At 45.5% G+C, this 72,089-nt stretch overlaps 3 protein-coding genes and 1 long non-coding RNA gene across 4 annotated transcripts; 1 reads left to right on the forward strand and 3 right to left on the reverse strand.

Annotated features, from left to right (window-relative positions):
* Positions 1–3,998: 3,998 nt before the first annotated feature.
* LOC139835309 (uncharacterized) lies at positions 3,999–17,555 on the forward strand. The gene is made up of 4 exons (XR_011751106.1): positions 3,999–4,106; positions 6,600–6,703; positions 6,819–6,916; positions 17,461–17,555. It is a non-coding gene; the product is annotated as an uncharacterized lncRNA (long non-coding RNA).
* On the reverse strand, positions 8,172–10,774 carry LOC127335613 (phenylalanine ammonia-lyase). Its single transcript, XM_051362328.1, has 2 exons — positions 10,238–10,774; positions 8,172–10,143 (listed from the first exon to the last, which is right to left on the reverse strand). The coding sequence occupies exons 1-2, from the start codon at positions 10,630–10,632 to the stop codon at positions 8,397–8,399; spliced, it is 2,142 nt and encodes a 713-aa protein (XP_051218288.1). The 5' UTR covers positions 10,633–10,774; the 3' UTR covers positions 8,172–8,396.
* Positions 17,556–20,409: 2,854 nt separating the features above from the next.
* LOC139829917 (phenylalanine ammonia-lyase-like) lies at positions 20,410–23,097 on the reverse strand. The gene is made up of 2 exons (XM_051362329.2): positions 22,497–23,097; positions 20,410–22,410 (listed from the first exon to the last, which is right to left on the reverse strand). Exons 1-2 carry the CDS (start codon positions 22,889–22,891, stop codon positions 20,664–20,666), a joined length of 2,142 nt encoding a protein of 713 aa, XP_051218289.1. The 5' UTR covers positions 22,892–23,097; the 3' UTR covers positions 20,410–20,663.
* Positions 23,098–32,088: 8,991 nt separating this feature from the next.
* Positions 32,089–33,384, reverse strand: LOC139835787 (uncharacterized). Its single transcript, XM_071825653.1, has 2 exons — positions 32,900–33,384; positions 32,089–32,641 (listed from the first exon to the last, which is right to left on the reverse strand). Exons 1-2 carry the CDS (start codon positions 33,382–33,384, stop codon positions 32,089–32,091), a joined length of 1,038 nt encoding a protein of 345 aa, XP_071681754.1.
* Between the last annotated feature and the right edge of the window lie 38,705 nt (positions 33,385–72,089).

Genomic DNA, 72,089 nt, shown 5'->3' on the forward strand with positions numbered 1-72,089 from the left:
TTCTCCTATGAGAGTTTGAATGTTAAAAGATTGGAGGGATATGACATCCTCCCATTATTTGGTTTGCAATGCAAGCATGATGAATTTCAACAATTGAAGGAATCAAAGGTCTCAAAAACCTTGCTTATGGTTCAATCAAATGCGATGTTAGAACTCTATTTGCTGCTACTATCAATTAATTTTGTCCAACTAGTGTTGCCATATGTTATATCTTTTACACCATGTATAGATAGCAACACACCAACATAGTGGATCTTTATTAGCACTTTGCTAGAAGAAGAGACGGAGAGACAACTCTTTGCTCAGTTCCTCGAGAGTTCGATATTAACCCTCGAGTCACCCTTGTGGGGAAAATTGCTTCGTGAACTACACACTCTGCACTTGGAGTCCCTACGTTTCAAGAGATTTTGCTGGTGTTGTAAGCGCCATCACAAGGACATACCTTTTCTTTGCACATCCCGCTTGATCTTGATGACAATGCTTCAAGCTTCATTCAAGCCAGAATGCCTCACTCGATCATTGTTTCTTCATGAGGACTCATGATTGCTTCCCATACGCCACTACGGGAAAGCTTCCTTGAAGAAAATCTTCACAAGTCCATTATCATCAAAAGGACAGAAAGCTTTAAGCATAATTTCTTGAGATACCTAACCCACATAGACAACACAAACACACATATATGATGGGCTAGTTCACAAAGCATAATTGACAAAGCTTACCCTATCACAAGATCACATTATAAAAAGTGGTACAATCTTTATGCTTCATGTATTGACCAACTTGAATTCAATCTTCACCCTTAGTCTTGGTCAATCTTGTATCTCCTATGCTCTATCATAATATCTTGATGTATATAGAGAACTCTTCATTTGATTGGATGCTCTATCATAATATCATGCCACCATCTTAGAGCCATATCTTGAATTCTTCTTTTGAAATCAAACTCTCAAGATCTTGATAATATAATATAATATAATATAATATAATATAATATAATTCTCTTCAAGTCGATGATCTTCATGCCAATAATCAAGGTATATCATTATCTTCATGACATCTACACTTGAATCCAACACATGGAGTACAAGAAATGAAGAAATATATATGGAATATTCCTTCATATAAACTCGATGAAAACATTAGTCCATAAGGATTGTCATTAATTACCAAATCAACACATAGGGGCTATGTACCCTTACAACTGCAAACAATCCTACTAGCACAAATGTACATGGTTCACTTATCCCTTCCCTAGGACTGTGCCATATTCTAATAATTGGCCGATGCAGAAAACTAGTTCAACGAGATGCATATAATCCGCCTCATATAATTTTGATGCCTCATATTACAACTTCAAATGGAGGGAAGAGATGATCCTACTCATCCGAGGGCATGATCAAACGATGCTTTATGATCATAGTACTAGGTTCGATAGAAACATCCCTTCAAATCCCGCCACAAGTGCATCTATGTAATCATTGGGCTTGAAAAAAGAAATTAATGCCTCATATAAATAATTAAAAAGAAGAGATGATCCTACTCAATCTAGGCCACGATCAAATCAAGGTAGATGATCAAGCCAATAGGTTGTAGAGGAATATCCCTTCTTGAAGTGCTACATTCATATCATTGGCATGTGCAGTTAAAAAACCCAAAATGTTGAGCAGATCTAACCCTAAAAACGAATCTAATCATATCGGGCAAAATTAAACCGTTTTGTGCATGTATGAACATGTAGATTTTCTAATCACATATCGCACGAACAAAAGAGATGATCTTATCCGGGCAAAACCTAGCTTAACCGTCTAAATCGGCAAAAAAAGTACAAATCTACCGTCGATGCAACGATTATGCCCATAAATAAGCTTGGCAGTACAGATCTATGCATTTCCATGCGGCTGAGAGTGGTTTGAGAACTTACATCCATTGATGAACCTCGAGGAGCATTGCCTCAAGTAGAGACAATGCATCGCCATCGGAGTCGATGAAGTCCTCCCGGCCAAGGCCTTCAAGTGTCTGCTATTCCACCGTCGCAACAGTATTCTTCGATCTACCCATGGAGCCGCCAAGGAGAGAGGAGGGAGAGAAGAGGGGCAGAGAGGGCGGGTGAGAAAATGGACTGAGAGGCGAGAGGGCGGTGAGACGATTTATGGCACGCCTTCTCGATGTGTACCGAATTTTCCCCTATTTTCCCCACGCGTGCAAGCGTTTGCGCACGTTGCGCTAGTTGGTACATGCCCCACCGAGAACGTCCGAATCAAACGTTTGTGGAGAGGCAACTTTTAGAATGCTTTGAGAATGGTAAGATGCACATACGTGAAATGATATGGCGAACCAATCGGTCCTAACTTGACCTAGCGCATGCAGAAAACAACATTGTGAGGCACCAAACTCACCCTTGGCTATTTTTCATGCCTCAGCCTGGATAACATAGCTGAAGATAGAAGATCTAAACCATCTGAGCTAACTAAGAGTCTAAGAGCATGCACAATAGAGTGACTTCAGCCTTTTCTTAAAAAGATGTTGCCTTCTCTTAACTAGGAACGATCTAGAATAAGAGATGCTATTTTCTCTAGTAAAATTTAAATGATTCTTATTAACTGAGACAATGTATTGTACTACCAGTTATATGTATTTTCTATACCATTATACCTCTAATCATCTAGGAATTTTTTTCTATAGGATACCATTTGACAGAACATACAATTGAGATAAAAATAGAAAGTTTTGCACTTTATCTTTAAAAATTTATCTTTAAACCATTCGTAGCATGGTTATCACCAGAAAATAACAGTGTGATGTAGGATTTTTTTCCAATCTATCTAAAAACTGATTGAGATTATTAACACCAAGGATCCGAAACCAGCAGCTAAGAGCATCTCCAGTCGCGTCCCCCAAAGCGTCCCCCAAAGGGATTTGGGGCGCGCCGGACAAAAAAAGCGTTCCAGCCGCGTCCCCCAAAGCCCATTTTTGTCCGGCGCGGCCCGATACGGTGTCCGGCGCCCCGAGCCCGTCCCCGTCCCACAGGGGACGCTCCGGGGACGCCGGACACAACGAAAAGCGAGGCGGGCTCCCACATGTCGGCGACTATTTGCATAAACCGTTGGTTCGCGCCTCTTTTCTCGTCGCTGCTTCCTTCCTGCGCCTCCCACCCCACCGCCGCCGCTGGATTTCCCGGCCGTTTGGGCGTCTGATCTGTGCTGCGAGTCAGCACCGTTGTCGCGGCTGGGGCTCCCGCCGGTCGTGCCGCCGCCGCCGCGTCGCCAGCGCCACATGATCATCGAGGATGACCGCAAGAATCATGTTAGGTCACATGTTGGTCCCTATGAGTGTCAAGGCCCTCTCGCGGAGGTTGATCATGAGTTGCCTGCAGATTTTGCTGATTTTCTCGCCATGCACGCAGAGATCCGTGACAGCAATGTGCATGAGCAACTTCAAGCTGATCTCGTTGAGCATTTGTGGAGGATCAAAGGAAATACCGTGGCACCTTGATGTATCATCTAGCCCTTTTTATTATATTTGATTACTTGTTTTATTGTTTGTTGTAATTTAATTTGAAAACAATCCTCGAAAACATTTTTTTCATATGCTACATTTGATATAAATGGTTTATGTGTTAAAAAATTTATTTTAAATATTTGGGGGCGGCGTTTGGGGGATGCGGCTGGGGAGCGACGTCCCCCAAACGCGGCACGAACAAAACACGTCCCCCAAACGCTCAATCCGGCGCGGTTTGGGGGACGGTTTGACGCGGCTGGAGATGCTCTAAAAGTCGAAACCTTCTCCCCCAGCCCCAAACGCCTCGCATTGCCGCCGGACGCCCCCGCACACGCCGACACCCCGTTCCCCCCGCGCCGACCTGCCCTCGCCCTCGAACTGCTGCCTCCATGCCTTCGCCCGGTACGCCTGGACTCTGCCCGCACGACTGCGCCGCCGCACTGCCCTGGCCGCCCTCGCCCTGCCCGACGCGTGCCGCAGTACACACCGCCGACGCCGCCGCACTGCACCAGCCGCCGAGTGCGCCGCGAGCGATACACCGTCGACGCTGCACCTGTCGTCCGTCTGCAACCACCCCAACCGCGTCCTGCTCCCCCAAGACCAAATATGTAGGTACTTCATCTCTCTTAACCCCATGGTTGGGCTGATGTTTTTGTTTTAGTAGATTCTTTCTATTTTTCAATATTATGAACACATTTTTTTGGAGCAACCGGCAGGAGCACTGCCTTTTCATTAAGAAGAGGGAAATTTAGTCCGTTTATAAGGAAAACTGACCGAAAACCGTACAACCCAAACGCCACACACCGGCCCCGAGGCCGCGCACCACACGAGCCGACAACACTCCCGCCGTAGCAAGAGGCATCACTCAAAGAAAGCTCCCGGAGCCGCCGCTCCGACGTCCACACCGGTCCAGAGACCGCGCACACTGGCGAGAACCGAAAAACAACTGAAACACAACACACCGGCCCCGAGGCCGCGCACGCTACGAGCCGACGACCCTTCAGCCCAAGCAAGAAGGGACGACACTCAAAGACACAAGAGATTCGGAGCCGCCGCTCCGACGTCCACACCGGTCCCGAGACCGCGCACCCGCCTAGCCGGCAAAGGAGCTGCAACACAAAGCAAACCAAAACTTGCCTAGCGGAGTACCAGACCTCCAAGACATCGCCCCCAAGAGGGAGACGACGAAGACGGCGCCGATGCCCGCTCTAGCGAAAGCCAAAGCTCAGGTTTTCACCCGGAGAGTCTGAAACTTCACACGACGAGGGAGGTGAAGGAGCTCCTCGACAATGCCTCCATCGAGGGGAACGACCTCCGAGGACGCCGACATCGCCGGCACCAACCGAAGTGGATGCAGTGCTTTCGCGCGGAGTTCACCTAAACCCAAGTCGTTGGAGCCTATCCACGAAGGCGAAGAAGATGTGCCCGCGTCGCAGCTCGCCATTGCCACCACATGAAGCCAACCGTGCCATAATGCCACGGTGCTCCTGGACAAGCCCTTCGGCCGCCCAAGCAGTCGTGCCCTGCCGCCCGCACGGCCAGGGCAGAGTAGCAGAGACCTCCAAGTCCCGGAGCCGCCGCTCCGGCCTTCACGCGCAGCAGCAGAGCGAACACCTCATATCGAGTCGCCACCCGCCGCGGGGCGCCGGACAGCGCCCCAACCACCCGAAGAACGGCGCCGCCGCGCCGCCGTCCAAACGCCATGGCACACCTCCACCATGGCTGCAGGTGCCAGCGATGGCAACCTGCCACACGCAGTGGCCCACCAAAGCCGCCAGGTCGCCGACGAATCTGGGGCAGCTACCACACGACCACCGTGTCGAGGCATCCCCGAGATCCATCGACCTCCACGCAACCTTTGCGTCAAGGCACCACCCGGCAGCCGCCCACCAACGCCACCGCGTTCCCGGGGCCGCCGCCCCGACCTCCCAATCGTCGTCACCAGCGCCCAGACTTAGAAACAAGGTGGTAGAGGACCACCATGGGCCAAGGCCGCCGCCGGCAGCCGCATGCCGGCGAGAGACGCCGCAGTCGCCAGCGCCGAAGACACCTGCCAGCCAACCGGGAACAGGCAAGCCGAGGCGCCGGACCACCACCAGCCGGCAGGCGCACAACCGCCCGGGGACGGCGCCGGCCGTAGCGCTGCCCACGCAGCCGCCAGGACCAGGCGCAGATGCAGAAAATCCGGGGCCGCCGCCCCGGCGCACGCTGCCAGATCGAGCCCGAAAAGGCCCAGATCTAGCCCACAGGGCCGAGCTCGAAGCAGACAGCGGCAGCGCCGGCCGCCGCACGCCGCTGCGCGAGATCGACGCCTCCACCTTGCTGCAGAGCAGCCGCGACGCGCCCCGGAGCCGCCTCCCCACCCCTCGCCGGCAACGCCCCACACGGGCCGGCAACCGCCTACAGAGAGACCCCCCACGCCCTTTGGAGATGGGGCCCGCCGCCACCGCGGCAGGGGCCAGCGGCAGCGGCGGAAACGGCGGCCGGACGGGAGGCTACTGGCGGCGCGCGAGGTTTCCGCCCCCGGCATCGCCTGGGGAGCGACGCGAGGAGCGGGCGTAATATTATGAACACATGTGTGTCTAGCCAGACAGTATTATTTTCTTCAGGTCTGGCAAAGTATTTTGGTGGAGGGATATCATAACTTGCTTCGAGTTGTTAGCACTTCAGAGTTAGCCTCAAATCTTTGAGGAAGCCTATGCAAGATGAAATGGAGCATGATGGTGCTTTGCCTTATTAGAAGATGTCATGTCGCCCTTTCGGGGTTATACATGTGTTTTTGTCTAATCAATTGCTCCTGCAATTTTGTGGGCTATGGAAACCACTCTTTCTTAGTAGGATGTCAGATAGGTACACTTCCAGGCTTAAGCTGGGACATGTATGTAGTTTATGCACAATGAGTGTACATAATATCTCTATATGTATTTCCACAACAGTGAAGCATATTGATTAATCTGAACCCTGCACTTTTTTGCTATCACCATTCTGGTCATTCTTGCCTGGTCTAAACATTCCTACATGTAAATGTTTGTGCTAACTTAAGTTAATTTATACATTCTCATTTCTATGACAAAATGAACTGTTGTCTACCTGAACAACAGGTCTGATGACACAGATGCACATGCTGAAAAGAACTAATGTGTAGACCACATTTAGGAGATAGTCCAGCGGATGGGGTGGTAGCTCTTCAAAGTTACATATACAGGTGATTATTTCCAAGCTTTATACGATCATGCAGTTGAGTTAATACAGAAAGGCGTGCCTATTTGAATCACGATCAGCTATTTATTTTCATCTCATAATCGAGGCAACTATAGCAGATGTGGACTTCTAGGTTAGTTCAACATTTTTGGAGCACATGTCCTTCGCATGAACTCTCTGTGACCTCTGATTATCTGATGTGAGCGCATTTCTGAAGGTAATCTTCTATATGAATCGCATAGCCTCATTCCCTGTGATGTTTTGATATTCCCATCTGCGCTGAATCTGCAATAATAGTAGCACTAGCTTCTCTTTTTCTAAGGACACTACAACTTCGTTTAGGCTCTCGTTAATGATGTTTGCTTCTTTTTGTACTTTTGATTATTATGGTTGAAATTTCCAGTAATACACAGCTCAAACCTCTACCAGATATTATGAAACATTCTCATTTATCATGTTCTTGGTGATGAGATTTAAAATAATTTCCTATTGTGATATACAACTTGGGGAATTGGCACTGAGAAGAAGAAATAGGGTATCACAAGTTCATTAAGTCAATTGCAAAAAAATGAGTTTTCCTTGTAGACTTTGCTCAAATTTGCAATGCGTGGCCAAGTCAACTTATGTGACTGTTTCCTGATGATCTGTTTGCTTGGTTAATTAAATGATATGCACGTGTGAACTGTGGCTGGTAGTGGGTTATGTTTGACTGAACAATAGTAGAAGCTTAGAATTTGTATGATTGTGGTCTAGGTTTTCCATATTTATTTTCGAAGTTCATTTGGATCAGAGTAAGCTTACATATTTGTATCACTTCTGGCTCAGACCATCCCTGAGACTCCTCACCTGCCAATGCTGACCTTTTAACCGTTGCCCAAAATTTTCTTCAATATTCCTTAATGTCTCCATTTTGCAACACATTATTTATCAAGTCTGTTATCTTGGACAAGTTGTATTAGGATCATAGGGTCCCCTAGAATTGCGTTTAGAAGTAAAGAGAAATAGTGAGCACACATAAAAACAAGAAGATCCATACACAGAGTGATTGATTGATGTTATAACAATGTATTCAAATTTTGAAACTTACCTTAATGTTGTTGCAATACTTTGTAGAATTTGACTTAATGATTATGTATATACATCAATACTTGGACTTTCGACACTAGTTCCAGAAAGAAATGAGTAAGCGTGGTACTACCTCTGTCCCTAATTATAAGACGTTTTGGTGATACTATAGAATCAGGAAATTAGATACAAGATTGAGAGTTCAGCGAAGCCCTTCCAGCTTGTAACATGTCGATAAAGCTACAACACTGAAGATTCCACTGACTGCACACGCACAACTTTTCCATTCTGAACTTTTGGCATGCCATGCCCACGCACTGACGCACCAAATGGCAGGCCAATACTAGATTCTTTGAATCCTTCAAAGTTGCCTCAGTAGACAGAACACTGATATAAAAACAAAGGACTAGTGCAATAATTATGTATATTTATCACAAAGTGTACCCTTTTACTAACTAACATCATAGAAGTTTTCTAGGCTAAACACCACTACCAAGTCATGCTATTATCTTTTCCAACTGGCATTGCAGCTCTGGAGGAACATTGCAAACATCGATATCCGGAAATATAATTATAAAACAGTACCATCTGAATTCTCAAGCACTCTATTCTTGAGTTCCTTGAGCCATTCTTCAGCAGATAGGCAGGGGCTCACCGTTCCACTCCTTGAGGCACTCAAGCAGCGCGTCAATGTGCTTACCCTGGTTCATAGCAACAAACACCTTGTCCACCTCTTCACCAGGAGACCTCGTCTTCTCTCCGGTCAAGTACTCAGTCCCGAGCTCCTTGCGCACGAAGCGATAGAGTGGGTACGACCGGCATTCGCTGATGCGGTTCTGCTGTGCGGCGGTGCCGTTCTCCACGGAACACCGGGCAGACTCGACCTCCTTGGGAAGAACCGCACGTAGCTCCTGCTCGAATGTGGCAAGCTTGGCGAACACTGACGTCTGCACGTCCTGCTCGGCTTCACCATTGGCCAAGGCATGCTCCACGAGAACCGCACGCATCTTCTGCATCAGCGGGTAGTTGGCGCTGCAAGGGTCATCTGCGTAGGCGAACACCGCCTCACGGTCGATCGTCAGGAGCAGGTCCTTCTCGCAGAAGCGTGCATTGTGGAGATGCCCACTGTCATCGGTGCTCAGGGTCTTCCTAGCCACCGTCTTCACACAGTTCTTGACGGCATTCTTGACATTCTCCTCGATGTGGCGGAGGTCGATAGCTTGGCACAAGGCGACCATGAATGTCGAGGACATGAGCTTCAAAATGTCAATCGCCTCAGCGGTCTTCCTGGAAGAGATGAGGCCGAGAGAGTTGACGTCTTGATTGTGCTGCTCGGCGCTCTGCACATGGTTAGTCACAGGGTTGCCCAAGAACTGGAGCTCGGAGCAGTACGAGGCCATGGCAATCTCAGCACCCTTGAAGCCGTAGTCCAAGCTCGGGTTGCGCCCACCAGAGAGATTGGAAGGCAAACCGTTGTTGTAGAAATCGTTCACAAGCTCCGAGAACTGGGCAAACATGAGCTTGCCGATGGCCGCAATGGCAAGCCTGGTGTTGTCCATGGACACACCGATGGGTGTGCCTTGGAAGTTGCCACCGTGGATAGCCTTGCCGCGTGAGACGTCGATGAGTGGGTTGTCGTTGACGGAGTTGATCTCACGCTCGATGGACTTGGTAGCAGCACGGATGACCTCAATCTGAGGGCCGAGCCATTGTGGTGATGTGCGGAGTGCATACCTATCTTGTTTCGGCTTCATCAGTGGGTCGAGCTCACCGAGCTTCTTCGCGAGCATCATGTAGGAGCTGCCTTCAAGGATGTGCTCCATGATGGCCGCGGCCTCGATCTGGCCCGGGTGGTGCTTCAGCTTGTGTGTTAGGTGGTCGGTGTACTCTGGCTTGCCATTCATCACCTCGCAGAACACGGCTGACAGAACCTCAGCAAGGACGCCAAGGATGTTAGCTTCGAAAAGCACCATAGACGCGAGCCCGGAGCCCACGGCGGTGCCGTTGACCATGGCAAGCCCTTCCTTGGGCTGCAGCTCAAAGAAGCCATGCTGGATGCCGGCAATCTTGAAAGCCTCTGCTGCATTAACCTTGCTGCCATCTGGAGCTGTCGCCACAGAGTTTGGGCGGCCAGTCACAAGGCCGGCGATGTAGGATAACGGGACGAGGTCGCCGGACGCCGTGATTGTGCCCCGGAGCGGTAGGCACGGCGTCACATTGGCATTGAGAAGCGTGGCGATCGTCTCGAGAATTTCGAAGCGGATGCCAGAGTACCCCTGGAGCAGAGTGTTGACGCGGACGAGCATGGCTGCTCTGGTTGTTGCAGCGGGCAAAACGTGGCCATCGCTGCCGGTGCCAAATGCTCCCGCGTTAAGGAACCTGCCCAGACAAATAAGAAACAGATAAGGCATTCTGTACTCACACAGAAAGATGCTTGATCAGAAGTTCAGAAGTAGAATGGTTTAATTTGTACCTGATGAGCTCTCTCTGCAGAGCGCCACCCTCCTTGGTCCTCCGGTGTGAGGTGGCGCCGAAGCCGGTGGTGACACCATAGCTGTCGGTACCATTCGCCATGCTGTTCATGACCCAGTCGCTGCTCTCCTTGACGCGTCCGCGGGCGGACTCGTCGAGCTCCACCCTGGTGTCAGCACCGGCGGCCACCGCGGCGACCATGGCAATGGTCAAGCTGGCGCCCTCCATGGTCACGACTGGCCTGCGGTACTCTTCTACCATCCGCTTCACGGCATCCAAATGGCTCCCGGACAGCTCCTCTGCTGCCTTCCCCCAGTTGAGAGGGTCGGCCCGGGCTGGCTGCGCCACACAGAGGCCATCGCCGTTGGCGGCAACGTGCCCGTTCTTGCACTCCATGGAGATATGCAAAGAACTAGGAAAGCAAGTATGGTTTAGACACCGGTATGTGTGTGTATGTATTCTGGAAGTGGTGCTGGATTGTTGTCTGGCACTCTGGTGGAAGTGCTTGTGCTGAAGAGGAGCTCGAATTACAGAGGAGTGCGCGGCTCTTCTTGGAGGGGAATGGAGGCAGGGGAGAGATTAAATAGGCAGAGAAGCTGAGCAGGGTTGGTGCGGGTGATGGTTGGTGTGGACCTGGCGAGGGCGAGGTTGACCACTGAATTGGTGGGTGCAGAGCAGCAGTGGCCATGACAGCGTACGGACCGGGTGGTGGCTACGTAGCAGGAGGACTCACCTGCCCTGGGTTGGTGCGCGTGGAGGTAGAAGAGGCAGAACACGCAGTCCATACCAATGTTGACAGTAGCAGGTTAGATTATTCATTACGCACAGCAGTTCATCTCTCTGCTTATGACGACGAGCGTCTTCAGTTTAATGTCATGCATAATATGTTCAACAACTTATGTTAGTGATAATGGATCCCATGACAAGTTGTTCACCACAGCAATTGCATGAAATGCACTAGTGTATGCTGCATGCTAACTGCTACCACCTATTGCTGAAAGCGGCTTTACCTAACTGATGCCAGAAACGCTGCACTTAGAGGTCTCAACGTGCAAATCATACTAATGTAACCATATGCTTTAATTGACATTGGAGCACTTTAAACAAGGGGCTGGCTGCTTGCGCCGTGGATACAAATCTACAAGAAAAGAAATCTTCATAAGACGAAAGGAGCTTAGGTTTTCTGTTTAGCTAAAACAGTGTGGGGTTCTGCGATGGACAACTGGAGTCGTTATCTTCTAGCTAGTGCTCCATGGGTTCTCACTGGTACTCTTTTGGGGGTCTGAAGTACCCCACATTATCGATTTTTAGACTATAATCTAGCACAAATGGCCATGTGGGGCTTGAAGTTGATCGAGACCTTGAGTATTTCCTATTGCAGTATGACGCTTTCCTACTGGCTCTCTTTTTCCTGTGTCACTTGCTGTTCTGTTTAAAACGAGGCAGACCAGCGGTCAGTCCTAACAAGGTTAGTCCAGTCATGAGTCTCGGGACAGAAGCTGCGTGGTGATCGGAAATTCGGAATCTCATGTAGGAGTATTTTTTCCCAGTAAGCTCTACTTTTTTTTCAAAACATGTTACCCTTTTCCATTACTCAGATAAGTGAAATACGAAGTATCCAAGCGAACAACACAAACACAGAGAAGGGGATGGGAAAGAGGCCACCCTTGCATCACCAGAAAACCAGCTGACAGGTGCTCAAAATCGAAGCACCCACTATGGGGCAAAAACCTGGTGACACTCAAGCGAACTACAGAAGTTCAACAACACAGATGACAAGCAACAAATATTGTCCCACAAACACAACATCGAATAGATATCAAATGGGCTCACGGCCCTCCAATCATCAAGATCCTTGCTGGGGCTGCTATCACCTTGGGATCTTCTCGCCATTGCCACCGCTTTGTCAATCAGCTTCAGCTCTAATCTTTTCAGCATCACCTTCAGCATATAAACCTGCCCAATATTTTAGAAAGGAAAAGACTCTGAAGATCAGTACCAACGGGAGATTTTAACACATAATTGTCAAAAGTTTTCTTTTCCTGGTGGTCCAAATTGACCAACAGACTGCAGCAGTTAAACAGGGTGTAAAACTTTGTCATTAGGGATAAAAGCATAATACCAAGCTAAACTTCGCCATAAGCTTTTGGGATAAGAGTTTGTTCCTAAACAGGAACCCAAACCTCCCCACACTACCTTGGCCACAGTACATGAGAAGAAAAGATGATTAGCAATATAAATACTATCACAAAAGGAACATTTAGGAAACCCGGTCCATTTTCTTTTCTTCATATTTTCTCTTGTCAACACAACATCCTGTTGAAGTTGTCAGATAATTTTTTTTAACTTTCAAAGGAGTTTTCAGTAAGCTCTACTGATCTACTGAACATTCGTCTAGGAAAAAAACGGGGACTCGCTTTTGTTCGTGAGTTGGTCGTCTGTATTTTTCCCCTCTGCAGATACTGGGATAGTAATTTCGTTTTCATGTATTTTCTTCCTTAGAGCTCGATCCAATGAAACTGGGTGGTGAGCGGAATCACACGTATTTTCTTCATTCAGTAAGGCTCGATCCAGCGATCTACCGAAGCTTCATCTCTAGAAATGGAACCTGCTTTTCTTTGTGTCTTGGTCGTCTATGCCATTTCCTCTACAAAACAATAAATGACAAGGCACATTCCGGCCTGAATGTAAAGCTCAATCCACTGATGCACTGACGCTTCATCTCATGAAATGGAAATCCGCTTTTGTTCGTGTCTCGGTCGTCTATGCTATTCCCTCTGCGAAGCCCTAAATGACGAGGCAAATTGCGGCCTGAATATCAACTTCCAGTTGGTCAGTCCAGCCACTCCTCAGGTGTTGAGCAGACATATATTATTACTCCTTCCGTCTATAAAAGAATGTCTAAATTTAGATATATCTATACACTAAATAGTGTCTGCATAATCTAACTTTAGATGAATCAAAGACATCTTTTTTATGAACGGATGGAGTACATGGCAACTGCGAAGAATTTCAGCTGTTACTGCAACGAAGCAGCAATCGAGAGCAGGGTTGCAGCATCTGTTTTTGTTTTTCTTCTTCAGTGACCACTCAGGTCACTTAATTTGCTTAGCCTCGGCACGCGCTGGCAAACCTTCGACTCGGACATTTCCACCAGCCCACCAGGAGGAACGGAAATGGAAAGAGAAAGGGAATTCTCTGGTCTTTTGTCTGGTCAGTCATCTGCGTGCACACTATGACCACGCACGAGAGAGAAGTTGCCTACTTGCGACTACTAAAGGCGATTTGTTTTAGCTCCGACCTTTGAGTGCCTTCGCAAGGGAAAATGCCTTTTGGCTAGGGTTGCAAGCGGCGCCCGCTTCCCGTCCCATTAGAGGAAAGCGATTTGTAGAATACATTGGAATTGTAGCTAGCTTAGTGAAAATATTTATCCGCAACCCGCGCCGCACAAGCCTACTTTTGGCCCCTGCTCCATGCTTGTATGCTGATCATGGTGGGAATGCACATGGGACATTCTTGAGTGAAGAAAATGCATGCGAAATTGGTTTGGTCATGCTCATGCGGGGATATTTATCGACTGATAGCGTGAAAATCACTGTCAACTTTGGTCTACACATGGTCTTCCTTTTCCGCACGCAGTTTGTTAGCTTTAGAAAAAAAGACAGTCAAGATGTATATGCAGTTTCTTTTGAATGCCAATCAAGGATATAAGTACAACTCTATGCTAATTAAGGAAACATTCGGTTGTTGGTATGTCTGTCCGTAAGGTTTCTGTAGCATATGCACGTCTGTCCTCGCGGCCTGGGAGCAAAAACAGTTTTGCACACACATGCGCATGCATGCATAATTTTGAATTGATCTGCGTTGATATTTGACTTGAGCAGTGATTACCAGGAACTCCCTTTACCAAATCACCAGCGATCAATTGATTGACCGTGGACTCAGTTGGTCAAAAGATCGAAGCATCGTGGTATTATAGACTGATTTTACTAAATATTTTACAATATTTTCATGTATGAAATAGGGTGCCGAGTGCCGACAACTTTGTCAACCACACGAGCCTGAACAAAGATCATCTTTGATTGATGGCACTCGTACTGAAGTGTCATCTCTTTTTTGTTCGGGCTATGTCACCGGAGATGGACGACATCACATTTGTTGTTCATCCTCATATTTAGCTGCGGGGACCCTTTAAGTTTGAGCACAGTGAAGGCTATTCATTATCTGCAGGTCAATCATAAACCTCAAGTGCATACACCAAATAGACCGTTGGGGATGTCACCCCTGTGGCATCAACTGGTATGAAGTATAAGGGAGGCCCTTGAAGTAATTGAAGCAAGTTCGAGCCGGAGCTGTTGTCGGACAAACGACCCCTTCTTGACTCTCTTGGCCATCTAGGATCTGTTATGTGCAACCTAGAACTGTTGGCTCTTGCTCTTTTTTTATCTTTGTAATCTTGTACTCTGATGGTTAATGGTTAATATATCGTTTATGTGAAATAATCAAAACAAAGCCTAAGAGAATGAAAGAAATCGCAAAAAATCACCACTATTTAGTCAGGAGTTCGCAACCATCGACATTTCAAAAATTTAGTCCAAGTAAGTTTATGGCCAATGGACCAAATGCCAGGTCAACAAGTGGACGATGGGCGTTACACATCCCTTCCTATTTTGCGAGAAAGACCTTCATGGATATATCTTCCAATTTTGTATCTTTGATGCATGCCCTCATCACCGACCCAACCATTCCCCATCATAGATCAATGGCGGTTGCGGTGAAGGGGACGAATAACGCTCGAATATCTCCGTTGGCCCTTTACAGGAGACGGGGCCCGCTCATCCCCGTTCGCAACAGGCAGCAGCGAACGACATAATTGCATGCCCGCCCCAAGTGCTCAACACACCCGGTCATCCACGGTAACGTGGAAGCCACCCCATCAGGACACACACTAGGGAACTTGGCGACAAACTAGGCGGTACCAAAAGATGAACAGCAGAGGTCGCTCACCGGCAACTCACTCGGTGGCACACGCGCTCAAGTGCAGGGAACCGTGCCGGAGGGAGAAGCGTGTTGTGCTGCATGTTGGGGCGATATGCGGTAGTAGGTTGTGGGGGACTCCTACATAGTTTATGCACAATGAGTGTACATAATATCTGTACCTAGAGGATAGAGGAAGAGGGAAGAATCAAAATGAAATAAATAAAGAATAAAGCAAAAAAAATAAGTCGAAGATAGAAGAGCCCAGATTCCAGATGAAGAAATGAAAACTCGAAAAGGATCCTTCTGATTCTCAAAGAATGAGGGGCAAGGGGATTGATACCGAGAAATATTTCTTCTTATTATAAGACGTTATTTGATCCGTCTAGGAGATAGATATAATATTTTCAGGAACAAGAAAATAAGAAGAATCTTTCTCTCTATTCACTACCATTCCGCGTATTCGACTTCTTTTTTCGATAAAGGGAATATATTAATATCAAAAAGATACCAATTACACCCAGCCTCTGCAACAACGCACCGCCCTAATGGCACTACGGATGCACACAGCCAAAAAAAGGAAAAGAAAACTAAGAAACAAAAGTCCCGCTACAGTATCTCGGGCCTAACAACAACAATACATCCACCGCCAAGACAACACCTGAAATACAGACTCTCCAAAAACGACGCCTCCAAGAAGGGAACAGTGCTCTAACACCGTCGTCGCCCGATCAACGATCTTAGATTTTCACCCTGAAGATAATCCCCACTCTCAAAACAATGCCTCCAACAAGGTCATTGCCAGGCACAACCAGTTAAGGCCAGACCTTGGGTTTTTACCCTGAAAGGTAGGACTCTGAACTTCACCTGTGTTGTCGCCCCCACTATCATACCGCTGTTGTGAAGCCCGGAACACCAAGCAAGTCCCTCAACAGCGCGGAGACTTGAACCTCCCTTAGCTAGTCCTCCCCTCCGGCCTTCATGAACTTCTCTTCTTCCGACTTTCATCATGGATCCATAGTCACTTGATGTCAACACAGAAAAAGAGCTTCGCGCCGCTCCCTCCAGAACCAATCGGTCGGAATAAAAGCATGGGTGCGCACGACCGAATACCACCGATCCAGCAAACTCCAGGCATAAAGCACTGTTACATTCGCCGGCGGAGCCTTCCGGAACTCAACACTCCGGCTAGATCACGAGTCCAGGCCTCCGGTAGGTCTTCCTCTTCACGCAAGAGAGACCCTAGGACCACATCCTTTATTCAGGTCGGACCCCCACGTCGGCGACCATCCCGGGATGGCCACTCCAACCCTCCACCGGCGACTCCGTCGCCGGCTTCCAAGCATCTCCATCTCACCGCCGGAACGCGGTGATAGATCGATAGATCCACCACCACCAACCGCAGGCCGACCCTCTCCGGCTAAGAAGAGGGCCACCTCCACCGTCGTACCCAAGGCTGCTGCCCCGGGCGACCTCGTGTCGCGGGTGAAGCCCAAGATCGCCTCCACTCACCGGCGAGAGGCGGGGGGAAATTGGCGCAGGCCATGGGCCTGGCCGCCGCCCACCACCAGCCCCTGCCGGAGTGCTGCGGAGAGCCGACGGGAGGAGGGAGCGCAGCGCAGACCGCCGCCGCCCATCAACCGCGCCGGCCGATCCACCATGGGAAGCCGACGGGAGAAGGCGGCGCAGCGCAGGCCGCCGCCACCCATCCCATCTGTGCGTCCGCCATGCTCGAGGAGGGGAGATCCGGCCGCCGTCCACCATGCGACGACGAGGAAGGGCCCCCGCCGCCGCCACGCCCCGTGGGTCTTTGCCCCGGAGGCGCTACCGGCGGCGGCGGCGGTTAGGGCTGGGAGTCTGGGAGGCTGGGTCGTGGGATCTCGCGATGGGAGTCTGGGTTGTTTCTCTTCCTATTCTTCTCCTCCACTGACGCAACAAATCAAAAACTATAGTTATAAGAATCAATAACTATAGTTATACTGACTGGCGTATTCGACTTCTATTAGTTTCTTTTCTTATTTAATGCAATAGCTATAGTTTGATATAAGAATCCTATTTCCATAACAGTGAAGCATATTTATTCACTAAACATTCTGAAAATAAGCAAACTCGTTAATTTGCTATCACCATTCTGGCATTCTGGTTATTCTTGCCTGGTCTAAACATTGCTACATAGAATCTGTGCCACTTTAGTTAATTTACACTCTCATTTATGACAAAATGGACTGTTGTCTACCTGAACAACAGGTTTGATGACACAGATGCAGATGCTGAATCGAACTAATTTACATAGACCACATTAAGGAGATAGTACAGCGCATGGGGTGGTAGCCCTTCAAAGATACATATACAGGTGATTATTTTAAAGGTTTATATGATCATGCACTAGAGTTAATACAGAAAGGCTTGCCTATTTGGATCATGATCAGCTATTTCCTTTTTATCTCATATGCAGGCATCGAGGCAACTATAGCAGATGTGGACTTCTAGTTCGTTCTATATTTTTGGAGCACATGTTCATGGCAGACCTATGATTATCTGATGTTAGCACATCTCTGAAGGTAATCTTCCACATGAATCGCATAGCCTCATTGGCTGTGATGTTTTGATATTCACATCCTGTGCTGAATCTGCAATAACAGTAGTGCTAGATTCTCTTTTTCTAAAGACGCTACAACTTCGTTTAGGCTCTTTCTTTAATGATATTTTCATATTTTTGTACTTCTGATTATTATGGTTGATATTTCCAGTAATGCACAGCTGAAACCTCTACCAGATATTATGAAACATTCTCATTTATCATGTTCTTGATGATGAGATTTAAAATAATTTCCTATTGTGATATACACATCTCCGCGAATTAGTGCCGAGAAGAAGAAATATGGTATCGCAATTTCATTAAGTCAATTGCAAAAAATGAGTTCTCCTTGTAGACTTTTCTCAAATTTGCAATGCATGGCCGAGTCAGCTTATGTGGGGACCGCTTCGCTCTCCTCGGGTCGCCCCCTCCAGGCGACCGAGGGGGCGAAACCCTAGCCGCGCCGCCACCGCCTTCCCTCCCTCCTCCTCTCCTCCTCGTCGCCCCCAGAGACGTTGCTGGGCTAAGCCCACGACGCCGGTGAAGGGGGCGGCGGGGATCTGAGCCCTTGGCCCCCCGCGCGGTGTCTAGGTGGAGGACCTCCGCGCCGGGACCGCCATGACCGCGGCGGCTGCTCGACGGGCTCCCCTTCCTCCGACGGCTGGCCCTGGCTAGATCTGAGGAGAAGGGCGAGCTGACGGGTGGCTTCCACGGTGGGGGCTCCGGATCCGAGGCGGCGGCCTCGTCTGGTGAGGCGACATCGGCTCGGCGGCGACCGGTGCTCGCAGGTGCGGGATGGCCTCGTGGCCGCGCGGGTGGCGCGATGCCGACGGGGGCCGGTCTCGGCCAGGTGGTCCGCGTGGCCGCCGTGCCCAGATCCGAAGCGCCAGCCCCTCCCTCTCCTACCTCGTCCCACTCCTCCAGATCCACGGCTGGTGCGTCCAGCACTCGATCTGGCGGGGTGCTGGCGAGGGGATCGACGACCGGGAGAAATCCTTGACCAGCTTGCTGGTCTCGATGGCGGCGACGCCCTTCGCGCCGTTTACCTCCTTGGGGGCGCCATCGTGGTTTGTCCTTCTCCTCTCCCTTCCCCCTACCTCCCCAGGTGAAAGCCTAGATCTTTGATTGGGCCGCGGCGGCGCCGGTGGTGTCGCTGTCCTTGCTGAAGGCGCGGCCTTGGGCGAGAAAGGGGGGTCTGTGGCCGCTGGCGGTCTGTGGAGGTGTGCTAGTGTCCGGTGGGCGGTGCTGCAGCGGTGGGCAGCGCCCACTTCTTCTCCGGCTTCCGTGCAGTTTCTTCTCGGAGGCGAGCGACGGGACTACGGGGAGGCTCTCCACTGGATGTGTGCTAGCAGTGTCTGGCTGTGCACGGTGGTCCGCCGGGGGTCTCGGCTGCACTTCCCATCCAGGCGCTCAGGGAGAGCGCTGCCATCGACCGACGGTACGGCGTCCTTCGAACCAGGACGAGGAGGCAGGGAGCCTTCTTCGGCCATGGACTGGGTGTGAGTGCAGTTTCCGGTGCCTAGGTGCAATCCATGGCGTCAGGTCTGCTGGATCCTTCTTCAGCTAGCCTCTCCAGAATCCGCTGCTGCTCGTGGATGAGGGCCTCGGCTACCTCAAGCTATGCTTAGTTTTCTTTCTTGTTGTGCTTGTTTGGTCGTTGGTTTGTAAGCTGTTCTTCAGCACCTTTGTTCTGGCCGTAAAAGGCTTTATTAATTTAAAGCTGGGCACTCGTGCCTTCTCTCTAAAAAAAAGTCAGCTTATGTGACTGTTTCCTGATGATCTGTTTGCTTTGGTTAATTAAATGATATGCATGTGTGAACTATTGCTGATAGTGGTTATGTTTGACTGAGCAATAGCAGAAGCTTAGAATTTGTATGCTTTGGTCTAAGGTTTTCATATTTATTTTCGAAGTTCCTTTGGATCATAGTAAGCTTACATATTTGTATCGTCTCCTCACCTGCCAACGCTGACCTTTTGACCCTTGCCCGACATTTTCCTCAATATTCTTTAGCGTCTCCATTTTGCAACATATTATTTAGCAAGTCTGTTATCCCGGACAATATTTGTATTAGGATCATAGGGCCCCCAAGATTTGCGTTTACAAATAAAGAAAATAATGAGCACACAGAGAAAAACAAGAAGAGGCATGCACATAGTGATTGATTGATGTTATAAAATTGTATTCAAAATTTTGAAATTTACCTTAATGCTGTTGCAGTAATTTGTAGGATTTGTCTTAATGATTATGTATATACATCAATTTTTATTTCAATTGGACTAATTTTGGTGTATGTATTAGTCGACACGTGCATTGGACGTGCAATATTACTAGTTCCAGACAGAAATGAGTAAGCATGGTACTACCGCCGTCCCCTAATTATAACACGTTTTGTTGATACTATAGAATTAGGGAATTAGATGCAAGATTGAGAATTCAGCGAGCCCTTCCAGCTTGTACTATGTTGATAAAGCTACAATGCTGAAGAATCCGCTCACCGCACAAGCACAACTTCTCCATTCTGAACTTTTGGCATGGCATGCCCATGCACTAACGCAGCAAATGGCATGCCAATAATAGATTCTTTGAATCCTTTAAAGTTGCCTAAGGAGACAGAACATTGATATCAAAACAAAGGACTAGTGCAATAATTATGTATATTTATCACAAAGTGTACCCTTTTACTAACTAACATCATAGAAAATTTCTAGACTAAACACCACTACCAAGTCATGCAATTATCTTTTCCAAATGGCACTGCAACTCTGGAAGAACGCTGCAAACATATATCCGGAAATAAAATTTACAAATAGTACACGCTGGACGCCATCTGAATTCTCAAGCACTCTATTCTTGAGTTCCTTGAGCCATTCTTCAGCAGATAGGCAGGGGCTCACCGTTCCACTCCTTGAGGCACTCAAGCAGCGCGTCGATGTGCTTACCCTGGTTCATAGCAACAAACACCTTGTCCACCTCTTCACCTGGAGACCTCGTCTTCTCTCCGGTCAAGTACTCAGTCCCGAGTTCCTTGCGCACGAAGCGATAAAGCGGGTATGACCGGCATTCGCTGATGCGGTTCTGCTGCGTGGCGGTGCCGTTCTCCACGGCGCACCGGGCAGACTCGACCTCCCTTGGAAGCACCGCACGGAGCTCCTGCTCAAATGTGGCGAGCTTGGCGAACACTGACGTCTGCACATCCTGCTCAGCCTCACCATTGGCCAAGGCGTGCTCCACGAGAACTGCACGCATCTTCTGCATCAGCGGGTAGTTGGCGCTGCAAGGGTCGTCTGCGTAGGTGAACACCGCCTCACGGTCGATCGTCAGGAGCAGGTCCTTCTCGCAGAAGCGTGCATTGTGGAGATGCCCACTGTCATTGGTGCTCAGGGTCTTCCTAGCCACCGTCTTCACACAGTTCTTGATAGCATTCTTGACATTCTCCTCAATGTGGCGGAGGTCGATAGCTTGGCACAAGGCGACCATGAATGTCGAGGACATGAGCTTCAAAATGTCAATCGCCTCCGCGGTCTTCCTGGAAGAGATGAGGCCGAGAGAGTTGACATCTTGGTTGTGCTGCTCGGCGCTCTGAACATGGTTAGTCACAGGGTTGCCCAAGAACTGGAGCTCGGAGCAGTACGAGGCCATAGCAATCTCAGCACCCTTGAAGCCATAGTCTAAGCTCGGGTTGCGCCCACCAGAGAGATTGGAAGGCAAACCGTTGTTGTAGAAATCGTTCACAAGCTCCGAGAACTGGGCAAACATGAGCTTGCCGATGGCAGCAATGGCAAGCCTGGTGTTGTCCATCGACACACCGATGGGCGTGCCCTGGAAGTTGCCACCATGGATTGCTTTGCCACGGGAGACGTCGATGAGTGGGTTGTCGTTGACGGAGTTGATCTCGCGCTCAATCGACTTGGTAGCGGCACGGATGACCTCAATCTGAGGGCCAAGCCATTGCGGTGATGTGCGGAGTGCATACCTATCTTGCTTCGGCTTCATCAGCGGGTCAAGCTCGCCGAGCTTCTTTGCGAGCATCATGTAGGAGCTGCCTTCAAGGATGTGCTCCATGATGGCCGCGGCCTCGATCTGGCCCGGGTGGTGCTTCAGCTTGTGTGTGAGGTGGTCGGTGTATTCTGGCTTGCCATTCATCACCTCACAGAACACGGCTGACAGAACCTCAGCAAGGACACCAAGGATGTTAGCTTCGAAGAGCACCATGGATGCGAGCCCGGAACCCACGGCGGTGCCGTTGACCATGGCAAGTCCTTCCTTGGGCTGCAGCTCGAAGAAGCCATGGTGGATGCCGGCAATCTTGAATGCCTCTGCTGCGTTAACCTTGCTACCATCTGGAGCTGTCGCTACAGAGTTTGGGCGGCCGGTCACAAGACCCGCAATGTAGGATAGTGGGACGAGGTCACCAGACGCGGTGATTGTCCCCCGGAGCGGGAGACATGGTGTCACGTTGGCGTTGAGAAGGGTGGCGATTGTCTCAAGGATTTCAAAGCGGATGCCAGAGTACCCTTGGAGTAGAGTGTTGACACGGACAAGCATGGCTGCCCTGGTTGTCGCAGCAGGCAGAACGTGGCCATCGCTGCCGGTGCCGAAGGCTCCCGTGTTAAGGAATCTGTCCAGACAACAAGAAACAAATCAGGCTTCCTGTACTCATAGACCAAAATGCTTAACCAGAAGTTAGAATGGTTTAACTCGTACCTGATGAGCTCTCTCTGCAGAGCGCCGCCCTCCTTGGTCCTCCGGTGGGAGGTGGCACCGAAGCCGGTGGTGACACCGTAGCTGTCCGTACCGTTGGCCATGCTGTTCATTACCCAGTCGCTGCTCTCTTTGACGCGTCCGCGGGCGGACTCGTCGAGCTCTACCCTGGTCTCGGCACCTGCAGCCACCGCGGCAACCATGGCGATGGTCAGGCTGGCGCCCTCCATCGTCACCACAGGCCTGCGGTACTCCTCCACCATCCGTTTCAAGGCATCCAAATGGCTCCCGGACAGCTCCTCAGCTGCCTTCCCCCAGTTCAGAGGATCGGCCCGGGCCGGCTGCGCCACGCACAGGCCATCGCTGGTGGCAGCAACGTGTCCGTTCTGGCACTCCATGGAGATATGCAGCAAACTAGTAAGCAAGGAAGCTAGCTAGACACCGGTAGTTGGTGTATGTGTATCTGGATTCTGAAAGTGCTACTGAACTGATCGGTGTCTCGCACTCTGGTGGACGTACTTAGGTTGAAGAGGAGCTCAAATTGGAGAGGAAGGTGAGGCTCTTCTTGGAGGGGAATGGAGTCCGGGGAGAGATTAAATAGGCAGAGAAGCTGAGCATGGTTGGTGTAGGCTGTGGGTTGTTGTGCACCTGGAAGGCGAGGTTGACCACTGAATTGGTGGGTGAGAGCAGAGCGTTGCTGACTTCGTCGTCTCCCAAAATGTTGACAGTAGCAGTTTAGATTACTCATTATGCGCAGCAGTTCATCTCCTGCTTATGACGACAGGCTGTCTTCAGTGTCATGCATAATATGTTCTGTTAGTGATAATGGATCCCAAGACAAGTTGTTCACTACAGCAATTGCATGAATGCATTTAGTGCGTGTTAACTGCCACCACCTGTTGCTGAAAGCAGCTTTACCAAATTGATGCTGGAAACGCTGCACTTCCAGGTATGAACGTGCAAATCATACTAATCTACACTACTTAGAAAGGATGAATATGATCCGTATTCTGCCAGCAGCTACCAATACGTCAAAAGATTTGGTCATCCTGGTCGCGCTCGTCCCCGCACCCTTACAAATGGGCCGGCCCAATGAAACTTAGGTAGTAGATCCGTCGGTGGGGACTCCGCCTTTCTCCGAGAGAACCCCAAAACCCTACCCCGCGTCACCCCTTCCTTTCTCTCTCGACCGTGGCGGCGGAGCTATACTGGGGTTCGCCGATGGTACGACTAGATGGCCCGCTTGTCTACAAGGGTAGAGGGGAGGCATCCTACATTCCTACGCCTGCAAGTCTGCCCAGATCCGAGTTGCCGCTGCCTACGAACCCTCGCCGGTTGCAACGTTCCTGTTCGTGAGCTCCAACGCGTTGTTGAAGGGTCCTTCGCCATGAGCTCCAACGGGTCCACATTCTCCGGCTCGATGGACGGCAGCGCATGCGGCTCGGCGGCCTTGTCAAGATCGAGAAGCAGAGCGTGGATGGTGTGAGCCGCACGAGGTGGACACCGGCATAGAAGCACGACTGGCAGTGCGGCAGTGTTGGAGTTCATGGGCTTGCCTCCAGGTGGTAGCGTGGAGTTCATCTCGCACACCAGCTGTATGTTGAAATACATGTGCGGGGTATTATCTCTGGGCAGTGACTCGGACTCTAGGCGCTGTGTTCTTTGAACTGGTGACTGCAACAGGGTAGGCGGAATGGTAGTAGAAGTTCGGCGACGTGTGCGTGTGGTGGCGCTGGGCAGGCTCAAGCCGTCCATGCTGCGCTCGCCAGCTTCCCAGTTGAGCTGCTCGGTGTGCCTGATACATCTCTGGGAGTAATGAAACATATCTTGGCTTGATTTACATGTCTCTTCTATTTTATTAATCGATATCTCTGGGCAGTGACTCGGACTCTAGGCGCTGTGTTCCTTGAACTGGTGACTGCAGCAGGGTAGGCGGAATGGTAGTAGAAGTTCGGCGACGTGTGCGTGTGGTGGCGCTGGGCAGGCTCAAGCCGTCCATGCTGCGCTCGCCAGCTTCCCAGTTGAGCTGCTCGGTGTGCCTGATACATCTCTGGGAGTAATGAAACATATCTTGGCTTGATTTACATGTCTCTTCTATTTTATTAATCGATATCTCTGGGCAGTGACTCGGACTCTAGGCGCTGTGTTCCTTGAACTGGTGACTGCAGCAGGGTAGGCGGAATGGTAGTAGAAGTTCGGCGACGTGTGCGTGTGGTGGCGCTGGGCAGGCTCAAGCCGTCCATGCTGCGCTCGCCAGCTTCCCAGTTGAGCTGCTCGGTGTGCCTGATAATCTCTGGGAGTAATGAAACATATCTTGGCTTGATTTACATGTCTCTTCTATTTTATTAATCGATATCTCTGGGCAGTGACTCGGACTCTAGGCGCTGTGTTCCTTGAACTGGTGACTGCAGCAGGGTAGGCGGAATGGTAGTAGAAGTTCGGCGACGTGTGCGTGTGGTGGCGCTGGGCAGGCTCAAGCCGTCCATGCTGCGCTCGCCAGCTTCCCAGTTGAGCTGCTCGGTGTGCCTGATACATCTCTGGGAGTAATGAAACATATCTTGGCTTGATTTACATGTCTCTTCTATTTTATTAATCGATATCTCTGGGCAGTGACTCGGACTCTAGGCGTTGTGTTCCTTGAACTGGTGACTGCAACAGGGTAGGCGGAATGGTAGTAGAAGTTCGGCGACGTGTGCGTGTGGTGGCGCTGGGCAGGCTCAAGCCGTCCATGCTGCGCTCGCCAGCTTCCCAGTTGAGCTGCTCGGTGTGCCTGATACATCTCTGGGAGTAATGAAACATATCTTGGCTTGATTTACATGTCTCTTCTATTTTATTAATCGATATCTCTGGGCAGTGACTCAGACTCTAGGCGCTGTGTTCCTTGAACTGGTGACTGCAGCAGGGTAGGCGGAATGGTAGTAGAAGTTCGGCGACGTGTGCGTGTGGTGGCGCTGGGCAGGCTCAAGCCGTCCATGCTGCGCTCGCCAGCTTCCCAGTTGAGCTGCTCGGTGTGCCTGATACATCTCTGGGAGTAATGAAACATATCTTGGCTTGATTTACATGTCTCTTCTATTTTATTAATCGATATCTCTGGGCAGTGACTCGGACTCTAGGCGCTGTGTTCCTTGAACTGGTGACTGCAGCAGGGTAGGCGGAATGGTAGTAGAAGTTCGGCGACGTGTGCGTGTGGTGGCGCTGGGCAGGCTCAAGCCGTCCATGCTGCGCTCGCCAGCTTCCCAGTTGAGCTGCTCGGTGTGCCTGATACATCTCTGGGAGTAATGAAACATATCTTGGCTTGATTTACATGTCTCTTCTATTTTATTAATCGATACTGATACGTACTTTTGCAGTTGAAGTCACAAGGGAAGATTACAAAAATTGCTGAAATAGTAATTTTATACATCAAATATTTTGCACAGGTAAATTACGTGTTCCTTACTGCAATGTATTATTGTGACAATCAACTATTTAGCGGGCAGTTAATTGTACACTTCATGAGCTGAGATTGTAGCTTTTTCATTATTTGCAATCGGCCTCATAATTTAAGGTGACAGATGAATCTCTTTTCAGGTACCAGATTTTTCACACTAATCTAATAGATGATGGTTCTGCAACTTTTATTTTTCAATCGGTGTTATTCATACAATTATCTTAAAGACCAGTGGCAGTGGAGTTATCTGACGATTTGATTCATGCAATGATAATAAATACCAATGGTCGTGGGGTTATTGTCGTAGGGTATCTGGAAGAGTAGACTGCAGTGGCGAACTATTTATTTTGGAAAAATAATTATTATGTCCTCCTGACTCTTAAAATGTTGCTTGTTATAGTTTTCACTTCAAGTGTTTGCAGATGAACAACTAAATAGGAAAAAAAAGTTCGATCTTGATGTGGTTTTTGGTGTGCGAAAATTTATAGGTTGCTTGTTTGTTTGATAAAAGTGGGTGTATCCTTCATAAAATGGTTCTTGACTTGTTAGCAGACAATGATTACTATGGTGTCATACTACAACTAAATATATTCAGTTCACCAGTTCAGTACCGTCCTAAAGAAAAGGTAATGTGAACCTATAACATGCATTTTCTTTATTTTATTTCTTACAATGTTAGGCTAAACGGAAGTAACATCAGCATTGATGAACATAAGTTAACTTTTTTTTAGAGATGTCTGAATTTTTTTGGGGAGTATGGTGTATTTGGAATAATTTCAGACATAAGGGGAATAGTGGGTAAGGGTGTCTACTACTAACAGACACTCTTATCTTGAACAACATTTCTGAACTACGGGCGTTGATGCGCTTCTGCATGCCTTGAATTTTCAGGCCCCTCGATGAGTTTTCTACATTCAAGGAAACAAGGAATTTGATAGCAATTATGAACCTTAATAATACCGTAGAGGGATTTATCTTTAGCACTAATCGGTATCCCGGGTGAACTTTTTTGTTTTGTCAGAAACAATATTTATGCAACTTGGTGTGACCACTATATCCCTCATGTGCCATGGGTCTAATGTTTTTCACTAAGCAGACTCCTTGGGTGCTAGCATGTGCTTAGTTCCTTCTTGCTTCATGTTATATTATATCTGGGTAGGTGCATGGCAATGGATTAGTACTATTACTCTTCTTCAATGACCCAACTTATGTTTTGAGAACACATCAAACCTGAACATACCTTGAAAATCCTCTCTTATGACAAGCGGGTATATTTTTAGTGCATCTCTCTACTTTTGGCATCTCCACTCTATAATATTACAGAATATGACGCTTATCCTTTTTATTTTCTGTGGTGCCACTGCTTCGTAGGTGTTTCACTTGGAGACAAAGTACATGTCATGTTTCAAGGATCATTTTCCGTTATCAAATACAGTGCTCCACAAAAAGCTGGGCTTCCGGTTTGATCTTCTATTCGTATATTTCAGTAGTATGCTATGCATTCAATTGCTAAACCGATAATTTTATATACTGAATGAAGCCAATTCAACTCCTATCTCCCAGGGTATTCTCGGTGAAAGTCCTCAGTTTTCCTTATACTTATTTTTAGGAGTAGGCTGTATTAGCATTTATTAGTAAGAAGCCTCAGTGTTACTACAGTATCTATCCATCAAGCTATAGCTTCACAGATGACCCTTCCATATTGCATGATGTAGAGGCCAGAAGGGTGACCCTTGCACTATCTAAAATATGTTAGTTTTAATGTTTCTGTTTATTTATGTAAACTGCAAGTTAACTTATGCGAGCCTCTCAAAAAATAAACCACGATTCTGCTTATGGTTAAGGTGTACGTGTTATCGAATATATCCATGTGGTGCAAAACTATGGACTTGCTAAGACGATCCAGCAGAGCTGTATATTTTGATGGTTGGAGATGAAAGGGGCAAAATTGTGTTCACTGTATTTTGTATATTCTGGATATGTATTTCATTTAACATTGATGTGTAGTTCATAGTTAGTGCCTTTTTCCATCATGATAACTATGCTTTCTAACTTAGTGTTGCATAGCGTAATTGTCTACATTAGGAAGATTGAGTGGAGCATTATTGGCAATTACCAAGTAGTTTCTGTGGACATAGATTAGAAAGTCGATACATGTCTAAACTAGAAAGCTCAACGTCTCTGCCTAGCTAGCAGATCAGTGGTTCATATGAAAAAACTTGCATGTTTTCAACTTATTGCTGGTTTGTCAATGATCAATACTATCACCTATTTTTTTAGTAAATGTAGAAACTTTAAGATGAATGTTAGCCTCCAATTCCTAGAAATGTTTTTTGCATGTACAGTTGAATACGTATCTATGCAGATATTAGGCGGCTTTCTTTTGAAATTGAGGTTTATCTTTGTTATTTTCTCGCCTGCACTATAATAGGCATGGGATGCTAAAAATGCATTGCAAAAGTTTATCCTGTACAAGGATGGATCCACTGTTATTAGGGAAAATGTATATTGAATAATGTTCATCAGTAGATGATTAGAGTTGAACCATAGTGTGAACTAAAGTGACCCATTTAAAATATTCGTGTGAAGAAAGTTGCCCTTGATTATTTTTGTTCTCTATGCCATAATTTATATTCCAAGCAGAGCTTCATTCATCAGTGATGCTCTCTCGTGAGGATCACATGTGAACATGAAACTGCACATATTTCCTTGCCTACATATATCACTATATTTTCGACCTGGTCCAGGATGTTGTGAAGAGAAAATGGGCTATTTGCATAGTGGCCAACACCACAAGGGAAGGTTATGCCATTGTCCCTGTCACAGCAAGATAACAAGCAAGTTGCTTCTTGTGCATTATGAAAGAGTGTGTATTATCACTGGTACTGAAATAATGATCAATACTTGGATTCGGCCTCTTCAAAATTGGAAGGACGGAAGTGCCATGAAAGTTCTTGCTCGGTCTCTCCTCTGACACTCTGCAACCCAAACCAGTTGTCCACTTCTACTAACTTTAGGTTTGTATCCGGCAGTTCGAAACAAAGGTAGATTCCCTTTAAACGTATTAATATGTGAAATTTACCCTTTATAGCTTCCCTCTGACTCGTTAAATTGAAACCGAACTGGAGCGGTTATAATCGTATTTGCCATTCATTGCTCCCTAATCATGTCAGGACTCAAGGACAATTGTTCCTTCAATTCTTCATAATAATATTTTGAGTTGATAGAGGTGCCAATATATTACCATATGAATTTTTCAATACAAGATATTCAGATATATTTTCTTGGTACTATGCTTGAACACTACATGTGTCAGATGAATTGCTTGGATTGGGTCATCTAAAGAAACCAAATAATTTTTCCTTATCCAGATTTCCTTGTTTTCTTGCAGTAGTGACACCAAAGTAGCAGTTTGCATGTTTTCGCATACTTACAGTTTGAATTGCTGCCTCTTGCATACTTATCAGAAATGAAAAGTACCCATTAAGAATTGGCAGGGATCATCATATGGTGGGAGCTTGGTAATGCTTGTACTATCACCAACTAATCTAGGGAAAACATAAATCTGAATGGTCAGTGTTCTAATTTGTGGTTGCATGGTTTGTTTTCATTATAAGTAATGTAGCTGATAGATTGTATAGGTTAATGCATCGACACAATTTGAAGATTAATTATATGGAGTTAAGTGGTGACTTTTTACTTTTATCATTATCGATTCAGCCATTTAAACAGACTTTTATCTAATCCTTGCATTGTTGAGTTACAAAATTATGTGGGTTATACTTTTACGATGCAGGTTGCTTACATATCCATGCCTTAACGATGGGAGCTACATTTGGGATTAGAATTATCGTAGTACACTGCATAGCCTCGTTACCAATTTTGTACCTCTTCGAAGTTTAGATCTTCGGAAGTAAAATTCTTTATGGCATAAAAGAAATGTTTGGTGAAAATCAACCCGTACAGGGCAGGCACGAACATATGTGCTCCTATGTTGAGCTTGATCTAATGGAGCAAAAGCTGTTGATTGCCCTTGTTCTTCCTTCCAACCATGTGTCAGCTGCAATGTTATTTTTCTCTCCCGTTGCAACGCACGGGCATTTGTACTAGTGTAACCATAAGCTTTAATCGACATTGGAGCATTTTTTTTCAAGTTTAGGTTTTCTGTGTTCTTTTTTCTTTTTTCTTTTTTCACAAAGTTTCTTCTCTCCACCTTGTACCGGTTTGGCCGTTGCGCCTTTATTTATAAAACGGGACGAAAGCCTATTTCAAATGGAGCATTTTAATCAAGGGGCCGGCTGCTTGTATAGTGGATACAAATCTACTCCCTCCGTCTATAAAAGGATGTCGGGGATTTGTCTAAAAAACTGTACAGATTCATCTAAATTTAGGCAAGCTTGCGACATCCTTTTATAAATAGATGTAGTACAAGAAAAGAAATCTTAGTCAAACGAAAAGGAGCTTAGGTTTTTTTTTGTTTAGCCAGAGCAGTGTGGGGTTCTGCTATAGTGCTATGGACAACCGGAGTCGTTATCTGCTAGCTAGTGCTCCATAGGCTCCCACTGGTATTCTTTTTGGGGTCTGAACAACCCCACATTTTCTATTTTAGACTAAGCTAGCACAAATGGCCATGTGGGGCTTGAACTTGATCGAGACCTGAGTATTTCTTATTGCAGTATGATCTACCGAAGCAGTATTTTATCGTGCTGGCTCTCTTTTCCGTGTTTCACGTGCAGTTCTGTTTAAAACGAAGAAGACCAGTGGCTAGTCCGAAAGGTCAGTCCAGTCGCGAGTCCCGGACCAGAAGCTGCGTGGTGATCGGAAATTCAGAACCACATGTAGGAGTCCTATATTTCTTCATTAAGCTCTACTGATCTACTCAATTTTAACCTAAACGGGGACTCACTTTTGTTCGTGAGTTGGTCGTCTGTATTATACTACAAGTTTTGTTCTCATGTATGGGTGGTGATTGGAATCGCATGTGTTTTCTTGTAGAATGCAGATGCTCTGGGATACTAGTTCAGTTCTCATGTATTTTCTTCCTTCAGTAAAGCTCGATCCACTGATCTACCGAAGCTTAAATGGGGCCCTCTTTTGTTCGTGTCTGGTCATCTAATGAAAACTTCCAGCGGGTCGGTCGAGCGGTCCAGCCACTCCTCCGGTGTGAAGTCCCGTTCTCGGTGGCTCAATGCACACTTGACCTGACAGACTTTGACTGCGTTGAGCATACGGAGGTTAACATGGTAACTGCAAAGAGTTTCAGCTGTTACTGCATCGAAGTAGAAAGCGAGAGCGGGGCAGCAGCATCTGGATTTCTCTTCAGTGATCAGTCAGAGTCCAGATTAGGCCATTTGCAGGCGTTCACGGCTACACTAGCCTAAGCACGCGTTGGCCTTTGGTTGTACCTTCAACCTTCGTCTGGTCTTTCGTCTGGTCGGTCATCCGCGTGCACACTATGACCTCGCACACGCGAGAGAAGTCGCTTATTCACCGGATTTTGCGTGAGTGGTGAAATCGTTGGTCGCTCCAAGTCCGGATCATCTTTGCCAAATCGTATCGGTCCGCTCATACAAGCCGGGGTTGGTCGAAGGCGTGCATACATGCGCATTTTCTCAAGATGAGGTTCGGCCTGTGCGAATTGTTGGCTACTTTTGGTAAAATATGTACTAGTATGTTAATTATTGACGAGGGAATATCCAACCGGGTATACCCAACTAGCTCAGAGCATCTCTAGCAGATACGCCAAATTGCAAACCGCAAACACGAGGATGCAGGCTGAGAAAAAGGTGATTTGCAGGCCGAAGAAAGCTCGGGCGGAGCAGACCCTGCATGCGCAAACTACATAACATGCATGCGCAAACTGCATAACAACATATTCTAGCAGAATATGTTGTTATGCAGTTTGCGCATGCGGGATCTGTTCCGCGGGGGAGGCAGCAAACCTGCAAATCAATGTTTTTGCACATTTCAACACAAATATTTGACATAGTTCATTTCAAATGCATAATATAACCGAATAAAACATAAAAATTCATAGTTTTGAATATCACACAATTCAACAATAATCCTTATTACAACAATAGTTCAAATCAGAATAATAAACAAATTGTTACAAATACAAATAAATGTTTGAATGATACATCAATTAAATGGGAAAAATGTTCGTCAATGGCCACCATGCCTCATCCAATGGTGCTGAATAAGATCAAGCTGCAGCTGCTTGTGAGACCCCGTATTCTCAATGTCGCGGTATGTCTCAAGAAACGCTTGAATATGGTCGGGGTTTCTTGCCGGCTTCACACGAGTGCCGACATTGTCAAAGAAGAACTCCAAATCCAAGTCTTTTTCATCTTCAATGATCATGTTGTGCATAATTACACAAGTTGTCATGATGTCTCTGAGAGTGTCTTTGTCCCAAAACCTACTGAGACCTCTCACTACTGCAAACCTAGCTTGCAAAACACCGAAAGCTCTTTCAATGTCCTTTCTGGCTGCCTTTTGTGCTTTTGCAAATTCAGATTCAGCTCTACTAGCAGGATTTCTGATTGTTTTCACACATGTTGACCACTCCGGGTATATGCCATCGGCAAGATAATAACCCATTGTGTAATCATGTCCATTGACGGTGTAGTTGCAAGCCGGTGCATCACCACTAGCTAGCCGGGCTAGAAGATGAGACCTATGTAGCACATTGATATCATTGAGATAACCTGGCAACCTAAAAAAACAATGCCAAATCCAAAGATCCTCAGAAGCAACTGCTTCAAGAATAATTGTCGGATCATGACTCTTGCCACAATATGTGCCATGATATGCCTTCGGGCAATTCTTCCATGTCCAATGCATACAATCTATGCTGCCTAGCATTCCCGGCCAACCTCGAGCCTCATTTTGCGCCATCAGCCTCACTGTGTCTTGTTCATTGGGGGCTCGCAAATAAATATCCTTATATTTGCGAATCATTACTTTGCAAAACCGGCGGACTGATTCCGTTGTTGTATCTTCACCTATGCGAAGCTCGTCCGTGTAGTCCGCTGGAATGGCGTAAGCAAGAACCCGCATGACGGCGGAAATCTTTTGATGCGCGCTGAAACCAAGCAATCCGACACAATTGCGCTTTTGCTTGAAATAGAGAGTATTGGACTCGCAAGTGCGCACAATCTTGTTGAAAAGCTCTCGCCGCATTCGGTACCGGTGGCGGAAAAGATGAGGAGGATAGATCGATACCTCGACGAAGTAATCGCGCATCAGCAAGTCGTTGCCGAGCTTGCGGTTGCGCGGAATGCAAAGGCGGCCGACCGTGGAACCATGCCGCCGCTTCCTCCGCCTGTCCGTGAGCTCCTTCGCGGCGATAAGCACCACAATCTCCTCCATGTCGCCATCGAGCGGCTCGTCCAAGTCGGAGTTGGAGGAATCCGACGAATCTTCCATCAAAGACATGGCGGCGGCGCTGAACAGCATCTACACAGGCGGCGGGGCGAATGAGGGAGGAAAAACGCTGGCGAAATACCATGAAGCTGTTGCGGTCAAAACCCACCGGCGGGCAGCGACGGGCAACACAGTAGAGCCGGGAACAACTTAGGGCTGCGGCTGGCCCTGGTCCCTCCGAGCGACGGCCCGCAAAGCCTCTGGTACACACGTCCGATGCTGGTGCAAGGGCGTGCCACCTGACCTATACCTGGTCAGGAAGGTGATGGAGATGCCTCGCTTAGTTTCCTGCATGGCATACACGTAAACATTAAATACGAGCCTCGATCGGCTCTCAGGTTATCCTGTGAATCGGCTCAAGGAGCCGATCCACCCATGATTCGTACGAGGTGCACGAATATATGGTGGTCCTGCTTGATCAAGATAAAGCTAAAGCGATCTACGACGATTTAGGGTTTTCACCGCATAATCGGATCATCCTACTCACGATTGGGCCTCGCGGCCACGCACGGTGATCGTAAGCCGGTCCTAGACAAGGCCTAAAAACCAACACGAGGTTGATCCTCGGAACATCCTGTCTAGGACTAGCAAACGACACCCTACGCGTCGCTGGATCCTCCAACCCTTTGTAAGGCCTAACTATTGCAGATATTAAACTAATCCTTGAAGAACAAGGAGCAACCGTAACGGATCGGATCTACTAAATAATGATCAAGCGGGGTGCCGCCCCTACACCTAAGATAGGTGTAAGGGCGGCTAGATGTATAAGGGTTGCACTACGATAGCATATGATACGAAGAACAATGCTAACCCTAACACATCTAAGATAACTACGTTGCTCGCCATCAAAAAGGCTTCGGTACGAGCAACGCATGAACAACGAAATAAGCTTGTGCTGCCTAGATCGCAAGATGCGATCTAGGCAGCATGATGCTTACCGGTAGAAACCCTCGAGACGAAGGAGTTGGCGATGCGCCGAGATTGATTTGTGGTTGAACGTTGGTTGTTGTTTATTTCATAAACCCTAGATACATATTTATAGTCCAGGGGACTTCCTAACGTGGGAATAATCCCAACCGTGCACGAGGCAAACTCTAACTAACCGACACGTAATCTACTATGTTACAGATACAAGGGCAAACTAGCCCAAACTTTGCATATAAGGCCGATTCACGTATTTCTTCCGTATATAATCTTCAAGTCCATTTTGATCGCGGCCCACCTCTGACTCGGTCAAATTCTGGTGATAACACATGCCCCCCTGGTTTTGGAATTGATAATTCCAAAATCACTCTGCTTTTCCTTCGTTGGGTCATGTCGTGGCAGAACCGTCGCAGTATCCTTCATCATGATGCCTTGCCTTCTCAACTTCTCCGCGTGACCTGGCAGTTTTTTTTTCTTTTAGGCACCACTTCCTCGAAAACTGCTGTGGCATTGAATTTCCACTATATCCCCTTTTATTTAACCGCTCCGAACAGTTTACTTCCGCATCCCCTTCGCATTAGCACTCCCAAAAGCCCTCCTGCGCCACCATGTCTTCTTCCTCCTCTGCCTCATCGGATCTTTCCACCCAGTCCTCCTCTTCCCACGAGCCGACGCCGGAGCCGAATCCGGCGGAGGTCCACGCAGCCAATACCCGCCGCGCCATCGAGGCCGGGGAGGAGCCCAGCCATGACTTCTCCGTCTGGTCTGAGGACGACAAGTCCTTAACCGACGGGGAAAGCGACCTCCGCTTCCTCGCCGACGGGGAAACGGAGGAGGAGAGCGATGACGATCGCTTCTCCTACGACGACTTCACCTCTCCCAAGGAGGAGGAGGAGGAGGAGGAGGAGGAGGAGGAGGACGACACCTCCTCCGATGAGCCGCCGGCCAAACGGTTCTGCCCCTGGCCGGGGAACCTCAGCGACTTCGACAGCGACGACGACGACGCTGACGAGGAGGATGAGGACAATGAGGGCCCGGCCGGCGGCCACTGGAGCAGCGACGATGAGCCCGCCTGGAGTAGCGCCGACAGCGGCGATGACGGCGATGACGAGGGCAGCGACGGCCCGTAGATAGGACCTTTAGCATAGGATCAGTAGTAGTAGATGGGGCAATGTATCCCCTAGTACTTCCTTTTGAGAGCAATCAGCTCTTTATGTAAGAAATCTTGCTTATCAATGAAGAACTTCTCCCAATTTGATTTTGCCGATTTCCTTTGAGCTTAATTTAGCCGATTTCCTCCCATACTGATTTTGCCGATTTGTCCCCTTAGCCAATGCGTAATGAGCCGATAACAACGCATCGGTCCTTTAAAATCCATCCTTCAATTCTTCAACTGATGATCCTGAGATCTGGTGGATAATGTAGAGTCTTCAGGAAAGCCTTTGAATTCTTCCAACCAGACCCAATGGTCTTCTTCAAACACTCATCATTTTGTGAAGAAGGTTGTGACGAAGGATCAGCCGATGGTACCCCAATCGGCTCCTCAACAGAGCATCTACCAGGCCTGCTGCCCCCCGAGCCTTACTCGAGGCGAGAATGTCGGTGAGGATGCACCAAAGCCGATCACCTTTCTTCCCTCGAAAACCGATATATCTCTTCTGACAGTACTGCTGAACTAGCACCAAGTGCTGAAAATCCTCGACAAGAAGGTTCAGGCACCAGAATCGGCTCAAGGCAGCTGAGGACTCTCTCATTGTTTTACTCCCTCGAGGAAGCAGAAGGCCCCACAGCTGAACTGGACTTGGTGAAGATCCGTGCTTTGAACACGTAGCCAGTAAATCTTGCGTAGTTATACTAGAGTCGATGGCTGTGCATCGGCTTTGTCTCATGAAAATATATGTCATGAATTTTTATTTTTATTTTACTGGCCGATTTTTCTAATCGGCCCCCAATGTTTCACTGTACACATGTTCACATGCACATGTTCATCTGGTTTAGGTGCCCCCCGAGCCGAATCTGTCAGGTAACTGCAGATATCGGCTCTGTAGTTTAGCCAAGGCACTGTATTTGCACGTCGGCTCTGGTAGGACCAATGTTGATTCTTCCTAACTCATCGACCGACGTAAAACTGCTGCCAAGTAGATTGATGTTGAACACAAGCAGGACATGTGGTGAGGATAATTTTGGCCGATTGCTGGAATCGGCCTTGATACGTCTCCAACGTATCTATAATTTCCGATGTTCCATGCTTGTTTTATGACAATACCAACATGTTTTGTTCACACTTTATATCATTTTCATGCATTTTCCGGAACTAACCTATTAACAAGATGCCACAGTGCCAGTTCCTGTTTTCTGCTGTTTTTGGTTCCAGAAAGGCTGTTCGGGCAATATTCTCGGAATTGGACGAAATCAACGCCAAACCTCCTATTTTTCCCGGAAGCGTCCAGAACACCGAAGAAGAGTCGGAGAGGGGCCAGGGGGCCACCACACCACATGGCGGCGCGGGCCAGGCCTAGGCCGCGCCAGCCTAGGGTGTGGCGCCCCAGTGCCCCCTGCGCCGCCTCTTCGCCTATAAAAGCCCTTTCGACCTAAAAACGCAGTACCAATTGACGAAACTCCAGAAAGACTCCAGGGGCGCCGCCACCGTCGCGAAACTCCAATTCGGGGGACAGAACTCTCTGTTCCGGCACCCTGCCGGACGGGGAATTGCCCCCGGAGCCATCTCCACCGCCGTCTTCACCGACATCTTCACCGCCATCGCTGCTTCCATGATGAGGAGGGAGTAATCCACCTCCGAGGCTGAGGGCTCCGCTGTAGCTATGTGGTTCATCTCTCTCCCATGTACCTCAATACAATAATCTCATGAGCTGCTTTACATGATTGAGATTCATATGAGTTTGTATCACAATTTATCTATGTGCTACTCTAGCAAAGTTATTAAAGTAGTTCTATTCCTCCTGCACGTGTGTAAAGGTGACAGTGTGTGCACCGTGTTAGTACTTGGTTTATGCTATGATCATGATCTCTTGTAGATTGCGAAGTTAACTATTGCTATGATAATATTGATGTGATCTATTCCTCCTACATATGCATGAAGGTGACGGTGTGCATGCTATGTTAGTACTTGGTTTAGTCTGTTGATCTATCTTACACTATAAGGTTACTTAAATATGAGCATTATTGTGGAGCTTGTTAACTCCGGCATTGAGGGTTCGTGTAATCCTACGCAATGTGTTCATCATCCAACAAAAGTGTAGAGTATGCATTTATCTATTCTGTTATGTGATCAATGTTGAGAGTGTCCACTAGTGAAAGTGTAATCCCTAGGCCTTGTTCCTAAATACTGCGTTACTACTGCTTGTTTACTTGTTTCTTTGCGTTACTACTGCTGCAATACTACCACCATCAACTACACGCCGGCAAGCTATTTTCTCGGCACCGTTGCTACTGCTCATATATATTCATACCACCTGTATTTCACTATCTCTTCGCCGAACTAGTGCACCTATTAGGTGTGTTGGGGACACAAGAGACTTCTTGCTTTGTGGTTGCAGGGTTGCATGAGAGGGATATCTTTGACCTCTTCCTCCCTGAGTTCGATAAACCTTGGGTGATCCACTTAAGGGAAAACTTGCTGCTGTTCTACAAACCTCTGCTCTTGGAGGCCCAACACTGTCTACAGGAAAGGAGGGGGAACGTAGACATCAAGCACTTTTCTGGCGCCGTTGCCGGGGAGGAAAGGTAAAAGGTACTCACACTCCAGACCTCGGCTACCAAGCTATTTTCCGCCATTGTAAGTACTCGAAGCTATTTCCTTTAGATCCTGCAATTGCAACTTTTTGTTTCTTGTTTACACTAGTTAGGCATAATGGAAAACAACAAAAAAATTGGTGAGCTTTTTAGTCTTTTTCCTGATTTAGAATTGTTTGATGCAAAAATTAAAAAACCTATGGAACCTTATTTGCATGCTAGTAGTGATGTTATTAGTATGAATGCAATTACTGCTAATGCTATGGAGAAGTCTAAGCTTGGGGAAGCTAGTTTTTGTGATCTTTTTAGCTTCCCATCTTTAGGGAGAAAATTTGTTACGATAATGCTTTATCTCCCATATGCGATAACTCTAATGATGCTTCGATATTTTGAATCCACCTGCTGAAAGTATTCAGTATAAAATACCTATGAAAATTATTGAACGTGTTATGGACAACCACTATAAAGGGGATGGAACTGTCCATCCTAGAGATCATTCTTGTTTTTGCACGAATTATGCGGGTTATTCAAGTGTGCAGGTATCTCTATGGATGAAGTGAAGAAGAAGCTATTCTCCGTTTCGCTGTCTGGTAAAGCGGCACATTGGTATAAATTGTTGGAGAATAGACATTCTCTTGGTTGGGAGGAAATTGCATCTCTCTTTTATTCTAAATTTTATCCTCCTCATGAAGTGCATATTGATAGGAATTATATTTATAACTTTTATCCTCGTGATGGAGAGAGTATTTCTCAAGCGTGGGGGAGATTGAAGTCACTAATGCTCAAATGTCCCATTCATGAGCTCCCGTAATGTTATTGTTAATAATTTTTATGCGAGGCTTTCAGGGACAACACAAGGACTATACGGACGCGTGTTCGGAAGGATCTTTCACAAGCAAAGAGGTTGAAGCTAGGTGGGATCTTCTTGATCGGATTGAGGACAACGCTGAAGGATGGGAGAAACGACAAAGGTAAAGAGTCAGGTATAAATTATGATTATGAATGCATTGAAGCTTTTATGGATACCGATAAATTTCGAAATATGAGTGCTACTTATGGTCTTGACTCTCAAGTTGCTTTGCAAATCTTTATAAAGCCTTTGCTTCTCATTTTGAATTGCCTAAAAATAATTTTGATAAGTATCATGAACCTTTTAAAGAGGCTTGCATGAAGAATGAAATTGTTGTTAATTATTGCAATAAGCATGCTCAAACTCCTAAAAATGCTATTTCTTATAAGCATGTTAATTTTTGTGGAATGCATAGGCCTTGCGGAATTAATCAAGTCAAAGATGAATATTGCATCCATCATATTAATGAAAAAACTAGAAAGTGGTTTAGGGCTCTAGATGATCTTGGTAAAAGTTTGTGCCCTCTATCCTTTTATTTGTGAAGTTTGCCATGAAGTGGGTCATTTTAATTTTCAATGCTCCTCCAATGATAATTTGAACCCAATGAGTGCTGCAAATTTGTATTGTGATGATGAAATTACTCCTAATCAGCATGATGAACTTACTTTATTTTTGGGGTGTGAAGAGCGTCGAGAAAAATCTCTTTGTTACATATGAGTGATCTTGATATTGATGATGTCCTGCATGGGTGTTTTTCTTATTGCATTGATAATAGCCATACAAATACTTACATACAAAATATTTTAGAAGATGACACCTTGCCAAATTATGATAGGACCGCTGTGTGTTTTCAACTAATTAATGAAAAGGAGGGATCCTCCCAAGTTTCTTCTATTGTTTCTGAAAGTAAATCAGGTTATGCGGACGAGCCACCCTTCAAGCCTCTTCCTCCTAAAGAAGGGAACGAGGAGAAGGAAGAGAAGAAGAAGAAGAAGGGAACGAAGAAGAAGAAGAAGAAGAAGGAGAATAAAAAGAAAGAGGTAACGGCGTATCCCCGCGTGAATGAGATAACGCTAGGTAACCGTAAGTATGTTGCTCCTAATGATTATTGTGATAATGAATCTGAATACGATGATCTTCCTATGCCCTTTACATACATTAGCAATCATGATTTGAATGAACACACTACTTTTGATATTGCAAATCTCTGGGAAACTAATTCTGAAAATGATGATAATAATTGCCATAGTGTCAGTGCTATCCATGCTTCCTCCCATAATAATATAGAAAGCTGTAAGCTTGGGGAAGAGGTATTTGAAAATCCTTTTGCTACTGATCATTATGTGTTTGATACATCTCCTTCTAATAACAATGATGGTATGGTTATAGATAAACCGACTGTGAAAGATAACTATTCTATTTCTTATGATGACACTGTGCCTCCGATCTTTGATGATTATTATAAAGAATGCTATGATATAGGTTATAATTATCCTTATGAAACTTGTCATAGTCATGATTGGATTACCAAAAACAATTCTTTTAATATGCAACTTATTTACCATGTTCAAATTCTTGATAATAATCTTGCTCCAATTACTAATAATGAGAATAACTCTTCTTATGCCAAAATTAATGATACTTCTATGCATATGAACCATGATAAGAATGTTTTAAGTGATGGGTATATTGTGGATTTCATCAATGATGCTACTGAAAGTTATTATGAGAGAGGGAAATATGGTTATATGCATCTTAATAATATTAAGTTTCCCCTCTTTATGTTGAGAATCTTGAAGTTACTCGTGTTTTATCCTCTTATGCTTGTCACTTTGTTCTTCATGAATTCATTTGTGTACAAGATTCCTCTTCATAGGAAGCATGTTAGACTTAAATTTGTTTTGAATTTGCCTCTTGAAGCTCTCTTTTGCTTCAAATACTATTTCCCGCGAATGGATTATTAAAACTACTGAGCCCATCTTAATGGCTATAAAGAAAGAACTTCTTGGGAGATAACCCATGTGTTATTTTGCTACAGTAATTTGTTTTATATTCGTGTCTTGGAAGTTGTTTACTACTGTAGCAACCTCTCCTTATCTTAGTTTTGTGTTTTGTTGTGCCAAGTAAAGCCGTTGATAGAAAAGTAAGTACTAGATTTGGATTACTGCGCAGTTCCAGATTTCTTTGCTGTCACGAATCTGGGTCCACCTCCCTGTAGGTAGCTCAGAAAATTAAGCCAATTTACGTGCATGATCCTCAGATATGTACGCAACTTTCATTCAATTTGAGCATTTTCATTTGAGCAAGTCTGGTGCCATTTTAAAATTCGTCAATACGAACTGTTCTGTTTTGACAGATTCTGCCTTTTATTTCGCATTGCCTCTTTTGCTATGTTGGATGAATTTCTTTGATCCACTAATGTCCAGTAGCATTATGCAATGTCCAGAAGTGTTAAGAATGATTGTGTCACCTCTGAATATGTTAATTTTTATTGTGCACTAACCCTCTAATGAGTTGTTTCGAGTTTGGTGTGGAGGAAGTTTTCAAGGGTCAAGAAAGGAGGATGATATACTATGATCAAGAAGAGTGAAAGCTCTAAGCTTGGGGATGCCCCGGTGGTTCATCCCTGCATATTTCAAGAAGACTCAAGCGTCTAAGCTTGGGGATGCCCAAGGCATCCCCTTCTTCATCGACAAATTATCAGGTTCCTTCTCTTGAAACTATATTTTTATTCGGTCACATCTTATGTGCTTTACTTGGAGCGTCTGTATGCTTTTATTTTTGTTTGTGTTTGAATAAATGCTTGTGTGGGAGAGAGACACGCTCCGCTGGTTCGTATGAACACATGTGTTCTTAGCTCATAATATTCATGGCGAAGGTTGAAATCGCTTCGTTAAATTATTATATGGTTGGAATTGGAAAATGCTACATGTAGAAATTGGTGTGATGTCTTGAATAATGTGATACTTGGCAATTGTTGTGCTCTTGTTTAAGCTCTTGCATCATATACCTTGCACCCATTAGTGAGGAAATACATAGAGCTTGTTAAAATTTGGGTTTGCATGAGTGGTTTCTCTAGAGTCTAGATATTTTCTAGTAAGATGTTTGAACAACAAGGAAGACGATGTATAGTTTTATAATGCTTGTAATATGTCTTTTATGTGAGTTTTGCTGTACTAGTTCGTGCTTGTGTTTGCTTCAAACAACCTTGCTAGCCTAAACCTTGTATCGAGAGGGAATACTTCTCATGCATCCAAATCCTTGAGCCAAACAACACTATGCCATTTGTGTCCACCATAACTACCTACTACATGGTATTTTCCGCCATTCCAAAGTAAATTGCTTGAGTGCTACCTTTAAAATTCCATCATTCACCTTTGCAATATATAGCTCATGGGACAAATAGCTTAAAAACTATTGTGGTATTGAATATGTAATTATGCACTTTATCTCTTATTAAGTTGCTTGTTGTGCGATAACCATGTTCACTGGGGACGCCATCAACTATTCATTGTTGAATTTCATGTGAGTTGCTATGCATGTCCGTCTTGTGTGAAGTAAGAGAGATCTACCACCCTATGGTTAAGCATGCATATTGTTAGAGAAGAACATTGGGCCGCTAACTAAAGCCATGATCCATGGTGGAAGTTTCAGTTTTGGACATATATCCTCAATCTCATATGAGAAAATTATTAATTGTTGTTACATGCTTATGCATAAAAGAGGAGTCCATTATCTGTTGTCTATGTTGTCCCGGTATGGATGTCTAAGTTGAGAATAATCAATAGCGAGAAATCCAATGCGAGCTTTCTCCTTAGACCTTTGTACAGGCGGCATAGAGGTACCCCTTTGTGACACTTGGTTAAAACATGTGCATTGTGATGATCCGGTAGTCCAAGCTAATTAGGACAAGGTGCGGGCACTATTAGTATACTATGCATGAGGCTTGCAACTTGTAAGATATAATTTACATGATACATATGCTTTATTACTACCGTTGACAAAATTGTTTCATGTTTTCAAAATAAAAGCTCTAGCACAAATATAGCAATCGATGCTTTCCTCTTTGAAGGACCATTCTTTTACTTTTATTGTTGAGTCAGTTCACCTATCTTTCTCCACCTCAAGAAGCAAACATTTGTGTGAACTGTGCATTGATTCTTATATACTTGCTTATTGCATTTGTTATATTGCTTTGCATTGACAACTATCCATGAGATATACATGTTACAAGTTGAAAGCAACCGCTGAAACTTAATCTTCCATTGTGTTGCTTCAATGTCTCTACTATGAATTTATTGCTTTATGAGTAACTCTTATGCAAGACGTATTGATGCTTGTCTCGAAAGTACTATTCATGAAAAGTCTTTGCTATATGATTCACTTGTTTACTCATTGCATTTACATTGTTTCGAATCGCTGCATTCATCTCATATGCTTTACAATGGTATGATTAAGATTATGTTGGTAGCATGTCACCTCAGAAATTATCTTTTATCGTTTACCTACTCGAGGACGAGTAGGAACTAAGCTTGGGGATGCTGATACGTCTCCAACGTATCTATAATTTCCGATGTTCCATGCTTGTTTTATGACAATACCAACATGTTTTGTTCACACTTTATATCATTTTCATGCATTTTCCGGAACTAACCTATTAACAAGATGCCACGGTGCAGTTCCTGTTTTCTGCTGTTTTTGGTTCCGAAAGGCTGTTCGGGCAATATTCTCGGAATTGGACGAAATCAACGCCAAACCTCCTATTTTTCCCGGAAGCGTCCAGAACACCGAAGAAGAGTCGGAGAGGGGCCAGGGGGCAACCACACCACATGGCGGCGCGGGCCAGGCCTAGGCCGCGCCAGCCTAGGGTGTGGCGCCCCCAGGTGCCCCCCTGCGCCGCCTCTTCGCCTATAAAAGCCCTTTCGACCTAAAAACGCAGTACCAATTGACGAAACTCCAGAAAGACTCCAGGGGCGCCGCCACCGTCGCGAAACTCCAGTTCGGGGACAGAACTCTCTGTTCCGGCACCTGCCGGACGGGGAATTGCCCCGGAGCCATCTCCACCGCCGTCTTCACCGCCATCTTCACCGCCATCGCTGCTTCCATGATGAGGAGGGAGTAATCCACCTCCGAGGCTGAGGGCTCCGCTGTAGCTATGTGGTTCATCTCTCTCCCATGTACCTCAATACAATAATCTCATGAGCTGCTTTACATGATTGAGATTCATATGAGTTTGTATCACAATTTATCTATGTGCTACTCTAGCAAAGTTATTAAAGTAGTTCTATTCCTCCTGCACGTGTGTAAAGGTGACAGTGTGTGCACCGTGTTAGTACTTGGTTTATGCTATGATCATGATCTCTTGTAGATTGCGAAGTTAACTATTGCTATGATAATATTGATGTGATCTATTCCTCCTACATATGCATGAAGGTGACAGTGTGCATGCTATGTTAGTACTTGGTTTAGTCTGTTGATCTATCTTACACTATAAGGTTACTTAAATATGAGCATTATTGTGGAGCTTGTTAACTCCGGCATTGAGGGTTCGTGTAATCCTACGCAATGTGTTCATCATCCAACAAAAGTGTAGAGTATGCATTTATCTATTCTGTTATGTGATCAATGTTGAGAGTGTCCACTAGTGAAAGTGTAATCCCTAGGCCTTGTTCCTAAATCTTTGCTGCGTTACTACTGCTTGTTTCTTGTTTCTTTGCGTTACTACTGCTGCAATACTACCACCATCAACTACACGCCAGCAAGCTATTTTCTGGCACCGTTGCTACTGCTCATATATATTCATACCACCTGTATTTCACTATCTCTTCGCCGAACTAGTGCACCTATTAGGTGTGTTGGGGACACAAGAGACTTCTTGCTTTGTGGTTGCAGGGTTGCATGAGAGGGATATCTTTGACCTCTTCCTCCCTGAGTTCGATAAACCTTGGGTGATCCACTTAAGGGAAAACTTGCTGCTGTTCTACAAACCTCTGCTCTTGGAGGCCCAACACTGTCTACAGGAAAGGAGGGGGAACGTAGACATCAGGCCTCCATTTTGATCGAAGCGCTCAATGAAGGTTTCGTAACGTTCCTTCACAGATCTTTGGGGCCGATCCAAAGGATCGGCCTCGCCACGTTTCTCATCGGTTTGTTCTTGCTACTCGGTCAGGCCAGTGGATAAGACCAGCCTAACCCTGCCCTTCGTCACGTCGATGCGCTCGCAGTCGTCCAAATTGATACCTGAGAGGGGCTCTTGGCCTGCTGCTTCCCAAGCGTTCATGCCAGCCGTTGAAATTTCGGCTGAGTCATCGGCCTGGACAACCTCTACCTCATCTCCATCCCACTGTATTATGCATTGGTGCATCGTGGAGGGAATGCAACAGTTGGCGTGGATCCAATCTCTTCCTAGCAGAACAGGATAGGTGCTTTTGCTATCGACGATGAAGAACGTCGTAGGGATAGTTTTCCTTCCTACGGTCAGATCCACGTTCAGAACACCTTGTGCGTCAGACGCTTGGCCGTTGAAATCGCTCAATGTCACGTTGGTCTTGATTAGATCCGAGCTAGAGCGTCCCAACCGACGTAGCATAGAGTATGGCATAATGTTGACTGCCGCTTCGGTGTCCACCAGCATCTTATTGACAGGCCTCCCATCGATATAACCTCGCAAATACAGGGCCTTCAGATGTCTGTAGCTTCTTTCTCGTGGCTTCTCAAAGATAACCGGCCGTGGGCCGCAGTCAAGTTGTGCCACAGGTGCCTCGTCTAATCCTGGAGCACTGAACTCCGAAGGAAGGATGAACACCATGTTTGTACCAGCCGATGTTTCATCATCGGCTTTCCTTTGCTTGGGGTGCCACTCCATTTTCCGTGGTCGACCTTCTTCATCCAGGGTTTGCTGAATTTTCGCGGCCAGATCAGGCCGCGCCTTTCTTAGCGTGTGCAGGTATAACCTTTCGGCTTCCTCCAAGCCGCGCAATCGCTGAACCCTACGCTTTTGGGAACGGCTGAGTCCATCAGGGCACCACCTTGGCCGGTGGTACCTGTCTTCCTCTTCTTCTCCCTCGTCTTCCGAATCCTCGAGATCTTTCATCCGAGGGGACTCAGCGCGTTTGCTTTGTGGTGGGAGAGGCCCTAGACGTTTGAACACGGACACGTTCGCTGCCTCCTTCTTTTTCTGGTTGCATTCTGGGCAATTGCCGATTGTAGGCAATCGGCTCATTCCTGAATCCCAGCAGTGTCTGAAGAAGGGGCAGTCCCAGTGCCTATCCTCGTCGTCCTGCTCCCTCGACTTTTCCTTGGCCCGGCGCTCGTACTCCTCCTCATCGCGATCATGCCGACGATGTCTTCTGGCTTCTCTGGCCAGACGATCTCTTTCATCATCATCGCTGGATCGTCGGCGTTGGTCGTACTGACTCACATACTTGTTGAGGAGGTGATCAGAGAGAGGTCGCTGATATCTTATGTTCTTCACTTCTCCCTCTGTGACGTAGCGCTTGCCATCATGACGGAGCCGATCGCGTGGAGCGGCTTCCTCTGTATCCTTGCTACGAGAGCAGCTGCCCTTGTCTCCATCCTTGCCAGTGTGGTGTCCAAGTCCTACCATGCTAATGCTGAACGAGGATCCTGGCTGGCAACCTTCAGGGTAAGTGCACTCCACCATGTTAACGGCGGGAAAGGGGTGGGTGTCGACCTTCATGGCGTACTGGTTGAAAATCAGTTGTCCTTGTTCTATCGCCATTTGGATCTGCTGACGCCACACCCTGCAGTCGTTGGTGGCATGGGAGAGCGAGTTATGACATTTGCAGTATGGCTTTCCGTTCAGCTCCTGTACCGTGGGGAATTTGAGGCCTTCGGGTATCTTCAACTGCTTCTCCTTGAGTAGGAGGTCGAAGATTTGCTCAGTTTTGGTCACGTCAAAATCAAACCCTCTGGGCGGGCCTGGTGGCTTCACCCATTTGCAGGACACGGGGGTTGCCCCCCGAGTCCATTCAGCCACTGCTACCTCTTGGTCTCCCGCAAAGCCTTCATCTTCATCTGCTTCAACCAGGACTACGGCACGCTTGAATTTGTCCTGGTACAGGTCCGGATGGCGCTGTTCATATCTTGACGATTTCGAACCATGTGCGCCGGTGAAGGGTAGTCCGCTTGGGAAGCCATATCCTTGATTTGCGAGGCAAGGCCCACCACTGCCAACTCGACTGCTTCTTTTTCAGTCACACGAGCCGAATAGCATCGGTTCCTTAGATTCCTGAAGCGCTGGATGTATTCTGCCACAGTTTCTCCACGCTTCTGACGTATCTGTGCTAGATCGGCAAGGCCAGACTCGGAAGCTTCTGAGTGAAACTGCATGTGGAACTGTTCTTCCAACTGCTTCCAAGTCCGGATCGAGTCCGGTGGCAATGAAGTGTACCACCCGAAAGCCGATCCCGTGAGGGACTGTGCGAAGAACCTCACGCGTAGTGGATCCGACGCTGAGGTCGTTCCTAGCTGTGCCAAATATCGGCTCACATGCTCGATGGAGCTGGAACCATCTGATCCACTGAACTTGGAGAAGTCAGGAAGCCGATACTTGGGTGGTAGCAGGACCAACTCGTATTCATCGGGGTACGGCTTGGAATAGCCGATTGCCCTCCTTTTCGGCACCATGCCGAACTGGTCCCTCAGGATCGTACTGATCTGATCCGCGGTGCTGGCTGCAGGAGTCGAACTCTGAAGATTCGCCGGGGTGGCGTACTTAGCCAGCCATGCTTGCTTTTCCAGCTCTGAGCCAACTGCAGGAGCTGAGCTCTGGAGGTTCGTCGGAGTGGCGTACTTAGTTAGCCACGTCTGCTTCTCAAGATCTGTCGCTGACGTTCCTCCTGCTTTCCCAGAAGTCCCTGCTGTCGCGGCCTGGTTTGTGAGCGCCCAGTTACCGCAATCTGGCAGGTATGTGCACATGTACCCGTGAGGGATCTCCTTAGGCGCCTCATGCAAGAACTGGCAGTCACTAGGGTCACCACCGATCTTGTAGACGACGAATGCCGGTGAATTCGGCACTTCTGGTGCTGCCAACGCAAATGGCCGCGGTGGACGGGACTAGAGTGGCATCTCTCCTTGGTGTGTCCCGAGAGCTGGTCCTGACGGAGAGTACTAGTGCCTCATGATCTCCTAGATCACCCGGAGAGCGACACGCTCCAAAGTGTTCACCAGGTTCTCAGAGTGGCGGTGCAGCGAGTGAGCCACCATGTAGTTGATCTCCTGACGTAGGGACCTGGTGCGTTCTTCTGACGGGGCAGAGAGGTCTATCCCATCGAGCGCACCATCAGGCGAGAACCCCTTCCACCTGATGCCATGTGAACGGGTTCTGTGAAAAGAGCCGATGAGGTCGGCTTCGAGGATTGCTTTGACCTCGTCATACTTCTTCTTGAGCTCGTCGGTCAGATCCTCGTACGTGACTGGGGTGCTGTCCGCCATCTCAGATGTAGATGGCGATGTGGTTGATGTCGAAGCTTGTCCCACTGGGCGTGCCAGAATGTGTTGCGGTCAAAACCCACCGGCGGGCAGCGATGGGCAACACAGTAGAGCCGGGAACAACTTATGGCTGCGGCTGGCCCTGGTCCCTCCGAGCGACGGCCCGCAAAGCCTCTGGTACACACGACCGATGCTGGTGCAAGGGCGTGCCACCTGACCTATACCTGGTCAGGAAGGTGATGGAGATGCCTCGCTTAGTTTCCTGCATGGCATACACGTAAACATTAAATACGAGCCTCGATCGGCTCTCAGGTTATCCTGTGAATCGGCTCAAGGAGCCGATCCACCCATGATTCGTACGAGGTGCACGAATATATGTTGGTCCTGCTTGATCAAGATAAAGCTAAAGCGATCTACGACGATTTAGGGTTTTCACCGCATAATCGGATCATCCTACTCACGATTGGGCCTCGCGGCCACGCACGGTGATCGTAAGCCGGTCCTAGACAAGGCCTAAAAACCAACACGAGGTTGATCCTCGGAACATCCTGTCTAGGACTAGCAAACGACACCCTACGCGTCGCTGGATCCTCCAACCCTTTGTAAGGCCTAACTATTGCAGATATTAAACTAATCCTTGAAGAACAAGGAGCAACCGTAACGGATCGGATCTACTAAATAATGATCAAGCGGGGTGCCGCCCCTACACCTAAGATAGGTGTAAGGGCGGCTAGATGTATAAGGGTTGCACTACGATAGCATATGATACGAAGAACAATGCTAACCCTAACACATCTAAGATAACTACGTTGCTCGCCATCAAAAAGGCTTCAGTACGAGCAACGCATGAACAACGAAATAAGCTTGTGCTGCCTAGATCGCAAGATGCGATCTAGGCAGCATGATGCTTACCGGTAGAAACCCTCGAGACGAAGGAGTTGGCGATGCGCCGAGATTGATTTGTGGTTGAACGTTGGTTGTTGTTTATTTCATAAACCCTAGATACATATTTATAGTCCAGGGGACTTCCTAACGTGGGAATAATCCCAACCGTGCACGAGGCAAACTCTAACTAACCGACACGTAATCTACTATGTTACAGATACAAGGGCAAACTAGCCCAAACTTTGCATATAAGGCCGATTCACGTATTTCTTCCGTATATAATCTTCAAGTCCATCTTGATCGCGGCCCACCTCTGACTCGGTCAAATTCTGGTGATAACAGAAGCTTGCGGGCGGCAGCGACATACCTTGCGATGGCGGCGGCGGCCGACTCGCGGGCAAATCCGGCCGATTGGGTCGCCGACGACCTGCAGCTAGTGGGGAATCGGTGCGGCGCGTTGGTGCCGGTGTTCCTAGGCGACGAGGAGGGCGGACGCGGCCGGGATCTACGGCGGTGCGCGGCGGCGGCGATGCGCGCGGAAGGGGCGAGCTGAAAATTCTTCGCGACTGATTTTTCTCTACCAACCCACCCCTTGCACGGGATGCAGACTGATCTGCATCCGGCCGCGAAACCTACATATATGTGGGTTTGGCGAGCACGGAAGCCGGCCCTGGAAAAATATTTGCAGGTTTGGCCGATATGCGGGATCTGCTCAGGGTGTTTTTTTAGCCCTAAATTGCATACGGACGGTTATTATGCAATTTTGGCAAATATGTTGTATCCGCTAGAGATGCTCTTATTAGTGAAGTATGAAATTATATTTTTATTAAGGAAGTCAATTTCTTGGTTTCCCAGCCTAGACTTCCGCTTATGTCCTAGGCGAGACGTTTGTCAATTATCTAGTGGCTAAGTGTGCTCAAGCGTTACCTAGACGTCGCCCTGTCCAACACCGTTGGACCTACTTGCAAATGTTTAGATGATGTAAAGGCCCGGTGGATCCACCAAAGATTAATGTGAAGACTGAAGAGCAATCCACAGATCCAACAACGGTTAGTCGATTTGGGATTTAGGTGACACGCCCATACAATGTAAACACCTAGATCAATTGACCTATATAAGGCTTGGCCAGAAGAGTGTAGCCATAACACACTCGTATACCTTAACCTCTATCTATGCCTCCGGCAACTTGTGAAGAAATCTATCAATGCAATCAAGAAGGAGTATGTCTAAACTTCCACCGTGTGGAGCTGAACCTGGATACATCGTGTGATGTAGCAATCTCGTCCAGACAACCAATGTCGCCATAGCTCTCCACCCCATCTATGCTGCCCCTCACTAGTAGGGAGCTCGCGTGTGGAAATGGACTACCAGTTGTGGGTGGCGACCTACAACTGGTACCTTCCAGTGGTATTAAATACTAGTCGAGTGCCCGCACGGCACGCGATTAGTATTGAATGTACCGGTCATGTGCTGTCATGGTACGCTGCCACTAAGTTTACTGGTATCGGGCACAGTGGCACGCGACCAGCACCCCGCCCGCTGCCAGTATCCATAGGTGCGGTTTTCCCCGACAGAACTACGCATATAGTGAGAAACCATTGGCGGGGAGATGGATAAAAAATGCAAGTATCCTACAATATTCACGAGTAAAAAGTAATCCAGTAGTATATTGACCCTGATATGTGGGATCCATAAGCCAAGAGCGTCTCTCAAAGTTTAAAAGGTAAATTCAAATGGCAGGGATCGAAAAAAAGCAAGTATCCGCAATATCTCGGGTTAAAATATAATCGAGATATCACAACTTTTAAAAAAATCCAAGAAATGAAAGGTTTAACGTTCAGAGAGGATGACATGTGGAACCCATGCGCCAAAAGCGGCCTCAACGTTTCAAAAGTGGCAAGGGATCGAAAGAAAAAGGAAAATAGACAGAAATTAGGAGTCAAAAATAAATCCAAGAAAAGAAATTTTTATTGTACATAGAGGATGACATACGGGTCCCATTATCCAGGAGCGGTCTCAACATTATCAAGGCGGCACGGGATCAGTAGCCAACAGGGGGTCAAAAACAAATCCAAGAAAAGAAATATTTATCGTTCAGAGGGGATGACATGCAGGACCCATGAGGCAGCAACGTCCTCAACGTTTCCAAGGCGGCATGAGATCGAAAGAAAAATGCAAGTAGGCAGAAATTAGGGGTAAAGAATAACTACAAGAAAGGAAAGATTTATTGTTCATAGAGGATAACATGCGGGACCCATGAGACATGCAGCGGCCTCAACATTTATCGTTTAGAGCGGATGACATATGGGTCCCATTTTGCAGGAGCGGTCTCAACGTTTAAAAGGTGGCAGGGGATCGAAAGAAAAAGGCAAATAACCAGAAATTAGGGATAAAAAATAAATCCATCAAATAATTTTTTTATTGTTCATAGAGGATGATATGTGGGACCGACCTGCTAGTAGCTTCCTCATCACTTCAAAGTTGGTAGTGGATCAAAAGAAAAAGGAAAATAGCCAGAAATTAGGGATCAAAAAAATCCAACAAAGAAAAGGTTTATTGTTCGTAGAGGCTGATATGTGGGACCCATGAGCCAGCAGCGTCCTCAACGTTTCAAAGGCGATAGGGGATAAAAAAAGTAAATAGTCATAAATTAGGGGTCAAAAGTAAATCTAAGAAAGGAAAGGTTTATTATTCATAGAGGCTGATATGTGCGACCCATGAGCCACATCAGCGTCCTCAACGTTTCAAAGGCGGCACGGGATCGAAAGAAAAAGACAAATAATCATAAATTAGGGGTCAAAAATAAATCCATCAAAGAAAACTTTTATTGTTCAAAGAAGATGACATGTGAGATCGACCTGCCAGCAGCGTCCTCATCATTTCAAAGGCAGCAAGGGATCAAAAGAGAAACGCAAATAGCCAGAAACTAGGGATCAAAAATAAATCCAAGAAAGGAAAGGTTTATTGTTCACAAAGGCTGACAAGTGGGACCCATGAGCCATCAGCGTCCTCAACGTTTCAAAGGCGGCATGAGATCGAAAGATAAAGGCAAGCGACTAAAAATTAGGGGGTCAAAAAAATCTAAGAAAATAAAAATTTATCGTTTAGAGAGGATGACATGCGGGGCCCATGAGGCAGTAGCATCATCAACGTTTCAAAGGCGGCAGAGGATCAAAAAAAAAGAGGAAAATAGCTAGAAATGAGGTGTCAAAAATAAATCCAAGAAAGAAAAGGATTATTGTTCACAGAGGCTCACATGTGCGACCCATGAGCCAACAATTTTCTCAATGTTTCCAATGCGGCAGGGGATCAAAAGAAAAAGGCAAATACCCATAAATCAGGGGTCAAAAATAAATCCAAGAAATAAAAGGTTTATTGTTCATAGAGGATGACATGTTGGACTGACCTGCCAGCATCGTCCTCATCGTTTCAAATGCGGCAGGAGATCAAAAGAAAAAGGCAAATTGCCAGAAATTAGGGGTCAAAAATAAATCCAAGAAAGGAAAGGTTTATTGTTCACAGAGGCTGACAAGTGGGACTCATGAACCAGCAGCATCATCAACGTTTCAATGGCGGCATCAGATTGAAAAAAAGCAAGTGACAAAATATCAGGAGACAAAAAAATCCAAGAAAAGAAACACTTATGGTTCAGAGAGGATGACATGCGGAACCCATGAGGCAGCAACATCCTCAACGTTTCTAAGCCTGCAGGGGATCAAAAAAAAAGGCAAATAGCCAGAAATTAGGGCTCAAAAATAAATCCCAGAAAGGAAAGTTTTATTGTTCACACATGCTGAAGAGTGGGACCCATGAACCACCAGTGTCCTCAACGATTCAAAGGTGGCATGAGATCGAAAGAAAAAGGCAAGTGGAAAAAAATCACGAGGTCAAAAAAATCCAAGAAATGTCTACCTTAACCTCTATCTATGCCTCCGGCAACTTGTGAAGACATCTATTAGTGCAATCAATCAGGAGTATGTCTAAACTTCCACCGTGAGGAGCTGAACTTGGGTACGTCGTGTCATGTAGCAATCTCGTCCAGACAACCAATGTCGCCATAGCTCTCCACCCCATCTATGCTACCTCTCACTAGTAGGGAGCTCGCGTGTGGAAATAGACTACCAGTTGTCGGCGACGACCTACAACAGGTACCTGCCAGTGGTATTAGATACTAGTCGAGTGCCTGCACGACACGCGACTAGTATTGCGTTTACCGGTCATGTGCTGTCACGGCACGCTGCCACTAAGTTTACTGGTATCGGGCACAGTGGCACGCGACCAGTACCCCTCCTGCTGCCAGTATCCATAGGTGCGGTTTTCCCCGACGGAACTATGCATATATACCAAAAGTGAGAAACCATTGGCAGAGAGACAGATAAAAAAAGGCAAGTATCCTGCAATATCACGGGTAAAAAATAATCGAGTAGTATATTGAGCCTGATATGTGGGACCCATAAGCCAACAGCGTCCCTCAAAGTTCAAAAGGTAAATTCAAATGGCAGGGATCGGAAAAAATGCAAGTATCCACAATATCTCGGGTTAAAATATAATCGACATATCACAACTTTAAAAAAAATCCAAGAAATGAAAGGTTTAACGTTCAGAGAGGCATGGCATGTGAAACCCATGCGCCAACAGCGGCCTCAACGTTGCAAAGGTGGCAGGGGATCGAAAGAAAAAGGCAAATAGAGAGAAATTAGGAGTCAAAAATAAACATAGAAAAGAAAATTTTATTGTACATAGAGGATGACATATGAGTCCCATTTTGCAGGAGCGGTCTCAACATTTTCAAGGCGGTACATGATCGAAAGAAAACGTAAGTAGCCAACAGGGGGTCAAAAACAAATCCAAGAAAAGAAACATTTATCGTTCAGAGAGGATGACATGCAGGACCCATGAGGTAGGAACGTCCTCAATGTTTCCAAGGCGGCTTGAGATCGAAAGAAAATGCAAGTAGCCAGAAATTAGGGGTAAAAAAATAAATACAAGAAAGGAAAGGTTTATGTTCATAGAGGATGACATGCGGAACCCATGATCCAGCTGCGGCCTAACCGTTTATCGTTCAGAGTGGATGACATATGACTCCCATTTTGCAGGAGCGACCTCAACGTTTAAAATGTGGCAGTGGATCGAAAGAAAAAGGCAAATAGCCAAAAATTAGGGGTAAAAAATAAATCCATCAAATGAAACTTTAGGATGACATGTGGGACCAACTTGCTAGCAGTGTCCTCATTGTTTCAAAGGCGGCAGTGGATCAAAAGAAAAGGAAAATAGCCAGAAATTAGGGGTCAAAAATAAATCCAACAAAGGAAAGGTTTATTGTTCATAGAGGCTGATATGTGGGACCCATGAGCCAACAACGTCCTCAACGTTTCAAAGGCGATAGGGGATCAAAAAAGGTAAATAGCCAGAAATTATGGGTCAAAAGTAAATCCAAGAAAGGAAAGTTTTATTGTTCATAGAGGCTGACATGTAGGACCCATGAGCCATCAGCGTCCTCAGTGTTTCAAATGCGACAGGGGATCTAAAGAAAAAGACAAATAATCAGAAATTAGGGGTCAAAAAATAAATCCATCAAAGGAAACTTTTATTGTTCATATAGGGTGACATGTGGGAACAACCTGCCAGCATCGTCCTCATCGTTTCAAAGGCGGCAAGGGATCAAAAGAAAAAGGCAAATAGCTAGAAATTATGGGTCAAAAATAAATCCAAGAAAGAAAAGGTTTATTGCTCACAAAAGCTGACAAGTGGGATCCATGAGCCAGCAGCGTTCTCAACGTTTCAAAGGCGGCATGAGATCGAAAGAAAAAGGCAAGTGACTAAAAATTAGGGGGTCAAAAAATCCAAGAAAATAAAAATTTATCGTTCAGAGAGGATGACATGTGAGACCCATGAGGAAGTAGCATCCTCAACGTTTCAAAGGCGGCAGAGGATCAAAAAAAGAGAGGAAAATAGCTAGAAATTAGGGGTCAAAAATAAATCCAAGAAAGAATAGGATTAAGGTTCACAGAGGCTCACATGTGCGTCCCATGAGCCAACATCTTTCTCAACGTTTCCAATGCGTCAGGGGATCAATATAAAAATGGAAATAGCCAGAAATTAGGGGTCAAAAATAAATCCAAGAAAGAAAAGGTTTATTGTTCATAAAGGATGACATGTTGGACTGACCTGCCAGCATCGTCCTCATCATTTCAAAGGTGGCAGGAAATCAAAAGAAAAAGGCAAATTGCCAGAAATTAGGGGTCAAAAATAAATACAAGAAAAAGAAAGGTTTATTGTTCATAGAGGCTGACAAGTGGGACCCATGAGCCAGCAGCGTCCTCAATGTTTCAAAGGTGGCATCAGATAAAAAAAGGCAAGTGACCAAATATCAGGAGCCAAAAAAATCCAAGAAAAGAAACATTTATGGTTCAGAGAGGATAACATGCGGGACCCATGAGGTAGCAGCATCCTCAACGTTTCTAAGGTTGCATGGGATCAAAAGAAAATGGAAAATAACCAGAAATTAGGGGTCAAAAATAAATCCCAGAAAGGAAAGTTTTATTGTTCACACAGGCTGACAAGTGGGACCCATAAACCACCATCGTCCTCAATGATTCAAAGGTGACATGAGATCGAAAGAAAAAGGCAAGTGACCAAAAATCACGGGGTCAAAAAAATCCAAGAAAAGAAATATTTATTGTACATTGAGGATGACATATGGATCCCATTTTGCAGGAGTCATCTCAACGTTTCCAATGAGGCACAAGATCGAAGGAAAAAAATAAGTAGCTTAAAATCTCGGGGTAAAAAAATCCAAGAAATCCTCAATGTTTCAAAGGTGACATGAGATCGAAAGAAAAAAGGCAAGTAGCCGGAGGGGTCAAAAATAACTCCAAGAAAGGAAAGATTTATTGTTCATAGAGGATGACATGCGGGACCCATGAGGCAGTAGCGCAAACGGCTCGATCAGAGAACGTGAATGAGATGGCGCGATAGAAAAAAAATATCGCTAGAGACGCTGCCATCTGGGCCCTACATCCCTGAACGGTGCGGATTTGCGTTGACTTGGTAGGCGCACCCGAAAATTCATCATGCACCACGTCCCGGGCCACCATACGCGATGTTTTCCACATTTACGTCGGGCTAGATGGCCTCAAAAATAGGTAAAAAATGTTTTGACATGCACCTCGGAGAGAGTAAAAATCATCGGGGATGGTGTATCAACAACCCCGGCGCAACTTTGAATTCGTCGGTCATGGCAACTTTTCTTGTAGTGAATTGCATATTACACCTGATAATCTTGGAGTGTTACCACCAACCAAGGAAGGTCTTAGTTTTGAATTAAAACCTTTTATCGATGATATGAACTCTGCATAACTTGATGATAAAAATATATATCATGTTATTATTAGTGCTAATCTTCCAGGAGAAGAAGAAACACAATTATTGGAGGTATTACGTGCTCATAGGCTGGCTATTGGATATTCTCTTGATGATCTTAAAGGTATTAGTCCAGCTCTATGCATGCATAAAATTAATTTAGAAGAAGATGCAAAGCCCATTAATTGTTGATTATCAATGCCGTCTTCATCCAAAAGTGAAGGAAGTTGTAAGAAAAGAGGTAATCAAACTTATAGAATCTCGTATCATTTATCCTATAACTGATAGTAAATGGGCAAGTCTTGTTCATTGTGTTCCTAAGAAAGGTGGAATAACTTTGGTTCCAAATGATGAAAATGAACTTATGGCTCAACGCACTGTTACTAGTTATAGGATGTGTATTGATTTCAGGAAATTAAATAAAGTCACTTGTAAGGATCATTATTCTTTACCTTTTATTGATCAAATGTTAGAAAGATCATGCAAGCATTCATACTTTTGTTATCTTGATGGTTATTCTGGCTTTGTCATATACTTGTGCACAAAGATGATCAAGAAAAGACTACTTTTACTTGTCCCTTTGGTACTTTTGCTTATAGAAGAATGTCATTTGGTTTATGTAATGCTCCTGCTACTTTTCAAAGATGCATGAATGCTATATTTGCTGATTATATTGAAAAGATTATGGAAGTATGTATGGATGATTTCTCTATCTATGGTACCCCTTCCGATAGTTTCCTATTCAATATAACAAAGTTCTGCAGCGGTGTGAGGATCAACACCTAGTCCTTAATTGGGAGAAGTGCCATATTATGGTTACGGAAGGTTTAGTACTTGGTCATCGAGTATCTGGAAGAGGCATTGAAGTGGACCGCGTGAAGATAGAAGCCAAAGAGAAGCTACCATATCCGAGGGATATCAAAGGTATAAGAAGTTTTCTTGGGCATGTTGGGTTTTATAGAAGATTCATTAAGGACTTTTCTAAAATATCAAATCCTCTTACTAATCTTTTGAAAAAGCTTGTTCCATTTTCCTTTGATGATGATTGTGTGGAGTCTTTTATTGTTTTGAAGAATGCTTTAATTAGTGCTCCCACAATTCAACTGCCTGATTGGAATTTACCTTTTGAAATTATGTGTGATGCAAGTGATTATGTAGTAGGTGATATTTTGGGAAAAAGAGTTGATAAGAAATTAAATGTCATATATTATGCTAGTAAGACTCTTGATGGTGCTCAAAGAAATTATGCTACTACTGAAAAGGTATTTTTAGCTGTGATCTTTGCTTGTGATAAGTTTAGACCTTACATAGTAGATTCTAAAGTTATTATGCACTCTGATCATTCTACTATTAAATATCTTATGAATAAGAAAGATGCTAAGTCTAGACTTATTAGATGGGTTTTATTATTGCAAGACTTTGATTTCCACATTATTGATAGAAAGGGAAAGGATAATCATGTTGTTGATCATTTGTATAGAATGGAAAACATTCTGGATGATCAAACCCCTATTAATGATAGCTTTGCTAATGAACAACTTGCAAATATTAATGTGTCTAGTGCAAGAGTGGCTTCCCCATGGTTCGATGATTATGCTAATTTTATTGTTGAGAAATTCTTTTATGATCTTTGACATTACTTTTGGGATGATAATTTTCTTTATAAGAAGGGAGTTGGTGGTATTATTAGATGTTGTGTGCCTGAGTTTGAACAGCAAAACATTATAAAAGACTGCCATGACAGTCCCTATGGAGGCCACCATGTGAAGACCGCACAACTGCAAAGGTATTGCAATCAGTTTTTTATTGGCCTACTCTATTTAAAGATTGTGTTGCTTATGTTAAATTTTGTGATAAATTTAAATGCATTGGTAACATTGGTAAGAGAAATGAAATGCCTATGAGTTATACTTTACCTCTTGAACCATTTTATGTGTGAGGATTTAACTTTATGTGGCAATTTCCTGCCAACAAATCGTAGTGTATACTCACATTTTGGATGCAGTGGATTATGTTACTAAGTGGGTGGAAGAAATTCCGACAAGGAGTGTTGACCATGCTATTTCAATGAAGATGGTTAAGGACATCATTCTTCCCAGGTTTGGAATACCTAGATTTTTAATAACCGGTGGTGGTTCTCACTTTTTTCATCAAGTTTTAAGAAAAACCTTGGCTAAATATGGTGTTAATCATAGAGTAGCATCTCCATATCACCCACAAACTAGTGGTCAAGTTGAATTGAGTAATAGGGAATTAAAACTTATATTGGAAAAGACAGTTAATAAGTCCCGGTATGATTGGCCAACTAAAATTAATGAAGCATTATGGGCTTATATAACTGCTTTTAAAATCGTATGGGAATGTATCCTTATAGAATGGTTTATGGAAGAACTTTTCATTTACCTGTAGAATTAGAACACAAAGCTAGGTGACCCGTAAATAAACTTAACTTTGATTTTAAAACTGCGGGGAAAAAGAGAATCCTAGACATAAACTTATTAGATGAATGGAGAAATGAAACTTATGAGAGCTCTAGGATGTTTAAAGAGAATGTTACAATTTGGCATGATAGAAGGATAAAGAAAAGGGAATTCAAAGTAGGAGACCAAGTGTTATTGTTCAACTCTTGTTTCAAGTTCTCTACATGAAAACTAGCATCAAGATGGTGGGGTCCATTGGTTGTGCAGGAGGTGTATCGCTCTGGAGCCATCCGTCTCCATGGAGATTACAAGGGTAAGCCTCATGTTGTTAATGGACAATGTCTTAAACATTATATTGCAGGAGAACACTTCATAGGAAACGTGGAAGAGTTACACCTCCAGGCTCCAGAAGACATCATCGCCGAAAATTTCCATCAGCCAGACAACGAAAACCAATAAAATTTGAAATTTGGTACATAACGATCTCGGAATCTGTTCATATTTTAGGATAGTTACTTTTTTGCAAAATAAGGAAGATTCACGAAAGATCTGGGCGAATAATGGAGCCACGAGTTGCAAAAGAGTACAAGTGGCGCGGCCCAAACTTCTGGCCGCGCCACCTGTACTCGTTCGCACCTCAGACTTCCTTTCCGCCTTGTTTTCGACTCAAACTCTTTGTTTTTACCTAAAACTCATCAATATATACCCCTCTCTACTCATCTAATCTCGCATTGAGTATTTTTCGAGCGAAACTTGTTTTTTTGTCCAGAACTTTCAGCTTTTTGATCATGTCAAGCTCCAGATCCAATCTCGGAGGTGAAGACTCCAAGGAGATGGGCGTGGTGAACCGCTACCTCATCTCTGTGGTGGCTCCGGTGAAGACCTTGACCTTCGAGGAGGGGGTGCTTCTCATGGAGGAGGTGAAGGCACCGAAGACTGAGGGCACCATGGAAGAAAGGCTGGAGATTCCGGAGGACACCGTCTTCGGGTATGGTATTGTGATTGAGCGTAGCCTTGATGCTCATCACCTGATGAACATAGAGATGGAGAATAAGGTTGAAGCATATGAATCTAGGATCAAGGACACGGGGGAGAAGATCTTTCACATCCTCACACAACTGGATAGGTTCCAAACCCTCATGTGGGATGTGGAAAACAAGAATTGTGACTATGAAGACCGCTTCAACAAGATTGCACAAGCTGCCTCCACCAGGTTCAACGATCCGCCTACATCCTTCTACAATGGAAGGCCTTATCCTTGGAAGCTCAAGGAGTGGGACTCCCATTATGAGGAGGAGAGCGCGAAGAAGGACGCCACCACTTCAACAAACTAAGTTTGGGGGAGTTATATCAAGTCTTTTATGCTTTTTAGTTTATCATATCATCTTTAGTTCATCATCTTAGTTCGATTTTTTTGCTTTGATCTAGTAGTATCAAGTTTCTTATAGTTTAGAGAGCTCTTAGAGCATTATCATCTATCTCTGGTCAAGTGGTTTTTAATGAAATTGGAAGTATGGTGTCATCCATGATTCTTTTCTATGGAGATTTATGGGTAACACTCATGCGGATGTGTTCCTCATATTTAGAAATTTCAATCACATCTTATCTTGAACTTAATTAACTTGAACATGTTGGACAAGCATTTAAATTTTGTAAGTATGGCTTGCAACAAAGGAAAGATCCAGCATGCAATACTAATTATGATAACAAAAGTATAAAATATCTTGAAGTTGTGTTGGAGATGTGGTCTTGGAGAACAAATAGTTAGGAAGAGGAGATGACAAGGAAGTATGAGATATTCTTGTGCTATTTGGTAATCAATGGGTAAATTGATGCCCTGGATATTTCAATACATATGCTCAAACAAGTTTGTGAATGAAAAGGTCGGCATCCGAGGATTCGGTTAGCCATGAAAAGTGAAAGACAGAGGTGGATGTAAATCATATGACATGATTGAGAGATCCATGAATAAGGTTTATACTGGTTACTAAGGGGCAAGCCTATTAACTAATCATGAAAAAAGAAAACTAAAGTGTTTGATGAATATCAAACTTCATGCTCTTCTTGTCATCTACCAATTCATCTTCTTGTAACTAATTTCTCTATGAGAGTTTATCTTCGGTGCAAAGGCGAAGTATTGAAGAACAAGCCGGTAAAAGGCCAAGCAAAGAACTAATATATATTTATAGACACGCATGAAGCATTGTTCAATTTTCTAACATACAACGGTTGATCTTGCTCAAATGGTAAGAGGTAATTGCTAGAGCATCTACTTATGAAGTTCATATTTGCATGTTTGCTGGTTTAGAGATCTTTCCTTACAACTGAACATGCATAAGTTGATGATACAATGCTCGTATTTCTTTTATCAACCATAAGCTCATTGATGCATAATATGATCTATTCGCTTATTTGCTGGAGGACGAGCAAAGGTTTAAGATTGGGGGAGTTGATACGTGCATTTTGCATCATCATTATTGCTACATATAGAGTCAGTTTTCATTGTTATTTGCCTTCACACATTGTTATTTATGCATTTTTAGATGATTTCCAAGACTTCCCTACGAAGTCCCCTTCTTTGGTATTTAATTCCTGGGAGGCAGAAAACTTCCTTTTTCGTATTTTATTTGTTTGAGGACTTTCTAGATCGCAAAAATTAGAGAAGAAATTACCTGATCAGTTTTTCACCCGAAGGAAGGCCGTGGGCGAAAGAATCACGCGAGAGGGGTCAGGAAGTGCAAACATGCACAGGTGGTGGGGCCCAACTTTCTAGCCGTGCCACCCACACTCGTTCGCACCTCGGACATCGTTTCAGCCCCCCTTTTATTCCAAACGCTCCGTTTTGCCAAAAAACCTAAGCCATATTTTCCCGAGATTTATTGAGGCGGCGGTGGACGCGAAAGTCCTCTCCTACTCTGGGAGAGGGCAGATCCTGCTGCATCGGTGCCTTTGGTGAAGGGGAAAGCGACGCCATCGACATCCCCACTCCTCCTTGGCTTGGGAGGGTCAATTTTTCTATCTTTTATGTTGTTCTATGATGGTTGTATGCAAACATCGACTGCATATTACTTCACCTATATGTGCTCATATGGCTGCACTTTGATGTAATGTGTTAGTGTTGGAAGAGTCGGAATGACAGAAATCGTCTTTCAATACTATGCATAGGTTGCATTAGAGGGGTTTATGTCGGGACCCTAAATCTTATGGCTATGATGGGACATTTATGTCTTAATGATTCCTATACTTGCACATGAAAATGGCTCTAGGACCCATCATAAGGGGTGTATTTGCACATGCTTATGGTTGCACCTGATTAAGGCTCCGCCCCTAATTGAAAAAAAATTGACGAGATATTTACCATGTTGTCTAGAACTCAGATGCTAGTGAATCCATGCCGTCCTCGGGAACCTTTGTATCATATAAACACACACACTTGAGCTTGTCCTCTTTCTGCATTGATGATTGGGCTTTTCTCTCATTGAGAGGATTTACTTATTTGCTATTTACTTTCCGCACTTTATTTTTATTGCAAACTATACACCCAAAACACCAAAACCGTTACTTTATTATTACTGCTTTCTTATTATTTTGCTAACCAATACCTTCAACTCGTCATGGGTTCGACAACCTTTCATTATTGAGAAGTACTAAAATTGATCTCCTGCACTTGTGAACCATCACATCTGCAGAATTGGGGCTAACTTGAAGCCTTCCCGGAGGGGCCGATGGGGAAGGAAGCCGACATTGCCGTCCGGGTGCAGCTTTGGGACCCTAATGAAGCATTCATGGATGCCTACCGCCAGGTCTGCACGCCTAGGGTTCGTGCTGGGCGTCCTGCTCAACTGGGGCATGGTCCCAGGGAAAGGTTTCCGGCCTTCTTCGTGCAGGTGGAGATCTAGGACCTCCTTGTCGTGACCGTGCCGCCCGTCATGGAATAGCCCCTCATGAAGAATTACAAGCTGAAGAACAATGGTCTGCCGGTGAAGGTGACACTATACATGGGCGACTATTGCGAGTACAAGGTTTAGCTCCGTGGAAGTGTGAGCAAGTCAGTTGCATCAAGGGCTGGAGCGAGTTCGTTGGTAAGGCTCGGCTTAAAGCCGATGACATGCTCGTCTTCACCCCGATGGACGACGGCTTTGAGGTCCAGGTGTAAAGGAAGGTGACCTACATGGGGAGCCTCTAGAGCTGCAAGAAGCATCGCTAGGGCCCTTGGGCGGATCCACGCCATGAAGGTTGAATACGCCGCTGTCCTTGTTATCTCCTTGTTCATAACTGTGGTTTTGTTAAGTTCTGGTTGTAGTGTTGGCCGCAAGAGGTTGTTGAACACCCGCTTTTGTGAATATCTGCTTGTAATGTTGGCCTCTTCATGCTGTCGATCATTTCTTTTGGGCCTGGGAGTCTTCCCTAGGTTTAAGTAGGCGTCTTACCACTCTGACGCTAGAAATTATATGCTAAGTATTATGTTCAATGTGTATATCATGTCAAGTGTGCTTATGACCGTCTGTGTTCTTTTGTTTGCCGTTGTGTGATGTGTGATGGTAATGATAACGTATTTTTAAGGTTCAAAAAGGATACCGTATTCGAATGTGGTAAGGAGAAGCAAAAGTTGTGTGTCGAAAATGGTAACCAAACCTATGTGCTTTGGCTAAGCACAAACAACACTCTTTTTCAGGCATCCAAACAAATTGGCACTTGGGTACCAACTGATGTAGCCACCAAACGAAGGGCCTTTTCTAGCCCATGGTATGTATGGAACGCACAATGTGATTCATCTCCCTCGCGTAGTGGTACCCAAATCAGGTCCAACCTACCAAACACGCACTAAAAGATCCAAACCGCTTGTGGCGCGTTTGGTTTGGGTACCACTGCGTCAGGGAGATGGAATGTGTGCGTTCCAAACGAGCTCTAGGCTAGAAAATCCTTGTTGTTTGGTAGCCCGTGAAGCCAGTTTCTGCACCAGACACTAGTAGGAAAAGCCTCATCAGTGGCGCACCAAAAATGGATTCTGTGGCGCATGGGAGGTGCGCCACAGAAACTTCGCCACAAAAATAAGGTTTCTGTGGCGCACCGCCCCATGCGCCACAGAATTAAGGTTTCTGTGGCGCACTTGTGCTTAGGTGCGCCACAGAAACGCATGCGCCACAGAATTGGTTTTCAGTGCGCCACAGAATTTGCTTGTATATACACGATTTTGTGCTGCCTGCTATACACATGCAGTTTATAGACAGCAGTTTATAGACAGCAATATACAGGTTATATACAGCAACATTCAGATATAATATAAATATCATGTACATTGCACAGATATAACATAGACATCATCATCACATTACTTAGAGCCCGATCGAGATACATATATAGTGGCAAGTGTCAAATGTTTTGCATACAACTCTTAATTCATACAAAATTCACAATTTCGAGATACAAAGTAGTCTTCATCCGGTTCCTCCTTTGCTCCCTCATCTCTACCCACCAGGCTCGCTAGCATCGGGGTCTTCATCCAGTTCCTACTATGATGAAAATGGAAGAAAGTGAGACGAACAAGTCCGATGCACAAGAGAAATGGAATAAATGCCTCATACATTGTTGGTCAACACAAATATTAACATTCAGGGATGGTGTAAGTAAGGCCAGGTAGGATGCACAAGAGATTGATATTTGTGCTATCTTACCAGGCTCACTTACGCCACCCCCGAGTGTACGGTGACAAACATTTTAATCATCGGCATTTTGAAAATCTCAAAGCAAATGGAATGACAAAATGGAATAAGTGCCTCATACATTGTTGGTCAACACAAATACTATGGTCAGAAACCATAGTTGCAGTATACACCGCCGTATACTTTGCAGAAGGGCCCCCTTTCCCCGGCCGGCGTTCCGTGAATGGGTGCTTGACGACACAACAACGCCGATATGCATCTCCGGCGCAGAACCACGGCAGTCCCTTGCTGTCCAGTGAACGAGTCCTTGATGCAAAGACCGCGCCGGCCTGCCCAGCATTATGCCGGGCCGTGTTGCCGCGCTTCAAGCCGTGTGTCCCGCGCCCTGCACTGTTCGCCTTCTTGCCCGATGAACCAATAGGCTGATCGTTGGAATAAGGAAACCGATGACGGCCGGTCGCAAGATTAAATTGCGATCGGCCGTCATCGGCTTCCTTATTCCAACGATTAGTCTATTCGTTCACCGGGCAAAAAGGCGAAGAGTGCAGGGCGCGTGAGACACGGCCTAAAGCGCGGCAACAGAGGTCGGCATGATGCTAGGGAGGCTGGCACCGTCTTGGCATTAAGGACTCGTTCACGTACTGGACGGCGAGAGAAGAAAAGTGGTGATGCGCCGGAGAGGCAGGTCGGCGTTGTTGTCTCGTCAAGGACTCGTTCACGGAACGGCGGCCAGGGAAAGGGGGGCCCGTCTACAAAGTATATTGCGGCGTATAGGTGACCAAACATTCTAATCATCGGCACTAAAATGGAAGAAAGAGCCAAGTGGTATCTCAACTAGATATCATATGCCTCATACTTTGTTGGTCGAAAAAAATATTAACATCCAGGGATGGAGTAAGTGAGGCCAGGTAGGATGCACAAGTTGATATTTGTGCCATCACACCAAGCCTCACTTGCTCCACCCCCGAGTGTACGAGTGATCGACCAACCATCTAATCATCGGCAAGTACAAAAACACCAACAAACCAGCAACCATGGTGACATAAGTCAAGATGCTCAAACACACATAGCATGCATGGAGCAGATGCTCCAAAGGGATTATTCATCACTTGGTATATAGACCAAGTGATCTGGCAGCAAAAGAGAGGCCAATCAAGAACCAGTAAATCCAGTAAGTGATAGATATGCCTAAACAAGCAACAACACATAGCATATCCCAGCTAACTAGATGAGACAAGTCTTGGTAGCCAACTGAATCACCTAGCACCACCTAGCCTTTTAAAACCATCAGAAACAGTCCTTTTTCTTCAAAGGATACCACAGTGGCATTCATTTACATGATCCCCCTCGTGGATATCTCTATTTTCATCAAAGCCAACAAGAAATAGAAATTTATCATTACTCGGTTGAGTTCAAAACAAAGGCCAGGGTACCATAAGGGATTATTCATCACTTGGTAGTAACCAAGTGATGCTTTGGCAAGAGAGAGGCCAAGCACGAGCTAGTCAATCCAGTAGAGATGGATATGCATAAGTAAGCAAGAACACATAGCCTATCCAAGTTAACCAGATAAAACCAACCTTGACAGCCAACTTAATAACCTAGCATCACCTAGTCTTTTAAACCATCAGAAACTTCCCATTTTGGATAAGCAATCCACACCAGTAAAAAAGTCCTCATCTCCTTATACAGGTTCAGACTTTGGATTTGTTTCCAACAAAGGTTGGAAAACAAATCAAATCCATTTAGTACCAAGCATAGCACCAATTAATCAAGCAATATAGCAGCATCAGTAACAAGCATAGCACCAATTAATCAAGCAATATAGCAGCATCAGTAACAAGCATAGCACCAATTAATCAACTGTAGCTCCATCAGTAACAAGCATAACACCAATTAATCAAGCAATAGCAGCATGACCTGCACATGACACTTCACTAAAGCCAAAGCTTCAGTAAAGCACTTAATCAAGGCTTTCATGCAGTGCTTGACAGGCAACAACTGCAAGCAATGGGATCATAATTCAATCCATGTGCACATACCAGATAAATGGCATCAATTAACAGCAACTTCTCCCCCTCTCTGTAATTAGCATAGCAGCATTTCATCGAGCACAACAGCAGCACAAAATCACAACAGCATTTCATCGAGCACTTTGTGCTCGCGCGGGAGAGGAAGAGGGAGGGGAGGGGAGGGAGCTCACCGACGATGACTGCAGGTGTGGAGGAGCTCACCGACGACGACGGTAGGGGTGGAGGTCGCGGCGGCTCCACCACCTTGACGCGGCGGCGGGTCCTCCACCTTGACGCCGCGCCGGCCCCTCCTCCTCCACGCCGCAGCGGCTTGTGCTGCTGGTGGCGGGGATGGGTGGAGCGTGGCGGCATGCGGCCGTCGTGGAGGAAGGCGGCGGCGGTGATACGTCTCCGACGTATCGATAATTTCTTATGTTCCATGCCACATTATTGATGTTATCTACATGTTTTATGCACACTTTATGTCATATTCGTGCATTTTCTGGAACTAACCTATTAACAAGATGCCGAAGTGCCAGTTCCTGTTTTCTGCTGTTTTTGGTTTCAGAAATCCTAGTAACGAAATATTCTCGGAATCGGACGAAATCAACGCCCAGGTTCCTATTTTGCCCGGAAGCATCCAGAACACACGAGAACCGCCAGAGAGGGGGCACAGGGCCACCAGACCCTAGGCCGGCGCGGCCAAAGGGGGGGCCGCGCCCCCCTATAGTGTGGGCCCCCCAGAAGTCCACCGACCTTGCCCTTCCGCCTATTTAAAGCCTCCGTCGCGAAAACCCTGATACGTTCGACGAAACCCACAGAAACCTTCCAGAGCCGCCGCCATCGCGAAGCCAAGATCTGGGGACAGGAGTCTCTGTTCCGGCACGCCGCCGGAACGGGGAAGTGCCCACGGAAGGCTTCTCCATCGACACCACTGCCATCTCCACCGCCATCTTCATCACCGCTGCTGCTCCCATGAGGAGGGAGTAGTTCTCCATCGAGGCTCGGGGCTGTACCGGTAGCTATGTGGTTCATCTCTCTCCTATGTACTTCAATACAATAATCCCATGAGCTGCCTTACATGATTGAGATTCATATGATGATGCTTGTAATCTAGATGTCATTATGCTAGTCAAGTGAATTTTACTCATGTGATCTCCGGAGACTCCTTGTCCCACGTGTGTAAAGGTGACAGTGTGTGCACCGTGTGGGTCTCTTAGGCTATATTTCACAGAATACTTATTCACTATTATGAATGGCATAGTGAAGTGCTTATTTATATCTCTTTATGATTGCAATGTGTTTGTATCACAATTTATCTATGTGCTACTCTAGCAATGTTATTAAAGTAGTTTTATTCCTCCTGCACGGTGTAATGGTGACAGTGTGTGCATCCGTGTTAGTACTTGGTTTATGCTATGATTATGATCTCTTGTAGATTATGAAGTTAACTATTGCTATGATAGTATTGATGTGTATTATTCCTCCTACATAGCATGAAGGTGATAGTGTGCATGCTATGTTAGTACTTGGTTTAGTCGAATTGATCTTTCATGCACTCTAAGGTTATTTAAATATGAACATTGAATTGTGGAGCTTGTTAACTCCGCCATTGAGGGTTCGTGTAATCCTACGCAATGTGTTCATCATCCAACAAGAGTGTAGAGTATGCATTTATCTATTCTGTTATGTGATCAATGTTGAGAGTGTCCACTAGTGAAAGTCTGATCCCTAGGCCTTGTTCCTAAATACTGCTATCGTTGCTTGTTTACTGTTTTACTGCGTTACTACTGCTGCGTTACTACTGCTTGTTTACTGTCCTGGGCAAAGCACTTTTTTGGTGCCGTTGCCACTGCTCATATTCATTCATACCACTTGGGTTTCACTATCTCTTCGCCGAACTAGTGCACCTATTAGGTGTGTTGGGGACACAAGAGACTTCTTGCTTTGTGGTTGCAGGGTTGCATGAGAGGGATATCTTTGACCTCTTCCTCCCTGAATTCGATAAACCTTGGGTGATACACTTAAGGGAAAACTTGCTGCTGTTCTACAAACCTCTGCTCTTGGAGGCCCAACACTGTCTACAGGAAAAGGAGGGGGCGTAGACATCAAGCTATTTTCTGGCGCCGTTGCCGGGGAACGAAGGAAAGCTACACCATTTCCTCCCTCGTCAACAGCATGCGCCGATCCTGAAAAGACATCAAGTATTTTTAAGGCGCCGTTGCCGGGGAGGAAAGGTAAAAGGTACTCACACTCCGGATCTCGGCTACTAAGCTATTTTCGCCGTTGTAAGTACTCGAAGCTATTTCCTTTAGATCCTGCAATTGCATCTTTTTGTTTCTTGTTTACACTAGTTTGGCATAATGGACAAGAATGAGCTTCTTATTCTATTTCCTGATTTAAAACATGGATTGTTTGATGCGAAAATTAAAAAACCTATGGAATCTTATTTGCATGCTGGTAGTAATATTAGTATGAATGCTTTGAACACCATTGTTGATAATAATATAGAAAGTTCTAAGCTTGGGGAAGCTGGTTTTGATGATCATGATATTTTTAGTCCCCCAAGCATTGAGGAGAAAATTTACTTTGATGATACCTTGCCTCCTATATTTGATGATGAGAATAATAATGATAGCTACTTTGTTGAATTTGCTCCCACTACAACTAATAAAATTGATTATGCTTATGTTGGGAGTAGCAATAATTTTATGCATGAGACTCATGATAAGAATGCTTTATGTGATAGTTATATCGTTGAGTTTGCTCATGATGCTACTGAAAGTTATTATGAGAGAGGAAAATATGGTTGTAGAAATTTTCATGTTACTAAAATACCTCTCTATGTGCTGAAATTTTTGAAGCTACACTTGTTTTATCTTTCTATGCTTATTGCATTATGCTTCTTGAACTTGTTTATTTACAAGATTCATTTTCATAGGAAGCATGTTAGACTTAAATGTGTTTTCAATTTGCCTCTTGATGCTCTCTTTTGCTTCAAGTACTATTTCTTGCGAGTGCATCATTAAAACTGCTGAGCCCATCTTAATGGCTATAAAGAAAGAACTTCTTGGGAGATAACCCATGTGTTATTTTGCTACAGTACTTTGTTTTTATTTTGTGTCTTGGAAGTTGTTTACTACTGTAGCAACCTCTCCTTATCTTAGTTTAGTGTTTTGGTGTGCCAAGTAAAGTCGTTGATAGTAAAGTTCATACTAGATTTGGATTACTGCGCAGTTTCAGATTTTTTTGCTGTCACGAATTCCGACCTGCCTCTCTGTAGGTAGCTCAGAAAAATATGCCAATTTACGTGCGTGATCCTCAGATATGTACGCAACTTTCATTCAATTTGGGCATTTTCATTTGAGCAAGTCTGGTGCCATTTTAAAATTCGTCAATACGAACTGTTCTGTTTTGACAGATTCTGCCTTTTATTTCGCATTGCCTCTTTTGCTATGTTGGATGAATTTCTTTGATCCATTAATGTCCAGTAGCTTTATGCAATGTCCAGAAGTGTTAAGAATGATTGTGTCACCTCTGAACATGTGAGTTTTTGATTATGCACTAACCCTCTAATGAGTTTGTTTCGAGTTTGGTGTGGAGGAAGTTTTCAAGGGTCAAGAGAGGAGGATGATATACTATGATCAAGAAGAGTGAAGAGTCTAAGCTTGGGGATGCCCCGGTGGTTCACCCCTGCATATTTCAAGAAGACTCAAGCATCTAAGCTTGGGGATGCCCAAGGCATCCCCTTCTTCATCGACAACATTATCAGGTTCCTCCCCTAAAACTATATTTTTATTCCATCACATCTTATGTGCTTTGCTTGGAGCGTCGGTTTGTTTTTGTTTTTTGTTTTGTTTGAATAAAATGGATCCTAGCATTCACTGTATGGGAGAGAAACACGCTCCGCTGTTGCATATGGACAAGTATGTCCTTAGTTTCTACTCATAGTATTCATGGCGAAGTTTCTTCTTCGTTAAATTGTTATATGGTTGGAATTGGAAAATGCTACATGTAGTAATTGCTATAATGTCTTGGATAATGTGATACTTGGCAATTGTTGTGCTCATGTTTAAGCTCTTGCATCATATACTTTGCACCCATTAATGAATAAATACATAGAGCTTGCTAAAATTTGGTTTGCATAATTGGTCTCTCTAAAGTCTAGATAATTTCTAGTATTGAGTTTTGAACAACAAGGAAGACGGTGTAGAGTCTTATAATGTTTATAATATGTCTTTTATGTGAGTTTTGCTGCACCGGTTCATCCTTGTGTTTGTTTCAAATAACTTTGCTAGCCTAAACCTTGTATCGAGAGGGAATACTTCTCATGCATCCAAAATACTTGAGCCAACCACTATGCCATTTGTGTCCACCATACCTACCTACTACATGGTATTTCTCCGCCATTCCAAAGTAAATTGCTTGAGTGCTACCTTTAAAATTCCATCATTCGCCTTTACAATATATAGCTCATGGGACAAATAGCTTAAGAACTATTGTGGTATTGAATATGTACTTATGCACTTTATCTCTTATTAAGTTGCTTGTTGTGCGATAACCATGTTTCTGGGGACGCCATCAACTATTCTTTGTTGAATATCATGTGAGTTGCTATGCATGTTCGTCTTGTCTGAAGTAAGAGAGATCTACCACCTTATGGTTAAGCATGCATATTGTTAGAGAAGAACATTGGGCCGCTAACTAAAGCCATGATTCATGGTGGAAGTTTCAGTTTTGGACATATATCCTCAATCTCATATGAGAAAATTATTAATTGTTGTTACATGCTTATGCATAAAAGAGGAGTCCATTATCTGTGTCTATGTTGTCCCGGTATGGATGTCTAAGTTGAGAATAATCAATAGCGAGAAATCCAATGCGAGCTTTCTCCTTAGACCTTTGTACAGGCGGCATAGAGGTACCCTTTGTGACACTTGGTTAAAACATGTGCATTGCGATGATCCGGTAGTCCAAGCTAATTAGGACAAGGTGCGGGCACTATTAGTATACTATGCATGAGGCTTGCAACTTGTAAGATATAATTTACATGATACATATGCTTTATTACTACCGTTGACAAGATTGTTTCATGTTTTCAAAATCAAAGCTCTAGCACAAATATAGCAATCGATGCTTTTCCTCTATGGAGGACCATTCTTTTACTTTCATTGTTGAGTCAGTTCACCTATTTCTCTCCACCTCAAGAAGCAAACACTTGTGTGAACTGTGCATTGATTCCTACATATTTGCATATTGCACTTATTATATTACTCTATGTTGACAATATCCATGAGATATACATGTTACAAGTTGAAAGCAACCGCTGAAACTTAATCTTCCTTTGTGTTGCTTCAATACCTTTACTTTGACTTATTGCTTTATGAGTTAACTCTTATGCAAGACTTATTGATGC

The sequence above is a fragment of the Lolium perenne genome, chromosome 2, assembly GCF_019359855.2.
Source record: "Lolium perenne isolate Kyuss_39 chromosome 2, Kyuss_2.0, whole genome shotgun sequence".
Lineage (NCBI taxonomy): Eukaryota > Viridiplantae > Streptophyta > Magnoliopsida > Poales > Poaceae > Lolium > Lolium perenne.

What these genes read in the sequence shown, in the direction of transcription:
- LOC139829917 (XM_051362329.2), bottom strand. Translation starts at nt 22,891, where the DNA reads ATGGAGTGCCAGAACGGACACGTTGCTGCCACCAGCGATGGCCTGTGC. An exon ending in CTGCAGAGAGAGCTCATCAG is followed by an intron (nt 22,411 to 22,496) that starts GTACGAGTTAAA and finishes TTGTCTGGACAG; the next exon opens with ATTCCTTAACACGGGAGCCT.
- LOC127335613 (XM_051362328.1), bottom strand. Translation starts at nt 10,632, where the DNA reads ATGGAGTGCAAGAACGGGCACGTTGCCGCCAACGGCGATGGCCTCTGT. An exon ending in CTGCAGAGAGAGCTCATCAG is followed by an intron (nt 10,144 to 10,237) that starts GTACAAATTAAA and finishes TTGTCTGGGCAG; the next exon opens with GTTCCTTAACGCGGGAGCAT.
- LOC139835787 (XM_071825653.1), bottom strand. Translation starts at nt 33,384, where the DNA reads ATGCTGTTCAGCGCCGCCGCCATGTCTTTGATGGAAGATTCGTCGGAT. An exon ending in ACAACGGAATCAGTCCGCCG is followed by an intron (nt 32,642 to 32,899) that starts GTTTTGCAAAGT and finishes TTGTTTTTTTAG; the next exon opens with GTTGCCAGGTTATCTCAATG.